Consider the following 70705-nt stretch of genomic DNA (forward strand, 5'->3'; position numbering starts at 1 on the left):
TTGGAGGACGTCAAGGTTGGATTCAATAAATGAGTGGCCTTCTGTTGGGTTCCCCTTGTTTCCAATACTTTCTAAAGCAATTAGTTCCAATTTGAATCCATGGTTCTGGTGGCTTAATACTGTCATTCTATATTCCTGTGACACATTGGTTCATGGTAACATGGATTTCTGGCTGCTTTTCACCCCTGTTTTCCTTGTGCTGTCTTGTGTCTTTTTTGTTTAATTCATTGTAAGTGAACTGTGACTTTCACCTTCAGAAACCAGAGCAGGATGAGTGGAGCAATGGTCTGGAGGTGATGCAGAGAGCTCTGCAGATGGAGAAGAATGTCAACCAGAGTCTGCTGGATCTGCACAAACTCTCCACTGGGAGCACTGACCCTCATGTAAGTTCTTGGTGGGTTTTTGGGTATGTTGGAGGTGGTGGAACCTTGCTGTCCTTGAGCCGATTCAAGAATCTAAATGCCCAATCGCTTTGTGTTGAGGTGTCTCCTGGGTTCTTAAGGGGGTTGGGGTGAGGATGGGACAGTTGGCCTTATGTGGACATTGAGAATAAGTGTGTCGCAGTGGTTCCAGGATCTAAGCATCTATTGTACAGGAATTACTAGATCATTTGAGCAAATTTACATCATCTCAATTACACCACTTGACTATCCTCCAGTCCAAGAGGATTAAAATCCCAACTCTAGAGGAAGTGGGAGGAGCTTGGATGTTCCTTGATATCTGCTACTGGCCATAACTAGTTTCACTTTGTTTCTTTTCAGTTGTGTGACTTCCTGGAGACCCACTACTTGGATGAGCAAGTTAAGATAATCAAGAAGCTTGGAGATCACATCACCAACTTGAAGAGACTGGGAGCCCCTGAGAATGGCATGGGAGAGTACTTGTTTGACAAGCACACCCTGGGGGAGAGTGACTGAAGCTTATTGTGTTCAGTACTCGTGTTTATATAATTGTGTGGGAGACCCTGTCCTTCAGGGAATGATGGGTTGTGTGACTTTGTACAAAGAGCTGTGAGACCTGGGCTCTGTAATATCAACTGTCACTAACTGTAAATAAACTGTCCAACATTGGACTGGATTTTGTCTCCTTGTAAATTTGAGTGGTTGCTTATTTTCTGATAACATTTGGTTGTCTTCAGACAAGAGCTACGCTGGGCTGTGTCCTCTGAGATGGTGTGCGTTGGCGACGTATTTCTTCCACCAGCTGCACGGCCTCAATTACGCCACGCAGCTCCTGTTTGTGAAAGTGGGCGGCATGCGTGCCAGCCTGCGGGAGCTGCCTGTCTTCTACCAGGAACTGCTATGGGTTTGGAACTACGTCGCTTCCAGGCGGAGCTCTTTTCTTCCCCCCCCCCCCCCCCCTCCCCCTCGGGAGCAGCGGCTCTCCTTCGGGAGCCGTTGCTCAGGAATCCGCACCTCCACGACCGTGGGTTCGGGTGGCTGGCGGAGCGCAGGGCTGTGCCTGGCAAGGTGACCAGAGTCAGGGATCTGCTCGATGGCGGAGGAGCGGGCTGGATGGCGCCGGAGGAGCTGGCGCGGCGCCGGTCCTGGGCCAACGTCCGGCTCGTGGTCCAAGCCATTGAGTCGGTGAAAGTGGCACTGGGCCCCGGCTTCACTAGGTGTATCGAGGCGGCTTGAGCACGTGGGGCGATCCCGTCCGAGCTTGCCCCCGTTCAGACGGAGTTCCTAATCGGCGCCCGGCCCCGAAACTCCCCTCGGAAACCGGCTCCTCACAACTTGCGCCGTCTCGAGGAAAGATCCTCCGTGCCTTTTCATTCCGTGCGGAGGAGTTTTCTGTACGGGCTGCTCCTGCGCAGACACCACTTTGCCGTCTGCGTCTGCCGTCCGGACACGCCTTGGCGTGGCGTCTTGCTGACCGGCGGTGGCGGAGGTCCCCAATGGAGGGCTCTCTACGCGGGAGTCCTCCCTTGTTCCATCGGGGACTTGGCCTGGAGGGTGTTGCACGGAGCGGTCCCGTGCAATATGGTTTTAAATAGGTTCACGGACTCCCAGGCCGCCTGCATTTTTTGCGGCCTGGAGGAGTCCGTGTTTCACGTTTACATAGAATGTGAGAGGTTGCAGCCCCTCTTTTCATTACCTGAAGAGGCTGCTCCTTGATTTTTGGTTGCACTTCAGTCCCACGCTCCTGATCTACGGTCACCCTTGTGGGCCTGGCTAAAAAAAGCAATCAATTGGTCCGGGGGGTCGTTCAGCCGGATTGCCTGCCTCTCTTCCGCGGCCATGTTCGCGCCCGGGTGGCCCTGGAGATGGAGCACGCGGTGTCCGCCGGCACGCTTGAGTATTTCCGCGACCGGTGGGCGCCGCGGGGACTGGAGTGCCTCGTCAACCCGGAAAACCAAATTTTAATTTGATTTATGTTTCAGTTGAACTTTTGTTAATTTACAGTCAAATTTGTTGTTGGTCCAAACTAAAAGAGTACACTGGGCTGTGTTTACACAGAATGTGAGGTGGCAGTCCTCCTTTCATTCATTATGTGAAAGGAGCTGCTCAATTTTGGGTTGCACTTCAGTCCCACGCTCCTGATCTTCGGTCACCCAGTGTGGAGGGAGCAGGCAGATGAGAGGACCTTCTCGGAGGACTGCTCCTGGGCCTTCCCAAAAAGGCCATTAACTGGTCCAAGCAGCGGGCGGTTGAGTGTCGTTCGGCCCGATTGCCTGTCTGTCTTCCGTGGCCATGTTTGCGCCTGGTTCTCCCTGGAGATGGTGCACGCGGTGTCGGCCAGCATGCTCGAGCCCTTCTGTGACGGGTAGGCACCGCAGCGACTGGAATGCATCATCGACCCCAGCAACCAAATTTTAAGTTTCATTTGATGTTTTAAGTTGCAGACAATTTGGTTAAACACCCAATCTAGTCTAGTAGAATTATCCTAATTCAAATCTGGGAGTTCCAACTGGCCTTTATGGGATTCTTTTCTTGGTGAAGATCATTTCTGTTGGTGGGGAGGGGGTGAAGAACAATACTCTCTTCATGGAGTCCCATTGGCTTAGAACCACACTGCACTAGGTTCCTATGGCTAAAGCTGCCACTTCTAAGCCTAATGGAGAGTTGGAGAATAGAGCAAGGTAACTATAGGATAAACAATTAGAGACGTGGTCACAGTGTTAGAGCTTTATCTGAGTTTTGACCTTGGGTGAAAATCTGAGGTTATTCTCAACATACCTGTATCACATGAACACGTGTGTCAGTCCACTAGTCCCACTTTTCCTTACTTCATCTTTCATTCAATAGTGTTAGACCTTTGATGTGCTTTCTTAGCCTGTTCCTTCCTGTTGATCCCACAGTGTTGTGGTCCAAACAGGAACACAAGGTATCCATGGAACCCCAGCACCGTCCTTCCCTGACCAGATTGAGGGAAACCTCAGTAACTCTCATCTCAGAATGATTTACTGGACTTCCTGTTCCACCAGAGAAGATTCACCAGTCTCCTCGCCTCTTTCCATTTGTACTTTCCTTCTCGACAGTCAAACATCAAGAGAGATTAATCACTAAAACAAGTCTATAACAGATAGTCTCTTCACATCAGTGGGACAAAGTCTACACAACCAACACTACACACAGTGATTGCCAGCAACTGGGTCCAGGCAGCAGAGGGTCGTTCGGCCGACTGACTGCCGCTCTTCCGTGGCCACGTTCGTGCCCGGGTGTCCTTGGAGATGGAGCACGCGGTGAACCCGGCACGCTCGAGGCCTCCTGCGACCGGTGGGCCCCGTGGGGACTGGAGTGATTCATCACCCAGCAACCAAATTTCAACTTAATTTGTTAAGTTTCACTTAATGTTTTGAGTTTAGTTAGTCTCTTTGTTTATGGGTTGCTCAAAAAGAGTACACACAGTGATTGCCTCTCTCTTCCTGCAATCCCCCCAATCCCGTCAGCTTAACTCAAACATCCTTTCCCCGGCGGATAGACCAGACTTACCCCAGTACATGTCAAATACATGGAATGTACTCGTGCAAAAGGTCATATTTAAAACATTACAAAAAACACACATACACAGTTAACCATCATTTAAAGCTGGCATGAATCTAATAATGGGGGTGAGGCGGACCTACAAATACAAAGGGATCGGGATAGGTGGGTGGAAAATGGCATTTAATGTGGGAAAATACAAAAGAATGAGACTAGGGAAAAGAAAGACTTGCATTTCTATAGCGCCTTTTACGACCACCGGACGTCTCAAAGCACTTTACAGCCAATGAAGTACTTTTTGAAGTGTAGTCACTGTTGTAATGTAGGAAATATAGCAGCCAATTTGCACACAGCAAGCTCCCACAAACAACAATGTGATAATGACTGGATCATCTGTTTTTGTTATGTTGGTTGAGGGATTAATATTTAAAAAAAAGCACAATTTACACTTCATCTAGAGCCATCCTTTGTTTCTTAACCTGTCCCATTACCATCTCCCTTTGCCTTGAATATCTCTCAATGGCCCAGTAATTCGGGTCCAAATGCGTGAGTACGGTCTGGGTACTCACGCATCTGGCCGGTGGAAATGCCGGCGTTCAGGAAGCACCGCGCATGCGGGGAACGCCGGCATTTCCAGTCCTCTGAACGAAGGGGTTCAGAGGCACAGCGCGCGCAGCTGCACAGGCAGCGCGTGCGCAGTGAAATTCCCTTTTTTTTCCCCAGAGTTGCGCGTGTGTAAAGGCCTCCGATATTTACACACGGAAAAACCACACGTAAGTACTTAGTTTTTCAGGTAAGCGGTCTATTAATACAATTTAGATTTTTTTTTTCCACAGGTTTGTAATTTTTAAGAATTTACAGTAAGGTAAGTTTAGTTTTAGCCCCGATTTTTTATAAAAATTTTTTTTTCAAATTTTAAAATTATTGTTTAAAATAGTTTTTCATAGTTATTTATGGTTCATTTAAGTATTGCAATGTTTTTTTTAAATTTTCTTTCAGGTTTAAGTCGTGTTTTGGGGCCAGCAGTTTTCATGAGTTTGACAGCTCTCACTGTCAAACTTATGAATGAACTTTTGCAACCTCCCATTGGTTGCCCAGTGCCCACGTGATCCCAGCCGGCTCATCGCACTAAGTACGCCGCTGGGTCACGCACGCACAGCGCGGCAGGACCTCAAGCTGGCCAGTCACAGGAATGTCATTGCGGGCCAGATTTCAGATGTCGGCGCGCCGGGTGAGTCCACCTTGGGGCCTTGCACGCGCGGCAATCACCCGAGCCGAATTACTGGGCCAATGTCTCTTAATCTCTCCTGCCTTCCATCCTATCACAGACCTTCCCTTTTGTTCTTTCCTCCCCTCCCCCCTTTCCCAGCCTCTTCACTTGCTTAAGAATCTGTTCCATTTCCGGCTTTTTTCCAGTTCTGACGAAAGGTCATCGACCTGAAACGTTGACTCTGTTTCTCTCTTCACAGACGCTGCCTGACCTGCCGAGTGTCTTGGTAAGTCTGTGTGTTCTAGTTATTGTTAATAAGAATCACTGCACACAGACCACAAGAGTAAATTCAACAGGTCTTTACTAGTCGGAGGTCAGGCTGAACTGCCCAATAAATCATTACACAGCACTTATATACCGGTGTGGTCACCACCGGTATTACAGTATACAGCAGCCAAGATAAAGTAGTGCATCTCTTAAAATAGTTCTCTTAAAGGTGGAACGGTTACATACACCACAATCCTCCCTTTTTAGCTTAACAGTATATATTCCCCATTAAACATAACATAATAACATATATACACAACTTCATGTAAAAACAGTTCACAGATTCAGTCTCTGAGGAGGCCTCCTGATCCGAGACGGATAACGCCTTTCAGGGGTCTCTGGTTCTCGTTGCTGGGGTGACTCATCTAGTTGATCCCCTATGGATAGGACATCATCATCAGGTATATTCACTTCTGAGGTAGATGCTTCAGGTTCACTAACTTTCTCCACGGTTGTCTCTGTCGTAACCATGGGCTCGACCCTTGTTCTCGATCCCACCAGTTGGTCAGCATGACGTCGCATTACATTTTCACCAACATCTACCGTGTACATCAGGGGTCCTTGTCTGGCCCGAATTGTTCCAGATTGCCATTTCTCGTTTTTATAGTCCCTGGCTAACACCGGTTGTCCTATTTCAAAACTCCGAGTGGGCTTGTTATTGATATGCTGGAACTGTTTGTTTTCGACTTCCCTCCGCACATTTGGTTTTAACAAGTCCAACCTGGACCGCAACCTCCTGTTATAGAACATCATGGCAGGACTTTGGTTTGTTGTTGCATGGGTGGCGTTTCGATATGCCAGTAGGAAATTGTCCACCTTGTGTTGCAGTGGAATCTGATCTTCGCTCATGGCCTTTATTGCCTTTTTGAACGTCTGCACAAACCTCTCGGCCAGCCCATTCGTAGCTGGATGATATGGGGCAGAGGTATAATGTTTCACCCCATTCTTCTTCAGGAATTTCTGGAATTCCTCTGACACGAACTGTGGTCTGTTGTCCGAACATATTTGCTCTGGCAATCCATTTCTTGCAAATATCGTTCTTAGCACCGCGATCGTCTTCTCCGAGGTAGTGGTCGTCATTTTAATCACTTCTGGCCATTTAGAATGTGCGTCCACCGCAATTAAAAACATGGAATCCATGAATGGACCAGCAAAGTCAATATGTACACATTGCCATGGGGTTGAAGGCCATTCCCATGGATGCAGCGGTGCAATTGGAGGTGCATTTTGGACTTTTTGGCACCCTGAGCAGCTTTTCGTCAGATCCTCTATCTGTTGGTCGATACCCGGCCACCACACATAAGCCCAGCAAGGCTTTTCATCTCGACTCCCCCCAGATGACCTTCATGTAGTTCTTTTAGAACTCTCTCTCTTAACTTAGGAGGGATAATCACCCTTGTTCCATACATCAATGTTCCCTGACAGATGGACAGCTGTTCTCGTCTTGCTGAGAATGCTGGTAACAGTGGATCACCATGGGCTGGCCATCCCTTTACTGTCAATTCGTAGACCCGGGCCAGTGTCGGGTCATTCCTAGTCTCCCTTTCAATATTTGCATTGGTGACAGGTAAACATTCGATGATGGTCGAGTGAAAGAACTCCACCGGGTCAACCATCGGTGCCTCCTCCTCAGTAGGTAGTGGCAGGCGCGACAGCCCATCAGCATTACCATGCTGCTTTGTACCTTTGAATTCTATCTGATATTGATGTGCCCCTAGGAAAAGGGACCATCTCTGGAGCCTCTGTGCTGTCATCACCGAAACACCCTTCTTAGGGTTAAAAATGGATACCAACGGCTGGTGGTCTGTCAGCAGTGTAAACTTCTGGCCCTGCAGGTAATGATTAAACTTCTTTACTCCCCACACAAGGCTGAGAGCCTCCCTATCTATCTGAGCATAGTTGCGCTCAGCGGAGGTCAATGATCTGGATGCAAATGCGACTGGCCTTTCCAAGCCATTTGGCAACTTGTGTGAGAGTACTGCTCCAATACCATAAGGAGAAGCATCACAAGCTAAACGAATAGGTAGCGTTGGGTTGAAGTGAGCCAACACTTCCTCTGAGGTGATCAATGCCTTGCTTTTGCGAAAGGCCTTCTTACAGTCCTCGCTCCACTTCCACGGTACTTCTTTCTGCAAAAGAGCGTTCAGCGGGTGCAGCACCGTGGATAGATTTGGCAGAAACTTATGGTAATAGTTAATCAACCCTAGGAACGACCTCAACTGGGATAAATTTTCCGGAGCGGGAGCCTTCACAACAGCTTCGATCTTGTCAGGTGACTTGTGCAGCCCCTCCTGGTCAATGACATGACCACAGTACGAGATCCATTTCTGAAAGAACTCACATTTCTGGCGATTAACTCGAAGTCCATATTCCTTCAATCTGGTGAGCACCAGTTTCAAATTTGCAAGGTGTTCCTCATCGTCATCTCCTGTAATCAGGATATCGTCCAAGTAACATTGAGTGCTTGGAATTCCCTGTAATACCTGCTCCATGGCCCTCTGCCAAATTGCTGGAGCCGAAGCCACTCCAAAAACCAGTCTATTATACCGATACAAGCCTCTGTGCGTGTTGATTGAGAGATACTGGCGCGACTCTTCCTCAACTTCCATCTGTAAGTACGCTTGCGCCAGGTCTATCTTGGTGAAGTGTTTCCCGCCAGACAATGAAGCAAAGATATCCTCAATCCGCGGAAGCGGATATTGCACCGTGTGAAGCACCGGATTAACCGTGATCTTGAAGTCTCCACAGATGCGGACCTTCCCCGGTTCCCCTGGCTTGTTACTCGATGAACGCTTCATGACGGGAACAATGGGCGTGGCCCACTCACTCCAGTCCACCTTAGACAGTACTCCTGAACGTTCTAGCCCTTCCAGCTCAGCTTCCACAGCAGGTCGTATCGCATAAGGTACCGGTCTGGCTTTGAAAAATTTTGGGTTTGCATGTTCTGCAATCATGATTTTTGCCGTAATTCCTCTCAGTGTTCCCAGTCCCTGTTGGAACACCTCTTTAACCTCATCCAATATTCTGGACAATCGTTCAGGTTTGACATCTTTTTTTCCGGAATCTACCGTTATTGCTTTTAGGGAGTGCCAGTCCATATTTATTTTCCTGATCCACTCCCGTCCCAGAAGTGGTGGACCTCCCTCAGGTAGTACATTCCTTGGTGTTCTTTGCCCTTGTGTACCACCTTGACTTTTATCTTTCCGATGGGGTATACTCTTTGCCCCGTGTATGTCTGCAATGCTATCTCCGTATCCCGTAGGGGAATATGTGTGAATAACCTTTTGTAATCTTGCTTATTCATGACCGTCAACGCCGATCCGGTGTCCAATTCCATCTTCACTTGGACTCCTGCTATCTGAAGTGTGACCCAGATGGTTTGTAGGTCAGCTTCCTTACTCACATTGTGAATTCTCAGACTACCCAGTTCCTTGCTGTTGGAGTCTGAATCCGAATTCTGTTCATCCGAACTCTTCTCAGCCACCTTATGTACCTTTCTGCACTTTTCCTGCGGTGACTTTTTGTTGCTGGTCTTCTTTCCTGACCGGCATACTTTAGCTATGTGACCAAGCTTGCCACATTTTCGACATTCCTGATTTTTAAACCAGCATTGGTTCTGATCGTGTGTTGTCTTTCCACAACGATAACATTTCGCTGTACCCAAAGCCATTTGATCTACGCTGAGTACCGCTGCCTTCAGCTGCATTTCCGCAGTGCCTCTCGCTGCGGCTTCGTGCGATGCTGCAATAGTGACAGCCTTATCAAGTGTAAGATCATTCTCTTCAAGCAGCCGCTTTTGTGTTCCTTCTTTCGACAATCCACACACGAATTTGTCTCTCAGTGCCTCTGTCAGTCTTTCCCCAAACTGACAGTATTTCGCTAACTTACGCAGTTCAATTAAATACTCCGCGTTGCTTTCCTCTTTCAGTTGCGTTCTCGCATAAAATTTAAATCGTTCCGCTAACATCAGCGGTGTGGGGTTCAAATGATTTCTCAGGACAGCAACAATATTAGCGAAAGCCTGATCCGCCGGTTTAGCTGGTGATAGAAGGTGCTTCAATAGCCCGTATGTCTTCGCACCCATTGAGTTTAGTAAGGTTAGTGCTTTATCTTCATCTGATATTTTATTTGCCTTACAATAAATCTCTATGCGTTCTACATACGTGGCCCAATCTTCAACATCGGGATCGAAATCGTTGATGATACCACGCTTAGGCATCCTCGCAATCTTCTTGAGAAACAAAAAGATTTTTTTTTTTTTTTTTTCAAAATGGCGGTTTCCCGCGCTTGTCTTCTTCCCCCGCCTACGAAAATGGCGGCATCCCGCATTTGGCTTTCTCCCCCGCTGGCTGTAATGGCGATTGCCGTATTGCTGCGTTCGCCCTCCCCAGCGGTTCTCAAATCGTGCCTCCCAGCCCCTCTTGCAGTCCGGTCCTTTCCCCCGGCTGCGGCTGAGTTCTCCGCGTTTTTTTTTTTTTTTTTTTATCCCACGCCTCGCGGCCTCGGTAGCTGCCCGGCCTTTTTCCCCGGTCGCGGTCGAGCTCTCTCTCGACGCTGTTGCATCTCCCAGCCCGCTTGCAGCCCAGTCTTTTACTCCGGTTGCGTTTGCATTCACCGCGGCTCCCGTGCCTTACGCTGCCCCAGTCTCAGCGCCTCTGGCCCCGACTTCTGACCGGCTCTTTTCCCCGGCCGTGGTCGAGTTCGCCGCCCTTATATCCTCCGTTTTTCCCTCCCCTACTTCACAGCCAACGTGGCCGACTTGCTGCTCGTCGCTGATCGGCTTACCCACCACCGTGATAGAAGGGATGATCACTGCCTGTTGCTGATGGAAGGCTTCGTGTCAGGATTCTTCCTTGCTCTTCAGACCCGAGTCTTTTCTCAGCAGGATGACGAGGGCGGATGCCTCTTCTCGACGCCCGTTAAACTGCCTTGGATATATCTCTGCCGCAGGGTAAGATCGTCATCGTCGCCACTGTTAAGTCTGTGTGTTCTAGTTATTGTTAATAAGAATCGCTGCACACAGACCACAAGAGTAAATTCAACAGGTCTTTACTAGTCGGAGGTCAGGCTGAACTGCCCAATAAATCATTACACAGCACTTATATACCGGTGTGGTCACCACCGGTATTACAGTATACAGCAGCCAAGATAAAGTAGTGCATCTCTTAAAATAGTTCTCTTAAAGGTGGAACGGTTACATACACCACATGTCTCCGGCATTTTCTGTTTTTATTTGAGGGATAAATAGGACAACCCAGCCTATCCAATCTTTCCTCATAGCTAAAATTCTTCAGCCCAGGCAACATCCTCGTAAATCTCCTCTGTACCCTCTCTAGTGCAATCACATCCTTCCTGTAATGTGGTGACCAGAACTGCACGCAGTACTCTAGCTGCGGCCTAACTAGTGTTTTATACATTTCAAGCATAACCTCCCTGCTCTTATATTCTATGCCTCGGCTAATAAAGGCAAGTATCCCGTATGCCTTCTTAACCAACTTATCTACCTGTCCAGCTACCTTCAGAGATCTGTGGACATGCACTCCAAGGCCCCTCTGATCTTCTGCACTTCTCAGTGTCCTACCCTTGTGTATTCCCTTGCCTTGTTAGCCCTCCACAAATGCATGACCTCACACTTCTCCAGATTGAATTCCTTTTGCCACTGTTCTGCCCACCTGACCAGTCCATTGATATCTTCCTGCAGTCTTCAGCTTCCTTCATTATCAACCACACAGCCAATTTTTGTATCATCTGCAACCTTCTTAATCATACTTCCTACATTCAAGTCTAAATCTACGCTAGTGTCCCCTTCCTTTGGGATCCTTATTGCCTTGTCAGCCAATGACACTCATTTTTCAAAGTCATGATTGGCTCTGGGTGTCATCTCCCCCTCCTCCCTTTACTTGATTGGTGCTCTGAGAGAGGCTGCCACTTCTGATTGGGTATTGAGGAATGTCACTCATCACCTAGGCGGCCACGCCCTGGATTATCCAGCAGTATAAATACTAGGAGTTTGGGGGGTTGGTTAAATCCCAGCTTCTTACTTCAACAAAGTTTAGATTTAGCAATAATTAGGATGGCTTCTCAAGTGCGTCAGAACTACCACAAGGACTGTGAGGATGCTGTCAACAAGCAGATCAACATGGAGCTCTATTCCTCCTATGTTTATCTCTCCATGGTGAGTCTTGTATTTCTGACCACTTCACAATGGAGACTATGTAATGTGACTTTACTAAATTCTGTGCTGTATCTAGCCCACCCCTCAATCTATGCACAGTAAATTCATTTTTTAAAGCTATAATAATGCAATTTATCAGCTTGTGTGTTCATCAACAAACTGCCTCTCCTGGTCCTTGCAATAGCTGAACCTTATTCTGAGTATCTTAATGACTCTCTCCTGGGCTCTTGTGAGGGTGTTGAAGTTTATATTTGGAATACACTCTGCATTCAATGTGTGGCATTCAGAATTCTTATCCTCACTTCTAAATCACCCCATGGCTTTTTCCCACCTTGCTTTTGCAATGAGGGGATGTAATCTTCAAATTAGAAGTAGCCCATTTAGGAGGGAAGTCAGGAAGCACTTTTTCACACAAGGGTGGTGGAAATCCGGAACGCTTTCTTTTCCTGCCCTCCCATCCCGCAAGCTGCGGATGCTGGGACAATTGGAGCTTTCAAGACGGATGTTTTGTTGGGCAAGGGTCTCCAGGGGGATGGAGTAAAGCTACAGGTCAGCCATGATCAAATTGAATGGTGGAGCAGGCTTGGGTGGCTGAATGGCCTACTCCTGTTCCTAATATTCTTAACCTCCTAGTTTTAAGTACTAGTTTGTGCCCTTCTGTCTTTTTCTCTAGCTCCCTTTTGCTTTAATGGTGGTAAAGCCTTCAGCCACTTTGACCCTACTCAGTGGAACTCTCCCTTAACTCCTCTGCTTTCCTACTTCTTGACCTTGACCAAGCACTTCAAATTCTGAAGGTTTATGAACCTTTATTCCTTGGTATCTGGTTCTTCTGTGCAATGCCTTGATTAGTGTTGAAGGTGCCAAATTAATGCTGCTTGTGGTAATTTTAGTTCATGGGATGAATGTAGCCAGTAAGACTCAGACCAGTTTCTCTTTGATGTACTACATGAATTGTGCACTGTGACTAGACTCTACTTTAATGGGTTTGTTTAGTGCCCCTTGGCAATAGCTCTGGGCCAATATTTGCAAGTTACTATTTAATCTGCTCCCACCACCCTTTTTCAGGCAGTGCATGCACTTGAGTTTCCTCCTGTAGCCTCTGGTTCTTTTGCCATTTCCATTGGCCAGTTTCCCTATTGCTAGGGGTCAGATTGTCCACTCTCTACCAGGTTAGTGAAGTAAGTAGGCCTGTGCTAGTTTTCATGTACAATGAGTTCAGTGAGACGTTAAACCTTTGAAAGAAAGCAAAATCCAGGTTGGCTTTATGTACAATACCCATGATAGATCTGCCATTGGATACCCAACTACTTTTCTGATCTCTCCATAGTCCTTCTACTTTGACCGGGATGATGTTGCCCTGCGTCACTTTGCCGAGTTCTTCAAGGAGCAGTCGCACGAGGAACGGGAGCACGCGGAGAAACTGATGAAATTCCAGAATCGGCGTGGAGGCCGAATCATCTTGGAGGACATCAAGGTTTGGCTCAATGAACAAGTGACCTTCTGTCTGGGACCCGTAGACTGATTGTTTCAAAGACATTCTAAAGCCATTGGTTCCAATTTAGAACAAACAGGCCATTTGGCCAAGTGGGTCCATGACAGAGTTTATACTCCACGAGCCATGCTTCATCTAACCCTATCTGCATATCGTTCTATACACCTCTCCCTAGTACTTATCTAGCTTCCCCTTAACTACATCTGTTATTTGACTCCAGTAGTTGTGTTGGCTTAATGCTGTAGTTCTATTTTCTTCTAACACATTGGTTCATGGTAACATTAGATATTTGCACCCCTAATTTCCTTCAAGACTTTCTTGTTTGTTTATTCCATTGTACAGTGAACTGTCTGAATTTCCCTTTCCAGAAACCAGAGCGGGATGAGTGGAGCAATGGTCTGGAGGTGATGCAGAGAGCTCTGCAGCTGGAGAAGAATGTCAACCAGAGTCTGCTGGATCTGCACAAACTCGCCACTGTTAGGACTGACCCTCATGTAAGTTCTTGAAGCTGTAATGTGGGCATTTGTTAAGTTGGCGGTGGTGGTACCGTGAGCCTAATCAAAAGATCTTCATGCTCAATAGCTTTGTGTTGGTGCCTTTTAGGTTTTTGAGTGGTGGGAGGTTGGCCTACTGTGGACATTGACTAGTGAATGTGTCCCAGTGATTTTAGGATCTATGTCCCTACTCTGCAGGAAGTTTAATCTAATGATGCAGTAATTCCTTTAATCTCAATTGCACCACAACACTATCCTGCAGTCCAAGTGGATTGAACTCTTGCGGGGAAGCTAGGATGTTCCTTGAAATCTGCTGCTGGACATAACTAGTTTCCCTCTTTTTCCAGTTGTGTGACTTCCTGGAGACCCACTACTTGGATGAGCAAGTGAAGATGCTCAAGAAGCTTGGAGATCACATCACCAACTTGAAGAGACTGGGAGCCCCTGAGAATGGCATGGGGGAGTACCTGTTTGACAAGCACACCCTGGGGGAAGAGTGACTAAACTGACTGCAGGGGTGAAGCCTATTGTGTTTAGTACTTGTATTTGTAATTGTGTGCGAGACGCCTGTCCTGTAGGGAATGATGGTTTGTGACTTTGTGCAAGAGCTGAGAGACCTGGGCTCTTAATGTGAAATGTCACTAACTGTAAATAAACTGTTCTATATTTGACTGGATTTTGTCTCCTTCTAAATTTTAGTGGTTTTTGTTCCAGTTAGCATAACTTGGTTACATTTCCAGTATTACACTGGGCTGTGCAGCAGTGTTGTCATGGGATTTGGTCATAGAATGGTTACAGCACAAGAGGCCTGTCGAGCCCATGCTGGCTCTCTGCAGGAGCACTTCGGCTAGTACTACACCCTGCCCTTTCTCTGGAGCCCTGCCATTTTATCCTTCAGGTACTTGTCTAGTTCCCTTTTTGGAAACAGAGATTGAGTCTGCCACCATCACCCTCTCAGGCAGTGCATTCCAGGTCCTAACCACTCGCTGCGTTCAGTTTTTCCTCAGTCGTCTTTGGGCCCCCTTCCAATCATCTTAAATCTGTGTCCTCTGGTTCTCGACCCTTCCACCAAGGGGAACAGTTATATTTTTTGCCGGGGTAATTTTAATCTATTTAACTTTGATATTCTCTGTATTTCTTGGAAATTTGTCAATCTTGTGTTGCAAACAAACTGCAATGCTGTAATACAACAGCTTAATGTACAAAGGTGTGTTCAGCCAAATGAGCTAATGGGACCAGGGACCCCTGAAGCTTGGTAAGAAGTAGGTTTTAGAGTCTTAAAGGAGGCAGAGAGGTTTAGGGAGGGCATTCCAAAGCTTGGGCTCCAGGCAGTTAAATAGAAGTACTTGCTGCCATGGTGATGAATATTCCCCCTGCCCTTGAGAGCTTGGAGAGTTATAATTTAGCCACTACAATGAAATACAAGTTATAATAAACACAAGGATGATTTGCTGTGACTGTGTTCTGTCATTTCAGTCCAATGAAGAGAAAGCTCTGGTTTCGCATTCTCTAAGAATTATATTTTCCCTGGGGAAGAGCAGTTTGTATTCAGTAAACTGCTACAGATCCCCATCAGTCATTAGCGGGGGTAACTCCGTTAACAAACTCACCACTGCTGCTATAGCCTTTCTGGGCAGAGAAACAAATAACTGCTGCACAGACCAGCAATGTTGGAGCTCACTGAACTCGTGATAAGGGGATTACAATTGATGTGGTGGTGGAGTAGAATCAACAATTGCCATATCGGCTTGCTATCCACATAACATAATTAGAAGCAGGAGTAGGCCATGCGGCCCTTGAGCCTGCTCCACCATTCAATAAAATCATGGCTGATCTTCAATCTCACCTCTACTTTCCAGCCCGATCTCCATATCCCTTGATCCCACTACAATCTAAAAATCTATCTGAGCCTTGAATATAGTTAATGGTTCAGCATCCACAGCCCTTTGGGGTAGAGAATTTGAAAATATCTTACTGGGAAACTGTGAGCACCCTACTGGGCTTTGTTCTGGGACCACTCTCCTTCCCCCTCCCCCACCATGTTTGACTAACCTGCCAACACTCATGGTCTTGGGTAAGGTATTGAAGGACGAGGAATACGTGCGGAACTGTATTCCCACAAAATATAATCCTTCTGGAAGGAGTAAATGTATTTCATTAAATGCACAAAGTAAAACCCCCAAGTTAAATGGATACTTCTCCTGAAACTCTTTCCCCCTCCCTGCCTGTTCCATCAATGTATAAACCCAATACCGGCAGCTCCTCCATAAATGTATTGATTGGTATTCAGGCCCATTGTGCAGTTCATACCAAATAGCAATCATCCTTTCCAAATCCGACTGCATCTCCATTTGTGTCCTTCACCCCCAGGAATGGATTCATCCGTTGATGATGCTGCAGCTGCAACACGCCAGTGTTTACACGCTAATTTAGGAACTTAGCTGAGAACTGCAGCCGGTGCAATGAAATTGCCATCTTCAGCCATTCCACGTTGATGTCTTTGCATCTCTCAGAGGCATTTCTGGGGTATCTGAGTCCCCACATTTCACACGACGATGAGCCGCAATTCTACGAGTCGGGATGGGTTTGCGTGCTGACGGGTTTCATGGCTTCATGTTTCAGACAAAACAAAGTCTTCAGCTCACTCGATGTGAAAAACTTTACAGGCGCCCGTGTTTTAAGAATTACATCGAATTTACAGCACAGAAACTGGCCATTCGGCCCGACTGCTCCGTGCCGGTGTTTATGCTCCACACGAGCCTCCTCCCGCCCTTCTTCATCTAATCCGATCAGCATATCCTTCTATTCCCTTCTTTCCAAACTTCCCCTTAAATGCATCTCTGCTCTTCGCCTCAACTACTCCTATGTGGTAGCGAGTTCCACATTCTCACCACTGAAGAAGTTGCTCCTGAATCCCCTGTTAGATTTATTAGTGACTATCTTATATTTATGGCCCTCAGTTCTGGACTCCCCCACAAGTGAAAGCATTTTCTTTCCATCTACCTTCATAATTTTAAAGACCTCTATTAGGTCACCCTTCAGCCTTCTTATTTCTAGAGAAAAGCGCCCCAGCTTGTTCAGTCATTCCTGATAGATATAACCTCTCAGTTCTGCTATCATCCTTGTAAATCAAATGTGCACCTTCTCCAGTGCCTCTATATCCTTTTTGTAATATTCTCCTTAGAGCAGAAAAGGCTAAGAGGAGATTTGATAGAGGCGTTTAAAATCATGAAGGGTTTCGATAGAGTAAATAAAGAGAAACTGTTTCCAATGGCTGAAGGGTCGATAACCAGAGGACACAGATTTAAGATGATTAGCAAAAGAACCAGAGGCGACAGGAGGAAAAACTTTGTTACACAAGGAGTGGTTAGGATTGGGAATGCGCTGCCTGATGGGGCGGTGGATACAGATTCAATAGTGGCCTTCAAAAGGGAATTGGATAAATACTTGAAGTAGAAAAAAGTTCCAGGTTCCTGGGGAAAGAGCGGGGGAGTGGGACTAACTGGATTGCTCTTTGAACGAGCCGGGACAGACTCGATGGGCCGAATGGCCTCCTTCTGTGCTGCACTATTCTATGATTCTATGGAGACCAGAACCGTGCACCGTACTCCAAGTGTAGTCTAACCGAGGTTCTATACCAATTTAACACGTTGAACTCGGGTGCGGTTCGGCTGCAAGCACTCCCCGCACTGAGGTCAGAACGGCACTAATGGTAACTGTTTGCATCTCACAAAATCTATGAGGTCGACGTTCACCCCGCTCCATGCCGATACATTTCCTACAGTCTGACTACAAAGAAGCACAGCCCTGGTAGCAGCTCCCCGAGTGACGGGCTAGAAAATACACAGAGAAACATAGAAGATTGGAGCATCAGTCGGCCATTCGGCAACTCGAGCCTGTTCAGCCATTTAATGAGATCGTGGCTGATCATCCAAATTCAGTACCCTGTCCCTGCTTTCTCCCCATATCCCTTGATCCCTTTAGCCTCAAGAAATATATTCAAATCCTTCTTGAATATATTTAATGAATTTTCCTCAACTGCCCTGTGTGGCAGAGAATGTCACAGGTTCACCACTCTCTGGGTGAAGAAATTCCTCCTCATCTCAGTCCTAAATGGCTTCCCACTTATCCTTAGACTGTGACCCCTGGTTCTGGACTCCCCGCCATCGGGAACTTGCCTGTTTTTTCTGGAAGAGAAATTTCTGTCTTTACATCCGAAGGGATTGTGTGATGGGGAGAAATATTTAATGGAAAGTCAAGCCTCATGGGTCCCGGTTCTACAGAATCTGAAAATGTGAAATGAATAATACTCTGGTGTATGTTCCATAACACACAAAGATGTTTCCAATCAATTTATTCCATTTTTAGAATATTAATTCACGGGATGTGGGCGTCGCTGTCAACGGCCAGAATGTATTGCTCGGCGCGAGTCGCACTGGAGAAGGTGGGGGTGAGCCGCCTTCTTGAACTCCGTGCGGTGAAGGTACTCCCACAATGCTGTTAGGCAGTGAGTTCCAGGATTTTGACCCAGCGACGATGAAGGAACAATTGTAGGAAAATTCATCGATAGCGAAGGATGATTCTCAGCACCTTGAGCTTTTGAAAAGCAGCAAATTGTCATTTAATTCAAATGAGAGCATCAAACAACGAGAGACTTTCCGATTTGAAGAAGGTCAAGGAACCCAAAAGCAGTGACATCACCGAGATGATCTCCCAAACCTGCCGGTTTTCCATAGCTCTGATTGGCTCTGGGTCTCCCCCCCCTCCTCCCCCACACACCCTCTCCTTTGTTAATTGGTGCCTGGATTCAGGAAAGATTCCTGATTGGCTCTCAGGGATTGTCAATCGTCATTGGTGATGTCATTCCTTGTTTGATTGCAGGCTGTCCCAGTAGTATAAATACAAGAGCTTGAGTTAGAAAGGGTTAGTTTTTGAACTTTCTAGGTGCTAGTGAGCAGTAATAGTATAACAGGAAATAGTGAAGATGGCCTCCCAAGTACGTCAGAACTACCACAAGGACTGTGAGGATGCTGTCAACAAGCAAATTAACATGGAGCTCTATTCCTCCTATGTTTATCTTTCCATGGTGAGTCTTGTATTCCTTGTTGCTGTATTCTTAAAAGCTGGACATTCTGTAGTTCCATGAACTGGCTTTCAACTATATTTCTCTTGACTTCCTTACCTGGGGAAGCAATGTTTGAGCAGTGAGTACTTCAGGGTGAGCTTGTTGTGTTGATGGCCTGCTCCTTGTAGCAGCTGCACTCTGTTGAGCAGGTTTAATATATGGAACGAGCTCAGCTGCTGCCTGAGTTTGTAACAGAAGAGCACAAACCTGGTCAAGTGACTGTTGGTGCTTGTTGATATGAAACAAAGTTCAGTTTCAGTGGGGTGACTAGTGAGTGACATGATGGCAGGTCCTCACTAGCTTTCTTTTTAACTGGAAGTGAAGTTCTGGGAATCCTGGTGTTGAAGCCTTGTTCACTGTGCCTAGATCTCTTTGGCTACAAGGCACTTTGGGAGGTAGTCAATGAAGCCACCTGTTATGTGGGAAATGCAGCAGCCAATTTATGCACAGTAAGCTTGCACAAACAATGAGACTCATCAGATCATCTGTTTTGGTTGAGGGATAAATATTGGCCTGGGAATCTGGAGAGAACTCCCCTGTTCTCTGAAGTAGTGCCTTGAGATCTTTCACATCCACCTGAGGACAGACAGGGCCTCTGTTTAACATCTCATCTGAATGACAGGAAATAGAGGAGGGACTACTTATCCAGCAGTAGAGTTTAGTTTGACTGGTCATGAAATATAATCCTGAACTGTAGTTTATAGTTTTTATTTGTTGGTTGACTGTTTCATCCTGGTTCTTGGGAGGAGAAGCTGGCCAACATGTTCAGATTAGTGAAGTGAATTGCATTTTGCTAGTTAACCAATGGTATCTTCAGGATCAAGGGAGAAGCCAGGGACAGGGTACTTGTTTGGATGATCAGCCATGATCTCACTAAACGTTGGAACAGGCTCAAGGGGCCGAATGGCCTACTACTGCTCCTATCTTCTATGGTTCTATCTATTTTTGCAAGATTAAGAACTCACTAGCTAACTAGGGGTAAATATAATCTTGCATTGTATATGAAGATCTAGGTCTGATGAAGCTGTTTAAAATTCTCTCCACAGTCCTATTACTTTGACCGGGATAATGTTGCCCTGCGTCACTTTGCCGAGTTCCTCAAGGAGCAGTCACATGAGAAACACGAGGATGCTGAGAAATTGATGAAATTCCAGAATCGGCGTGGAGGCCGAATCATCTTGGAGGACATCAAGGTTGGATTCAATAAATGAGTGGCCTTCTGTTGGGATCCCCTTGTTTCCAATACTTTCTAAAGCAATTGGTTCCAATTTGATTCCATGGTTCTGGTGGCTTAATGCAGTAATTCTATATTCCTGTGACACATTGGTTCATGGTAACATGGAATTCTGGCTGCATTTCACCCCCTGTTTTCCTTGTGCTGTCTTGTGTATTTTTGTTTAATTCATTGTAAGTGAACTGTGACTTTCCCCTTCAGAAACCAGAGCAGGATGAGTGGAGCAATGGTCTGGAGGCGATGCAGAGAGCTCTACAGATGGAGAAGAATGTCAACCAGAGTCTGCTGGATCTGCACAAACTCTCCACTGGGCACACCGACCCTCATGTAAGTTCTTAATGTGGGTTTTTGGGTGTGTTGGAGGTGGTGGAACCTTGCTGTCCTTGAGCCTATTCAATATTCCCCATGCCCAATTGCTTTGTGTTGGTGTCTCTCCTGGGTCCTTAAGTGGGTTGGGGAGAGGACTGGACAGTTGGCCTAATGTGGACATTGAGAATAAAGCTGTTGGTGTTCTTAGCATCTATTGTACAGGAATTACTGGTTCATTGGAGCAAATTTACATCATCTCAATTACACCACTTGACTATCCTCCAGTCCAAGAGGATTAAAATCCCAACTCTAGGGTGGGGGGAGTGGTTGGGGGGGAGATCATGTTCCTTGATATCTGCTACTGGCCATAACTAGTTTCACCTTTTTGTTTCTTTCTTTCAGTTGTGTGACTTCCTGGAGACCCACTACTTGGATGAGCAAGTGAAGATGATCAAGAAGCTTGGAGATCACATCACCAACTTGAAGAGACTGGGAGCCCCTGAGAATGGCATGGGAGAGTACCTGTTTGACAAGCACAGCCTGGGGGAGAGTGACTGAAGCTTATTGTGTTCAGTACTTGTGTTTATATAATTGTGGGGGAGACCCTGTCCTTCAGGGATGGGTTGTGTGACTTTGTACAAACAGCTGTGAGACTGTCACTAACTATAAATAAACTGTTCAACATTGGACTGGATTTTGTCTCCTTGTAAATTTGAGTGGTTGCTTATTTTCTGATTAACATTTGGTTGTCTTCAGACAAGAGCTACACTGGGCTGTGTTTACACAGAATGCGAGAGGTTGCAGCCCCTCTTTCATTATTTGAATTGACTGCTCAATTTTTGGCTGCACTTCAGTCCCACGCTCTTGATCTTCGGTCACCCGGTGCGGAGGGAGCAGGCAGATTGGAGCACCTCCTCGTAGGACTGTTCCTGGGCCTTCCCAAAAAGGCCATTAACTGGTCCAAGCAGCGGGCGGTCGAGGGAGTTCTTCGGCTCACCTGCCTTCCTCTCTTCTGTGGCCATGTTTGTGCCCGGTTCTCCCTGGAGATGGAGCACGCGGTGTCTGCCAGCGCGCTCGAGCCCTTCCATGACCGGTAGGGACTGGAGTGTATCATCACGCCCAACAACCAAATTTTAATTAAGTTTCATTTGATGTTTTAAGTTGCAGACAATTTGTTTAAACACCCAATCTAGTCTAGCGGCATTGTCCTAATTCAAATCGGAGTTCCAACTGGCCTTTATGCGATTCCTTTCTTGAAGAAAATTTGTGGGGGGGGGGGGAGATGAATACTCTCTTCATGGAGTCCCATTGGCCTAGAACCACACTGGACTAGGTTCCAACTGCCAAAGCTGCCACTTCTAAGCCTAATGGAGAGTTGGAGAATAGAGCAAGGTAACTGCAGGATAACCAATTAGAGACTTGGTCACAGTGTTAGAGCTTTGAGTTTTGACCTACCTTGGGTGAAAATCCAAGGTTATTCTCAACATGCCTGTATCATATGAACACGTGTCAGTCCACCAGTCCCACTTTTCCTTACTTCATCTTTAATTCAATAGTATTCCACCTTTGATGCACTTTCTTAGCCTGTTCTTTGCTGTTGATCCCACAGTGTTTTGATCCTAGCGGGAGCACGAGGTATCCACAGAATCCCAGCACTGTCCTTCCCTCGCCAGATTTAGGGAAACGCCAGTAACTCTCATCTCAATGATTTACTGGACTTCCTGTTCCACCAGAGAAGATTCAACAGTCTCCTCGCCTCTTTGCATTTGTACTTTCCTCCTGGACAGTCAAACATCGAGAGATTAATCACTGAAACAAGTCTATACCAGATAGTCTCTTCTCACAAGTGGGACAATATCTACACAACCAGCACTACACACAGTGATTGCCAGCAACTGGGTCCAGACAGCAGGGGGTCGTTCGGCCCGACTGCCTGTCTCTTGTTCGTGCCCGGGTGGCCCTGGAGATGGAGCACGTAGTGTCCCCGGCACGCTTGAGGCCTCCTGCGACCAGTGGGCGCCGCGGGGACTGGAGTGCATCGTCACCCCCCCCCCCCCCCCCCCGGCAACCAAATTTCAATTTAATTTGTTAAGTTTCACTTATTGTTTTGAGTTTAGTTACAGTCTGTTTGTTTATGGGTTGCTCAAAAAGAGTACACCCAGTGATTGCCTCTCTCTTCCTGCAATCCCCCCAATCCCGTCAGCTTAACTCAAACATCCTTTCCCCGGCGGATAGACCAGACTTACCCCAGTACATGTCAAATACATGGAATGTACTCGTGCAAAAGGTAATATTTAAAACATTACAAAAACACACATACGCAGTTAACCATCATTTAAAGCTGGCATGAATCTAATAATGGGGGTGAGGCGGACCTACAAATACAAAGGGATCGGGATAGGTGGGTGGAAAATGGCATATAATGTGGGAAAATACAAAAGAATGAGACTAGGGAAAAGAAAGACTTGAATTTCTAAAGCGCCTTTCACGACCACCGGATGTTTCAAAGCACTTGACAGCCCATGAAGTACTTTTTGAAGTGTAGTCACTGTTGTAATGTAGGAAGCATAGCAGCCAATTTGCACACAGCAAGCTCCCACAAACAACAATGTGATAATGACTGGATCATCTGTTTTTGTTATGTTGGTTGAGGGACTAATATTAAAAGAAAGCACAATTTACACTTCATCTAGAGCCATCCTTTGTTTCTTAACCTGTCCCATTACCATCTCCCTTTGCCTTGAATATCTCTCAATGTCTCTTAATCTCTCCTGCCTTCCATCCTATCACAGACCGTCCCTTTTTTTCTTTCCTCCCTCCCCCCATTCCCAGCCTCTTCACTTGCTTAAGAATCTGTTCCATTTCCGGCTTTTTTCCAGTTCTGACGAAAGGTCATCGACCTGAAACGCTGACTCTGTTTCTCTCTTCACAGACGCTGCCTGACCTGCCGAGTGTCTCCGGCATTTTCTGTTTTTATTTGAGAGATAAATAGGACAACCCAGCCTATCCAATCTTTCCTCATAGCTAAAATTCTTCAGCCCAGGCAACATCCTCGTAAATCTCCTCTGTACCCTCTCTAGTGCAATCACATCCTTCCTGTAATGTGGTGACCAGGACTGCACGCAGTACTCTAGCTGCGGCCTAACCAGTGTTTTATACATTTCAAGCATAACCTCCCTGCTCTTATATTCTATGCCTCAGCTAATAAAGCAAGTATCCCGTATGCCTTCTTAACCACCTTATCTACCTGTCCAGCTAACTTCAGAGATCTGTGGACATGCACTCCAAGGTCCCTCTGATCTTCTGCACTTCTCAGTGTCCTACCATTTAACCCTTGCCTTGTTAGCCCTCCACAAATGCATGACCTCACACTTCTCCAGATTGAATTCCATTTGCCACTGTTCTGCCCACCTGACCAGTCCATTGATATCTTCCTGCAGTCTTCGGTTTTTTCATTATCAACCACACAGCCAATTTTTGTATCATCTGCAAACTTCTTAATCATACTTCCTACATTCAAGTCTAAATCATTGATATATACCACAAAAAGCAAAGGACCCATTACTGAGCCCTGCGGAACCCCACTGGAAACAGCCTTCCAGTCACGAAAACACCCTTCGACCATTACCCTTTGTTTCCTGCCTCTGAGCCAATTTTGGATCCAACTTGCCCCTTTGCCTTGGATCTCATGGGCTTTTACTTTTGTGACCAGTCTGCCTTGCAGGACCTTATCAAAAGCCTTGCTAAAATCCATATAGACTACAACAAACGCACTACTCTCATCGACCCTCCTTGTTACCTCCTCAAACAATTCAATGAAGTTAGTCAGACATGACCTTCCCTTAACATATCCATGCTGACTGTCCCTGATTAATCTGTGTCTTTCTAAATGAAGATTTATCCTGTCGCTCAGAAATGTTTCTGTAAAGTCTGTGGGTTGTATAGCGAAGTAATACACAGACTACAAGAGTAACTTAAACAGGACTTTACTATTCGAAGGTCAGGGCGAATCTGCCCAATAAATTCTGCCACAGCACTTATATACCGGTGTGGTCACCGTCGGTATTACAGTATACAGCAGCCAGGATAAAGTAGTGCCACACCTAAAACAGTTCTCTTAAAGGTGGACGGTTACATACAATAGTTCTCTTAAAGGTAGAACAGTTACATACACTACAATCCTCCCTTTTTAGCTTACAACATACTTATTCCCCATTAACATAACATCATAACATATCCAACTTCATGTTACAACAGTTCACAGAGGTAGTCTCTGCGGAAACAGTTCGCAGATTCAGTCTCTGCGGGAAACAGTTCACAGATTCAGTCTCTGATCTTCTTGACTCGGTCCGGACCACGCCTCCGTGGTGTAGTCGGGTCACCTTGCTAGAGGGACTCATCCCATAGTCCTTCCCTAGACTTAACAGCTTTACTTCCATCACTTCTGAACCAGCATTGCTGACTTTTTAAAACAAACAAAAAACAGTTGGATTGCCTTGGGAAATTTTCCTACTTTCCAACTGATTTGGCTCCGTTCGGGGGACCACGTGTGTGATCGGGTAGAGGTAATAATGGTTCAGATGGTTATCATCTTCTGCTTCGTCTTTTCCTTTTTTTGCTTCTTGGAGACTCTCGGGGCTCCATTGTCAGCTGCCAGCTGTAACGCCACCATCTCCCTATGTTCCTTAGACTTTAAGTGATTCATCCTGATTTCGGCACTTTGGGAGTTCTCGGCACAAGCTGGGCAGACCAGGTCCTCGTAATATTCAGTGTCACTCAACAGATCATGGTAATATTCGGTGTCGTCCTGAGCTAGGCCCGCGAGAGGGTCTTCTATTTCCTCCTTACCCAGCTGGACGTTAGCCGACTTTTGTTCCAAATCCCGACATCTGTCCTGAAGAGACTTCATCATGCGTTCAGATTCATCCCGCTTTTTCTGGGCTTCCTGCAAGTCTTTTACTAATGACCTCATTTGTGATTTCAATACTTCAACTTCATTCGGAGATTGATTGATCGGACTATTCAATCCCTCTACTGAAGTAGCTGTTTCAGTATTCTGTTGTTCTACATTGCCGTGCGTCAGCGTACTTTTGGCATCCAAGGGCTGTTCTGCTGCAGACTTCTCAGTCTGGGTTGCCACCTCAGCTCTTCCAATGACTTTTGAGAGCTCCCTTCCCTTTGAAGATTGAGGCTCGTATTTAAGTTTTTCCCATTTTAGAGTTTTATCCCTCAGCATATGAATGAGTTGGCTGACTGTTAACTCTTCTGCCATCATCCCTTTTCCATTAACTACAGGGCTGTTTATAACCTTGCCCTGGACGAGTTGGCTGACTGTTAACTCTTCTGTCCTCATCCCTTTTCCATTAGCTGCAGGGCTGTTTAGAACCTTGTCCTGGGGCTCCTTTGCTGCTTCTACTTCGCCATCATCCGCAGCCCCCATCATTCGAATTTCCACAACTGAATCGTCCGGTGATGCTGCACCCAACTTCAGTACGAGCTCGGAAGTCATGTCGACCAACTCAGCTTTTTCTGCCTGCAACCTGCTAACCAGCGCCTTCAGTTGCGGCCCATCTTGTTCCACTGGATTGGAGCACGCCCCTTCAGAAGCCGAATCAGCTTTGATTCGTTTGGCCTCCTCGTGCAGACGGTTTGTGTGCTCCTGCTCCCTTTTCTTCCCCAGCTGCTTCTGTTGTCTTTCCAGATTCTCCCATTCGGTATCATAGAACTTTTTCATTGCTTTCATCTCTTGCTCGAGACGGCAATTCAATTGTTCTAATTGCTGTCGTAATCTGAAATAAGTTTGCGTTCGAGCTCGATGTTCCTCAGTAATATATATGTCTGTAACTTGAACAGACTCAGAATTCTCTGTCAAGCTATGTTGTTGTTGTTCAGAGGAATTCTGTTCTGAAACTTTGTTCTCCTCTGGAGCATAAGCCTTTATGCCCACATTCGTTCTACCAACCTTCGTCAGCAAGTTCATTTTAGACTTGTCTTTCATGCTTGGGCTGGTCTTATCGTCATCCGTTTCAGAGTCTGAGCTGATTGTCTGCCCCGAGTCCTCACTCATTATTGCTTTGAGGTAGTGCCATTCCATGTCTATTTTCTTGATCCACTCCCGTCCTAGAAGTGGTGGTCCTCCCTCAGGTAGTACGTATAAGTCCATTCCGGGGTGTTCTTTGCCCCTGTCTCTCACCTTGACTCTTATCTTTCCCATGGGGTATACTTTATGCCCCGTGTATGTCTGCAATACGAACTTGGTATCTCTCAAGGGTATATGTGAGAATAGCCGGTTGTAATCCCTTCGATTTATGACTGATAGGGCTGATCCAGTGTCCAATTCCATTCTCACTTGGACTCCGGCTATTTTTAGCATGACCCAGATAGTTTGTAGGTCAGCTTCCTTACTCACATTATGAATTCTCAGACTACCCAGTTCCTGGCCGTTTGGGTCTGAATCCGAATTCTGTTCATCTGAACTCTTCTCAACCACCTTGTGTACTTTGTTGTACTTTTCCTGTGATGGCTTTTTTTTTGGTTGTTGGTCTTCTTCCCTGACCGGCATACTTTGTCTATGTGACCCAATTTGCCACATTTCCTACAGTCCTGGTTTTTAAACCAGCATTGGTTCTGGTCATGTGTTGTCTTCCCACAACGATAACATTTCGTTGCACCCGAAGTAATTTGATCCACACTGAGGACCGCTGCCTTCAGCTGCATTTCTGCAGTTCCTTTCGCTGCGGCTTCGCGTGATGCTGCAATAAGGACAGCCCTATCCAGTGTAAGGTCGTTCTCTTCGAGCAGTCGCTTTTGCGTTCCTTCCTTCGACAACCCGCACACGAACTTGTCTCGCAATGCCTCTGTCAGATTTCCTCCAAACTGGCAGTATTTCGCTAGCCTACGCAGTTCGACCAAGTATTCCGCGTTGCTTTCCTCTTTCCGTTGCGTTCTCGCATAAAATTTGAATCGTTCCACCAACATCAGCGGTGTGGGGTTCAAGTGATCCTTCAGAACAGCAACAATGTTATCGAAGGTTTGATCCGCCGGTTTAACTGGTGCAAGAAGATGTTTCAATAGCCCGTATGTCTTCGCCCCCATCGAGTTTAGCAAGGTTATAGCTTTATCATCATCCTCTATTTTATTGGCCTCACAATATATCTCAATGCGTTCTACATACGTGGCCCAATCTTCTACCTCAGAATCGTTGATGTTACCACGCTTAGGCATCTTCACCTCCCTGATAAACAACAACGAAATATTTCTTTAACTCTTTTTTTTTCCAAGATGGCGGTTTCCCCACGCTTATCTTCTTTCCCCGCCCCTTTCAAAATGGCGGTTCCCGCTTCTGTCTTTTTCTCCGCCTACTGGCGGCTTCCCGCGGTTTTCCACGCTTATCTTCTTTCCCCGCCCACTTTCAAGATGGCGGTTCCCGCTTTTCTTCCCCTGGCAGGAGGGGTAAGCTTTTCCCTCGGGCAACGGCCGCTGGCTTTCGGGGTTCGCAGCCTGCGCTTCGGCTTCAGCGCATTCCCTTCTCTCGGCCGGGCAACCGGCTCTGGGTACAACCCGTTGACGGCGAACGGTCTCAGCCGCTGGCTGGATCTCGCTCAGTCTCCCTCGCTCGGGCTCTGTCTCTCCGGTGCTGGGTACAACCCGTTGACGGCGAACAGTTTCAGCCGCTGGGCTGGATCTCGCTCAGTCTTCCTCGGGCTCTGTCTCTCCCGCTCGCGCGGCTCTCGCTCGCTCTCTCTCGGGCTCTGTCTCTCCCGTTCGCGCGGCTCTCGCTCGGGCTCTGTCTCTCCCGCTCGCGCGGCTCTCAATCGCACCTCCCAGCCCTCTCGCAGTCCGGTGCTTCCCTCCCCGGCTGCGGCTGAGTTCTCCGCGATTTATTTATTTTATATCTTCCCGCGCCTTACGATCCCGGTCGCAGCGCTTCGTGGCCTCGGTCACTGTCCGACCTTTTTCACCCAATCACTCCTCCCAGCCTCTCGCAGTCCGGTGCTTCCTCCCCGGCTGCGGCTGCATTCTCCGCGGTTTATTTATTTTTATCTCTTCCCGCGCCTTACGATCCGGTCGCAGCGCTTCGTGGCCTCAGTCACTGTCTGGCCTTTTTCACCCCAATCGTGCCTCCCAGCTTCTCGCAGTCCGGTGCTTTCCTCCCCGGCTGTGGCTGAGTTCTCCGTGGCTTATATTTGTTTATATCTTCCCGCGCCTTACGATCCCGGTCGCTGCGCCTCGTGGTCGCGGTATTTGTCCGGCCTTTTTCGCCATCGCGGTCTAGTCGTCTCATGACGCTCCCCGGCCCGCTTGTACCGCGGCTTCTGCTCCATGCTGCCCCAGTCTCAGCGCCTCTGGGCCTGACTTCTGTCCGGCTCCTTTCCCCCTCGACCGTGGTCGAGTGCACCGCCCTTATCCTCCGTTTATTTGTTTCTATTTTCCCTTTACTCACAGTCACCATGGCCGACTTGCTTCTCGTGTTGATCGGCTCACTCACCACCGTGGCAGAAGGGACAATCCGTGCCTGTTGCTGATGGAAGACTTCGTGTTTGAAATCTTCCTCCTTTCTTGGTCTGCAGACTCGAGTTTTCTCTCAGCAAAACGACGAGGGCGGGTGCCTCTTCTCGATGCTCGTTTACTTCTTCAGAAGTATTGTTGCCGCAGGGTAAGATCGAACTCGTCGCCACTGTAAAGTCTGTGGGTTGTATAGCGAAGTAATACACAGACTACAAGAGTAACTTAAACAGGACTTTACTATTCGAAGGTCAGGGCGAATCTTCCCAATAAGTTCTGCCACAGCACTTATATACCGGTGTGGTCACCGTCGGTATTGCAGTATACAGCAGCCAAGATAAAGTCGTGCCACACCTAAAATAGTTCTCTTAAAGGTAAACGGTTACATACAATAGTTCTCTTAAATGTAGAACAGTTACATACACTACAATCCTCCCTTTTTAGCTTACAACATACTTATTTCCCATTAACCATATCATTAGAACATATATACAAATTATGTAAAACAGTTCACAGATTCAGTCTCTCTGGAGGTCTCCTGACTCTGTCCGGATAACGCCTCAGTGGCGTAGTAGTTTTCGGTGGGGTAGTAGGTTCTTCCGGCAAGGCCGATTCAGCTTGAAGGACAGTGTCCGGATCATCTGATTCCAGTATTACCAGATCGGAGGTAGGGGCTCTGGGTATCTCTGTTTCGACATTAGCCGTGTAAGGTTGTGGAGTAGGTTGGCTCTTTGTGGATGACCCTATGATCTGGTCAACATGACGCCTTATGATGCTGTCACCAATGTCCACTGTATACAGCAGCGGCCCTAGCCTTTTTACAATAGTTCCAGGCTGCCATTTCTCGGTACGGTAGTCCCGGGCCAAAACTTGTTGACCTGTCTGAAAAGATCTAGTTGGCCTTTCATTCAGGCCCTGGAATTGCCGGTTCTCTACGTCCCTTCTGACGTTTGGCTTAATCAAATCCAGCCGGCGTCTTAGCCTTCTATTGAAAAACATCATGGCGGGAGTTTGATTTGTGACCGCATGTGTTGCATTCCTGTACGCCAACAAGAAGTTATCTACCTTATGTTGTAAGTTGATGTTCTCATTACCCATGGCCTTTATGGCCTTCTTGACGGTCTGGACAAACCTTTCAGCTAAGCCATTGGTGGCGGGATGGTATAGGGCTGACGTGTAGTGCTTGACCCCATTGCTTTTTAAGAATTTCCTGAATTCTTCGGACACAAATTGTGGTCCATTATCAGAACAGACCTGTTCCGGCAGCCCATTCCTGGCAAACATGGTCCTTAATACTGTGATGGTTTTTTCCGTGGTGGTGGAGGACATCTTTATTACCTCCGGCCACTTGGAGTGTGCATCCACCGCTATTAGAAACATTGAGTCCATAAATGGACCAGCAAAGTCGATGTGTACCCTTTGCCAAGGAGATGAGGGCCACTCCCATGGATGCAGAGGAGCTTGTGGTGGCGCGTTTTGGACCTTCTGGCATCCTAGACAACTCTTGGTTATTTCCTCGATGTCTCCATCAATACCTGGCCACCACACAAACGCTCTTGCTAGGTTCTTCATTTTCACTCCACCCAGATGCCCCTCGTGAAGTTCCTTTAGCACCTTATGCTGAAGTTTGGGTGGAATCACCACTCTCGATCCACACATCAAGGTTCCTCGGCACACTGACAGCTGTTCTTTCCGTTGCGAAAATGCTGGCAGTGTTGGTTCGCCATGTGCTGGCCATCCCTCCACTGTTAGATCGTAGACCCGTGAGAGAGTCGGGTCATTTCTTGTTTCATTCTCGATCATCGAATTGGTTACTGGTAGACATTCTACTATGGATGAGTGGAACATCTCTACCGGGTCCATTGTAGCCGCCTCTTCTACTACCGGCAACGGTAGGCGCGATAACCCATCAGCATTTCCATGCTGTTTGGAGCTTTTGTATTCAATGTCATATTGGTGTGCCCCAAGTAACACGGACCACCTCTGTAACCTTTGCGCTGTCATAGTGGAAACGGCCTTGTTAGGGTTGAATATGGACACCAACGGCTGGTGGTCTGTCAGTAATGTGAACTTCTTGCCCTGCAGGTAATGATTGAATTTCTTTACTCCCCACACAAGGCTGAGGGCCTCCCTGTCTATCTGAGCGTAATTTCGCTCCGCGGAGGTCAACGATCGGGACGCAAATGCGACTGGCCTTTCCGAGCCATTTGGTAACTTGTGTGAAAGTACTGCTCCAATTCCATAAGGAGAAGCATCACAAGCTAGACGAAGAGGTAACGTTGGGTTGAAATGAGCCAACACTTCCTCAGAGGTAATCAACGCCTTTCTTCTGCGAAAGGCCTTTTTACAGTCCTCGCTCCACTTCCATGGCACTTCTTTCCGTAACAGAGCATTCAGCGGATGTAGCACAGTGGATAAATTTGGCAGAAACTTGTGATAATAATTAATCAACCCCAGAAACGATCTCAAATGTGAAACGTTTTCCGGAGCGGGGGCCTTCACGACAGCTTCTATCTTGTCAGGCGACTTGTGCAGCCCCTCTTGGTCAATGACATGACCGCAGTACGAGATCCGTTTCTGGAAGAACTCACATTTCTGGCGATTAACTCGAAGGCCATATTCCTTCAACCTGGTGAGCACCAGTTTCAAATTTGTGAGGTGTTCCTCCTCGTCTTCTCCCGTAATCAGGATATCGTCCAAGTAACACTGTGTGCTTGGAACACCTTGTAAGACCTGCTCCATTGCCCTCTGCCAAATTGCTGGAGCCGAAGCTACTCCAAAAACCAGTCTATTATAACGATACAAGCCTCTGTGCGTGTTGATTGTGAGATACTGGCGCGACTCTTCCTCGACTTCCATTTGTAAGTATGCCTGTGCCAGGTCTATCTTGGTGAAGTGTTGCCCGCCAGACAATGAAGCAAAGATATCCTCAATCCGCGGAAGCGGGTATTGTACCGTGTGAAGCACCGGATTAACTGTGATCTTGAAATCTCCGCAGATGCGGACCTTCCCCAGTCCCCCTGGCTTGTTACTTGATGAAGACTTCATGACGGGAACAATGGGCGTGGCCCACTCACTCCAGTCCACCTTAGACAGTACCCCTGAATGTTCAAGCTCTTCCAGTTCTGCCTCCACAGCAGGTCGTATCGCGTAAGGTACTGATCTGGCTTTGAAAAATTTTGGGCTTGCATGTTCTGCAATCTTGATTTTTGCTTTAATTCCTCTCAGTGTTCCCAGTCCTTGCTGGAATACCTCTTTAGCTTCGTCCAATATTCTGGACAACCGTTCAGGTTTGACCTCTTCCTTCCCAGAATCTACCGTCATTGTGTTTAGTGAATGCCAGTCTATCTTTATTTTCCTGATCCACTCCCGTCCCAGAAGTGGTGGACCTCCCTCGGGCAGCACATACAAGTCCATCCTTCGGTGATCTTTGTCTTTGTATCTCACCTTGACTTCTATCTTCCCGATGGGGTATACTTTGTGCCCCGTGCATGTCTGCAATACTATCTCCGTATCCCGTAGGGGAATATGTTTGAATAACTTTTTGTAATCATGCTTATTCATGACCGTCAACGCCGATCCGGTGTCCACTTCCATCTTCACTTGGACTTTTGCAATCTGTAGTGTGATCCAGATAGTTTGTCGGTCAGTTTCTTTACTCACATTATGAATCCTCAGACTACCCAGTGCCTTGCTGTTGGAGTCTGAGTCCGAATTCTGTTCCTCTGGACTCTTCCCAGTCACCTCATGTACCTTTCTGTACTTCTTGTGCGGTGACTTATTATTGTTGTTCTTCTTTCCTGACCGGCATACCTTAGCTATGTGGCCAAGCTTGCCACATTTCCTACAGTCCTGGTTTTTAACCCAGCATTGGTTCTGGTCGTGTGTTGTCTTCCCACAAAGAGAACATTTCGTTGTACCCGAAGTCATTTGATCCACACTGAGTACCGCTGTCTTCTGCTGCATTTCCGCCGTGCCTCTCGCTGCGGCTTCGTGCGATGCTGCAATACGGACAGCCTTATCAAGTGTAAGATCGTTCTCTTTGAGTAGTCGTTTTTGCGTTCCTTCCTTCGACAATCCACACACGAACTTGTCTCGCAATGCCTCTGTCAGATTTCCTCTAAACTGGCAGTATTTCGCTAGTCTACGCAGCTTGACCAAGTACTCCGCGTTGCTTTCCTCTTTTCGTTGTGTTCTCCCGTAAAATTTAGGTCGTTCCGCTAACATCAGCGGTGCGGGGTTAAAATGATCCTTCAGGACAGCAACAATATTCTCGAAAGACTGATGCGCCGGTTTAGCTGGTGATAGAAGATGCTTCAATAACCCGTATGTCCTCGCACCCATTGAATTTAATAAGGTTAGAGCTTTTTCATAATTTGCTATCTTATTAGCCGTACAATATATCTCGATGCGTTCTACATACGTGGGCTAGTCTTCCACCTCGGCATTGAAACCGTTGCTGTTACTATGCTTAGGCATCTTCACACTCTTCCTGAGAAACAACAACAATATTCTTTAACTTTTTTTTTTCAGATGGCGGTTTCCCGCGCTTATCTTCTTTCCCCGCCCACTTTAAAATGGCGGTTCCCACTTCTGTCTTCTTCCCCGCCTACTGGCGGCTTCCCGCGTTTCTTCCCCTGGCCGGAGGGGTAAGCTTCCCTCGGGCGACGGCCGCTGGCTTTCGGGTTTGCAGCCTGCACGTCGGCTTCAGCGCGTTCCCTTCTCTTGGCAGGGCAGCCGGTGCTGGGTACAACCCGTTGGCGGCGAACAGTTTCAGCCGCTGGGCTGGCTCTCGCTCAGCCTTCCTCGCTCGGGCTCTGTCTCTCCCGCTCGCTCGGCTCCCAGTCGCGCCTCCAGCCCTCTCGCAGTCCGGTGCTTCCCTCCCCGGCTGCGGCTATGTTCTCCGCAGGTTATTTATTTTATATCATCCCGCGCCTTACGATCCGGTCGCAGCGCTTCATGGCCTCAATCACTATCTGGCCTTTTTCACCCCAATCGCGCCTCCCAGCTTCTCGCAGTCCGGTGCTTTCCTCCCCGGCTGCGGCTGAGTTCTCCGTGGCTTATTTATTTTTATATCTTCCCACGCCTTACGACCCCGGTCGCAGCGCCTCGTGGTCGCGGTAGTTGTCCGGCCTTTTTCGCCATCGCGGTCTAGCCGTCTCACGATGCGCCCTCGCCCGCTTGTACCGCGGCTTCTGCTCCACGCTGCCCCAGTGTCAGCGCCTCTGGGCCCGACTTCTGTCCGGCTCCTTTCCCCCTCGATCGTGGTCGAGTGCACCGCCCTTATCCTCCGTTTATTTGTTTCTATTTTCCCTTTACTCACAGTCACTGTGGCCAACTTGCTTCTCGTGTCAGGGCGAATCTGCCCAATAAGTTCTGCCACAGCACTTATATACCGGTGTGGTCACTGTCGGTATTACAGTATACAGCAGCCAAGATAAAGTAGTGCCACACCTAAAATAGTTCACTTAAAGGTAAACGGTTACATACAATAGTTCTCTTAAAGGTAGAACAGTTACATAAACTACAACAGACATGTAATTTCTCTGAGCTGAAAGCATCCATGATTCGTGACCAGATTGTGTTTGGTATTCATGATAAAAAAAAGTCAGGGAACGTCTGTTGAGAGAAACCGAACTGACATTGGAAATTGCTGTGAAAATATGCCAAGCTAGCGAGCTAGCTCAAAAGCATGCCAAGACTTTCAGTGAAATCAATGATGATGCGATTGCAGTAAGTGCTGCTGTCGGTGCTGTGTCCTACAAGGGGAAGAAACATGGGCAGAACAGAAGTGAAAAGCAATCGGAGGAAGGAATTTTTAATTGTAAACGCTGTGGTTACAAACACCAGTTAAAACAATGTGCAGCGTTTGGGAAAATGTGCACAAAATGTCATGGAAAGAATCACTTTGCCAAACAATGCTTTTCAGAAGGACAAACAAAGAAAGGGCAACAAGTCCGAGTTAATGTGATTGAGGACACTGATTTAAGTGAGACATTTTTTGTAGGAATGGTGTCATGTGACAATATAGAAAAGGATACAGAAAATGTGCAGCCCTCAGGAATAAACAATGCTGAACATAACGTCAATGCAGTAAAAGAGGACAAATGGATGATCCCACTGCAGGTAAATGGAGCATTAGTTACATTGAAACTAGACACTGGGGCAAAAGCAAACTTAATCAGTATGAGTGACATTAACAATATGAAAGAAAAGCCCAAAATACAGAAAAAGTCAGTACTACTGAAGGACTATAATGGACAGAAAATAGATAGCTTAGGTGTATGCAGACTTAAAGTGACAGTCAAAGACAAAGTGCATCATCTCATGTTTTCTGTTGTGGCTGAAGGACTTGATTCACTACTGGGTGACAAAGCTTGTGAGGACTTAGAACTGGTCAAGAGAGTCTACCGTATAAACTGTGCCATAAGCAGACCAGATGACTCGGTGGATTCTGTAGTGAATAATTTCCAGGATGTGTTTAAAGGATTTGGAGTTCTACCATTCACTTACAAGATCCAGCTAAAGGAGGATGCTCAGCCAGTGGTACATGCTCCACGAAGAGTTCCAGCACCCCTGCATGACCGGCTCAAGAATGAACTGGACAGAATGACCACACTAGGAGTCATCAGGAAAGTTGAAGAGCCAACAGGCTGGGTTAACTCCATGGTATGTGTCAAGAAAAAGAACAATGATCTAAGAATATGCATGGATCCAAAGGACTTAAATGCAAACATAAAACGTGAACACTACCAGATTCCCAAGCGAGAAGAAATCACCAGTGAAATGTCAGGTGCCAGATACTTTACAAAGCTCGATGCCTCACAAGGATTTTGGCAACTAAAACTGGATGAAGAGAGCACCAAATACTGTACCTTCAACGCACCATTTGGCAGGTATTGTTTCCTCAGAATGCCTTTCGGGATAATATCTGCATCTGAAATCTTTCATAGAGCGATGGAACACATAATTGAAGGTCTGGAAGGAGTTCGGGTCTATGTTGATGACATCATCATCTGGGGCTCCACACTGAAAGAACACAATGAGAGACTGACTAAAGTGCTACAGAGCATATGCCGGAATGGACTGAAGCTCAACAAAGCCAAGTGTCAGTTTGGCGTCCAGGAAGTCACTTTCCTAGGAGTTAATCTATCTGGTAAAGGAATAGAGCCAGATATGGAAAAAGTAAACGCCGTACTCAAAATGCACTGACCCACTGACAAAAAAGGAGTTCTACGCATCATGGGGATGATAAACTTCATTGGAAAGTTCATTCCTAACTTGTCAGCCAAGACAGCCTGTCTGCGAGACCTGCTACGTAAAACAAATGAGTTTGCATGGACAAAAAGACATGAACAAGAGTGGATCAATCTCAGAACAGTGCTGACAACCACACCTGTACTCACCTTCTTTGACCCAACAAAAAGAATCAAAGTGTCAACAGATGCATCAAAAGATGGCCTAGGTGCGGTCCTGCTACAATCAGAGGGTGAGGATTGGAAGCCTGTTGCCTATGCCTCCAGGTCTATGACTGATACTGAGTGTCGATACGCCCAGATTGAAAAGGAATGTCTAGGCTTGGTAGTTGGACTAGAAAAGTTTCATGGCTACATATATGGACTTCCCCCCTTCACAGTTGAGACAGACCACAGCCCACTGGTTGCCGTCATGAAAAAGAACCTGAATGAGATGTCTCCAAGGATTCAACGACTCATGATGAAGCTGCAAAGATATGACTTTGAACTGATCTGCACACCAGGCAAATACATAGTGTTAGCAGATGCACTATCCCGAGCACCCACAATGAGTCATGTGAGCTCTACTGAAGAAGACGTGGATGTTCATGTGAGTATGGTCACTGCTGCGCTGCCCGTGTCAGACACAAAATCAAAGCAAATAGCAGAAGAAACAGTAAAAGATACAGTATTACAAACAGTAATAGAGAACATTCATCATGGTTGGCCAAAAGGTTCCTGTCCAAAATATTTTCACATAAGGTCAGAATTGAGTGTCGCAAGTGGACTATTACTAAAACAGAACAGAATAGTCATTCCACAGGCTCTACGTCAAGACGTGCTCAAAAGGATTCATGAGGGACACCTCGGAATTGAAAAATGCAAAAGGAGAGCAAGAGACACTGTTTATTGGCCTGGTATAAATAAGGACATTGAGAACATGATAGGCAAATGTGAGACATGTCAGAAACACCAAAACAAACAAGCAAAGGAACCAATGATAGTAGCTGACATACCAACAGCACCATGGCAAAAGGTTGGTATGGACTGATGTAAGAAAAAGGAGGCTTACCATCAAGTAACTTTAAAGTAAGCTTTAAGTAACTTATAAACACACTATATGCAAGAGAGGTCTTTACCATGCCTCTGGTAGAAGCCTCTTACAATACTGAACAGACCAGTATTTATACCAGTCCAACAGGAAGTGACATGACAGGAAGTGAGGTATGTACACAGTTCATAGTTCATAGTTCATAGTTCACAGTTCACAGTAAGTGATGACATAACTTCCCGGAAGTTATTATTTTTATCACATTCTTCCCTCCTGCAGGTTTAGGAGGCTGTGGTCTACCTTTTGGTCCGCAGCCGCCGAACAAGGAAGAGTCGCACCCGTTTGGATTCCCGTCGTAGAGGGTCGCTGGTCCGCTTACATGCGGTTGGCCATTGGCCAGAGTCCGTGTGGCCTGGATTGCCCTGTGAAGGGTCGGGGAGATCATGGCTTCGAGTACGAGCCCCAATAGGTTCAAAGTCAGACTGCCTCTGTTCAGAGGGAGGTGCAGAGCTGGTCTGTGGCAGACCAGTACTTTCATGTGTGGTACTGGGAGGGTCGCAACCTTGAGCACGGGGTTCTACCGGCACCAAGCTAGTTGGTGTCCGATCAGGATCCTGGAGAGGGGTACCCGATAGGTCCCAAGAGTTTCCTGGTGAAATGCCATCACCCGATGTCCCACTAGGTCCTGGTGGGCAGGGAGCCAGATCCCGTAATGATACGGTAGATTCTCGGCCGTCGGAATATCGTATGTTTGCATAGGTGGGGTTGGCATCGGTTAGTTCGACCTCGTCTACAAGAGGGTCATTTTTAGACGTCCGAACGTATCTTCGGAGTAATACAGGTCCAGGAGTAGTTAGCCATGACGGGAGTGATGTCCCATGAGATGAGCGACGCTGGAATCCAAAGAACCGCTCATGAGGTGTAGTATTTGTGGCTGTAGAAAGCAGGGACCGTATAGAGTGCAATGCATCCGGAAGCACTGTTTCCCATTGCTGGTCTGGTAGGCCCCGAGATCTTAAAGCGAGACGTACGGAATTCCAGATGATACCGTTATACCTCTCTACCTGCCCATTTCCGATGGGATGGTATGGTGTTGTTTTGCTTGTAGCAATTCCCCGTTCTGAGAGGTAGTCCTTGAGTTCCCTCGACATAAAGGATGGACCCCGATCTGAGTGAATATAAGCCGGCATGCCACAGAGAGAAAATACCTGCTCAAGGCAGCAGATTACTGTGGACGCCAGCATATTGGAGCAGGGGAAGGCAAATGGAAAACGTGAATATTCGTCGATCATGGCGAGCAAATATGTGTTCCGAGTTGAAGAGGGCACTGGGCCCTTAAAATCGATGCTAAGTCGTTGCATCGGTTGGGTTGCATGTATGAGTATACCATCTGAGGGGCGGAAGAACTGAGGTTTTAATTCCGCACAAAGCCGGCATTCTGAGCATATTTTCTTTACATCTCCAGTGGAAAAAGGGAGATTCCGTGATCGTACGAAATGTAGCATGCGCGTAACGCCAGGATGGCACAAACCATTGTGGACATCCATGAGGGTGGAGGATGACATAGTGGAGCAGAATGCCCGTGTGAGGGTGTCCGGGGCCACATTCTCCTTGCCAGGCCGATAGAAAATGGTATAACCAAAAGAGGCCAGTTCCATCCTCCAAAGTTGTATTTTATTATTCTTAATTTTGGTTCGTTTTCGATTATCGAGCATGAAGGCGACTGATCGTTGGTCCGTGATCAATGTAAAGTGCTGGCGAGCTAGAAAATGGTTCCACTTCCGTACTGCCTCTATGATGGCTGTGGCTTCTTTCTCAACCGGAGGATAATGTAGCTCGGCACCTTGTAAGGTCCTGGACATAAATGCTACAGGACGACCTTCCTGATTCAGAGTAGCCGAGATCGCCACCTCCGAGGCATCACATTCAACCACGAAAGGGAGATTCTCATCAATGGAGTGAAGAGCCGCTTTCTCCAACTGTTTTTTGAGAAGGTTAAAGGCTGCAACAGCCGCTGTTCCCAGTGGAAATGATCTAGCATGCAGCAAGGGTTGGATTTTGTCCGAAAAATGAGGAATCCATTTAGCGTAGTATGCAAACAGACCGAGAGCCCGACGTAAAGAAGCCGGATTCTTAGGTGACGGGAGCTCTTGGAGCGGGCGAAGTCTTTCTGGGTCTGGCTTAATGATACCATTGCCTACGCAGTAGCCAAGGATGTTGATGGTCGGTTGCGACTCAACAGATTTGGATTCATTCAGGGTCAAATTACGGCGATGGAGGGCATCCCGAAATTTTTGGAGGTTGGAGTCGTGTTCCTGTTGATCGTGACCTGCAATGGTAATGTTATCAAGATAGGGAAAAGTGTCCCTTAGGTTTTCCTGCTTAACCAGGCCATCCATTGCCCGTTGAAAGACAGCCACTCCATTAGTAACCCCGAATGGGAGGCGACGAAATTGGTACAGCCGTCCATTAGCCTCAAAGGCTGTGTACTGCTTATCTGAGACCTTCAAGGGTAACTGATGATAGGCACTTTTTAAATCGTAAGTTGAGAACACTTTGTATTCGGCCAGTTTATTAACCATATCATCAATGCGTGGCAATGGGTAGGCGTCCAAGTCGGTATATTGATTGATGGTTTGCGAATAATCGATGCATAGTCGCTGTTTGTGAGGTTTTAGAGGGTTCTTGACAATGACGACTTGAGCCCGCCAGGGCGACGAACATGGTTCAATGATATCCTCTGCTAGAAGTCGAGAGATTTCAGCCGCAATAAAAGATTGGTCTTCCTGATTAAAGCGCCGCAATTTCGTTATTATCGGTTGGCATTGAGGCGGAATACTGGCAAATAATGAGGGTTCATCAAGTGAAGCTGCTGATAATGCACAAAATGGTAATTTAGACAGTATATTAGAAATAGTAAGTCCGGGTTTGGATCCACCAAACTCAATGGTGAGTTTCTTATGCTGTTTTTGGAAGTCCAGTCCTAAGAGGAGATCACTACATAAGTCCTTGAGCACCGAAAGTCGGGTGGAGGGATACATACGACCATGAAGTGTCATATCAACAACACAAAAGCCGGAGATTCTGGTATTAAGTGATGACTGGGCCATCGCAATTGCCTGGTCCGATGGGAAGACATGTAGTTTCAATTTCGCAACAATCTGTTCCTTAATGAAACTATCAGTACTTCCTGAGTCAATTAAGGCATCTAAGGTATGCCCTTTAATTGAAATTTTTGTGGCAGCATGAGACAGGTTCTGTGGGCAAGCAGCTGTAATTGGTGTCGTTGCACAGAGAGTGGCTAAAACTCTTGGTGTGCTTCTTCGGGAGAGAGCTCGAGAGGAAGCTTGATAGGTCCTAGCTGGAGCATCTTGATAGGCCCTAATTGGGGCAGTTCGGTAGGCCTTAGCTGGATTGGCCCTCGTAGAGGCCCTTGATAGGCAAACTTTAGCAAAGTGTCCTTTTTTCCCGCAATAACTGCAGATTGCATTGCGAGCAGGGCAGGTTTTCCTAGGGTGAAAAGCATCTCCACAAAAGAAGCATTCCTTCCTAGATTGCCAAGAGGCTGCTAAAGTGGGGTCGTCCTCCTCTTCTTCATCAGAATTATCAGAATTAGATTCCCCCATGATAGGGTTCACCTGAGACCGCTTGAATTGTCTGGTTGCAGCTACAGCAGCAGATCGAGATCTGGGCAGCTGATAGAGGTCTGCATTTCTCTTTGCCAAATCCAGTGAACAAGCTAGGTCAAAAGCTTTTTGTAGCTCAAGTGTTTTACTTTCTAGTAGACGCTGGCGTATAAATGGAGAGGCAATCCCACAGATGAAAGCATCACGAATCATTTCTTGGCGGTACAGCTCAGCTGAGGCTGCCTGAAAGTTACAATCTACGCTGAGCCTGCGAAGTTCTTGCAGGAATTCGTCAATTGATTCCCCTGGCCCTTGTCGGGCTGTGGCCAGTAGATGTCTAGCATAGACCTCATTTGGGGTCTTGGCATACAGTTTCTTAAGTGCCCGAATCACCTCATCGTAATTATCCCATTCATCAACATATTCGAACACTTTTGGGGTCACATAATTGATAAGTATCTTCAATCTAGCAGGAGCATCCGCTTCACATTCATCCAGAAAATTCTCAAAAGTACGGTACCAATGCTTCCATACCCTGCCAGCTGCTGGTGCATTCGGGTCCAAGTCCAGACGAATAGGTCTAAGGATTTTCTCCATGATGGGTGGTTCCCTGGATCGTTAATTCCGAGTTTGTCCGAAGGTCTAGTATTCGTGAGTGTAAATACTAAGTTACTTAAATTGATGTAAGAAAAAGGAGGCTTACCATCAAGTAACTTTAAAGTAAGCTTTAAGTAACTTATAAACACACTATATACAAGAGAGGTCTTTACCATGCCTCTGGTAGAAGCCTCTTACAATACTGAACAGACCAGTATTTATACCAGTCCAACAGGAAGTGACATGACAGGAAGTGAGGTATGTACACAGTTCATAGTTCATAGTTCATAGTTCACAGTTCACAGGAAGTGATGACATAACTTCCCGGAAATTATTATTTTTATCACATGGACCTTTTTCATTTAAATGGTAAAGACTATCTAATAGTGATTGACTACTATTCTAACTATCCTGAGATGGCGCTGCTCTCAAGCACCACAGCAAGCAGTGTCATAATGCATGTGAAATCCATCTTCGCCAGACATGGAATTCCCAGGATTGCCGTTAGCGACAATGGTCCGTGCTTCAACTGTAAGGAGTGGCAACAGTTTGCAGCACATTATGACTTTCAACACATCACATCCAGTCCTTTGTACGCTCAGTCGAATGGTAAGGCAGAGAATGGTGTTCAAGTTCTCGAGCAGCTACTGAAGAAAGCGACAGAAAGCAAGTCTGATCCTTATCTCGCCCTGCTGAGCTACCGAGCCTCGCCTTTAGACTCTGGTTCTTCGCCTGCTGAACTCCTAATGGGTCACAAGTTGCGTACCACGCTACCCTGCTGTGCAAAAGAAAAGCAGAGTAAGGAACTGAGACAGAGACTTCAACTGTTAAAGCTGAAACAGAAATCATACTATGACAAGTCATCCAAAACTCTGAAACCATTGACAAGGGATGATGTTGTCAGGATTGAGGATCCAGATACATGGAACAGGAAAGCTACAGTTCTTGAGGAAGTAGGGCCAAGGTCATACACTGTTAGAACTGAGGAAGGACATATTCTCAGGAGGAACCGCCGTTCCCTCCTAAAAACACAAGAGACTATCGAAGAGCAAATTGATGACAATGCCGCAACTGAATCTTGTCACTCACCATCAGAACAATCTAACACAAATACACATACAGGCTCTCATGAAAAAACATCAGACTTACCTGTGCTGAGAAGATCCACACGTGAAGTGAAAAAGCCTGATAGACTTAATCTTTGAGTACAAAGAAAACTACATTGAAAATGTATTGACTGTTGAAGATGTTTATGTTGTTATTGATTGATATTGATTGATACTGATTTTGTTTAACCTCAAAGAAAGGGGAACGTAATGATCAGTAACCTGTCATTCTGGAATGATACACTAGGTGGTGCTGTATGTATATACGAGTGGGCTACCCACAATGCACTAGGCCACCCACAAGGCAGCAGTCAAGATGGAGGCCTCTACAGATACTGTACCTAGTCCACATCTGCTCAATAAAGCATCTAGCAAAAGCTAGCTGTTCTTAATACAAACGACTAGTTATTAATGAACATAACAGTTTTGTGGTCCTTTTAAATGCCTGGTAGTTGGACCAGAGTTACAACAGGATAGGAACACAAACCGAAATACTGCAGATACTGAGGCATACCAAAGCAACAGCAGAGGAGAGAGGTAAAAAGTAATCAGAGTGGGACGTCACCAGGGAGCAGGTAAGTGATTGGTTGGTGAGTATTTCTTTTCAATACAAGCTTGACTTCTGTGGTGTTAAATTTCTAGGGTCTCTGGCGTAGTGGGGACAGTTGGTAAATAAAGCGCCCTAGAGCATACCTGTAACTGGGGTATTGAATAATTTTTTAGATTAATTAAAGGAGTAATTCATGGCAGGAGAGTTCAGACCCGTGTTCTGCTCCTCTTGCTCCATGTGGGAAATCAGGGACGCTGCCAGTGTCCCTGACGACCATGTGTGCGGGAAATGCATCCAGCTGCAGCTACTTGTAGACCGCATTGCGGCGCTCGAGCTGCGGGTGGATGAATTTTGGAGCATGCGCGATGCTGAGAGGGTCATGGATAGCACATTTAGCGAGTTGTTCATGCCTCAGGGTAGGGCTGCACAGCGGGTGACCATCAGACGGAGCAACAGAGGCAGGCAGGAAGTGCAGGGAACCCCTGCGGACATCCCCCTTTCAAACAAGTATACCAAGTTGGACACTGTTGAGGGGGATGACTTACCAGGGGAAGGCAGCAGCAGCCAGCTTCCTGGCACCAGGGACGCTTCTGCTGCTCAGAAAGGGAGGAAAAAGAGTGGGAGAGCAATAGTGGTAGGGGATTCTAACGTAAGGGGAACAGATAGGCATTTCTGTGGCCGCAAACGTGACTCCAGGATGGTTTGTTGCCTCCCTGGGGCCAGGGTCTGGGATGTCACTGAGCGGCTACAGGGCATTCTTAAGGGGGAGGGTGAGCAGGCAGAGGTCGTGGTCCACATTGGGACCAACGACATAGGAAGGAAGGGGGAGGAGGTCCTGCATCAAGAATTTAGGGAGCTAGGTAACAGATTAAAGAGCAGGACCTCGAAGGTTGTAATCTCTGGATTACTCCCAGTGCCACGTGCTAGTAAGTATAGGAATGGGAGGATAGAGCAGATGAATGCGTGGCTAAAGAGTTGGTGTAGGGGGGAGGGTTTTACTTTCCTGGATCACTGGGCCTGCTTCTGGGAAAGGTGGGACTTGTACAAGTCGGACGGGTTGCACCTGAACCAGAGCGGGACAAATATCCTTGCGGGGAGGTTTGCTAGCACTGTTGGGGGGGGTTTAAACTAACTTGGCAGGGGGATGGGATACAGAGGGGAGCTGAAATAGGGGGTGATGTGCTGCCAATTATAGAGAAAAAAACAAGTCAGCTTGGTAGACAGGGCAAATATATGAGGGCAAGGCTGGATGGCATCTATTTTAATGCATGGAGCCTTGCAGATAAGGTGGATGAACTGAAGGTGTTGATAAACACATGGGAGTATGATATTGTTGCTATCACGGAGACATGGTTGAGGGAGGAGCAAGACTGGCAGCTCAATATTCCGGGGTACAGAATCTTCAGGTGAGACAGAGGGGGAGGTATAAGAGGAGGGGGTGTCGCAATATTAATTAAGGAGTCAATTACTGCAGTAAGGAGGGATGATATATTAGCAGGTTCCTCTAATGAGGCCATATGGGTGGAGCTTAAAAACGAAAAGGGGGCAAGCACTTTGCTGGGAGTGTACTATAGGCCTCCAAACAGTCAGGGGGAGATAGAGGAACAGATATGTAGGCAAATCTCAGAGAAATGTGCAAATAATAGGGTAATAATAATGGGGGATTTCAACTTCCCCAATATTAACTGGGATAGTCAGAGTGTGAAAGGCTCAGAGGGTGTAGAATGCTTAAAGTGCATCCAGGAGAGCTTTTTGAGCCAGCATGTAGAAAGTCCTACAAGAGAGGGGGGCGGTGCTGGACCTAATTCTAGGGAATGTGGCCGGCCAAGTGGAAAAAGTGCTAGTAGGTGAGCACTTTGGTGATAGTGACCATAATATGGTAAGATTTAAGGTGGTCATGGAAAAGGACAGGGATGGGCCGGAAATAAAGGTTCTAAATTGGGGGAAGGCCGATTTTAATAGGATAAGGCAGGATCTGGCCAAAATGGACTGGGATCAGCTACTTGTAGGAAAATCCGCATCGGAGCAATGGGAGGCTTTCAGAAGGGAGATTGAGATCATACAATGGCAACATGTTCCCGTAAAGGTCAAGAGTGGTTCCAAAAACCACAGGGAACCTTGGATGTCAGGGGATATACGAGAATGGATTAGGAAAAAAAGGAGGGCTTTTGGTAGATACAAAAGGCTAAAGACGGAAGAAGCCCTAGAGGAGTGCAAAAGGTGCAGGGGGATACTTAAAAAAGAAATTAGGAGATCAAGGAGGGGCCATGAAATAACACTGGCGAGCAAAATAAAGGAAAATCCTAAAATGTTTTATAAGTATATTAAGGGTAAGAGGATAACTAGGGAAAAAATAGGGCCCATTAGGGACAAAAGTGGCAATCTGTGTGTGGAGCCGGAAGATGTAGGAGGGGTTCTAAATGAATTTTTTGCATCTGTTTTCACGATGGAGAAGGACGATGTAGACATAGAAATAGGGCGGGGGGACTGTGATATGCTCGAACATATTAACATCGAGAGGGAGGAGGTATTGGCGGTTTTAGCTGGCCTAAAAATGGATAAATCCCCAGGCCCGAATGAAATGTATCCCAGGCTGCTGGGTGAGGCAAAGGAAGAGATTGCGGGGGCTCTAACACATATATTCAGGACCTCTCTGGCCACAGGGGATGTGCCAGAGGACTGGAGAACCGCTAATGTAGTACCATTATTCAAGAAGGGTAGTAGGGAAAAACCGGGGAACTACAGGCCAGTGAGCCTAACATCAGTGGTAGGAAAATTATTGGAAAAAATTCTGAGGGACAAAATTTGTCTCCACTTGGAGAGGCAAGGATTAATCAGGAATAGTCAACATGGCTTTGTCAAGGGAAGATCATGTCTGACTAATTTGATTGAATTTTTTGAGGGGGTGACTAGGTGTGTGGATGAGGGTAACGCAGTGGATGTGGTATAGATGGATTTCAGTAAGGCCTTCGATAAAGTCCCGCACAGGAGACTGGTCAAGAAGGTAAGAGCCCATGGAATCCAGGGTGCCTTGGCACATTGGATACAAAACTGGCTTAGTGGCAGAAGGCAGAGGGTGATGGTCGAAGGTTGTTTTTGTGACTGGAAGCCTGTGGCCAGTGGGGTACCACAGGGATCGGTGCTGGGTCCCTTGCTGTTTGTGGTCTACATTAATGACTTGGATATGAATGTAAAGGGTATGATCAGTAAGTTCGCGGATGATACAAAAATTGGTAGGGTGGTAAATAGCGAGGAGGGTAGCCTCAGTCTGCAGGACGATATAGATGGGTTGGTCAGATGGGCGGAACAGTGGCAAATGGAATTTAACCCGGAAAAGTGCGAGGTGATGCACTTTGGGGGGACTAACAAGGCAAGGGAATACACAATGAATGGAAAGACCCTAGGCAAGATGGAGGGTCAGAGGGATCTGGGTGTGCGAGTACACAGATCCCTGAAGGCGGCGAAACAGGTGGATAAGGTGGTAAAAAAGGCATATGGGATACTTGCCTTCATTAGCCGAGGCATTGAATATAAGAGCAAGGAGGTTATGATGGAGCTGTATAAAACACTGGTTAGGCCACAGCTGGAATAGTGTGTGCAGTTCTGGTCGCCACACTACAGGAAGGATGTGATTGCGTTAGAGAGGGTGCAGAGGAGGTTCACCAGGATGTTACCAGGGCTGGAGCGCTTCAGCTATGAAGAGAGACTGGGCAGATTGGGTTTGTTTTCCTTGGAGCAGAGGGGGCTGAGGGGGGACATGATTGAGGTGTACAAAATGATGAGGGGCATAGATAGGATGGATGCTGAGGAGCTTTTTCCCTTAGTAGAGGGGTCAATAACTAGGGGGCATAGATTCAAGGTAAAGGGCGGGAGGTTTAGAGGGGATTTGAGAAAGAACTTTTTCACCCAGAGGGTGGTTGGAGTCTGGAACTCACTGCCTGAAAGGGTTGTGGAGGCAGAAACCCTCACAACATTTAAGAAGCATTTGGACGAGCACTTGAAATGCCATAGCATACAAGGCTACGGAACAAATGCTGGAATATGGGATTAGATTAGACAGGGCTTGATGGCCGGCGCGGACACGATGGGCCGAGGGCCTCTATCCGTGCTGTATTACTCTATGACTCTATGATACTGGAAATCTCAAAGAAAAACAGAAAACGCTGGAGACACTCAGCAGGTCAGGCAGCATCGGTCGAGAAAACACGAGACACTTGATCTTTCTGGTATAAAACCATTTCTCAAAACAGACCCGGGGTTTGCAGGAGATGAGGAAACAGTGCAAACTAACCACAGGACTTTACAGCTCTTAAATTTCATGGGGATAAAAGTCCACATCGCACTTTACAGTGACGGAGCAACAGATTCTGTCTGAAGCTCCCCACTGATCCACTTTCCATTTCCCCAACTCGTTGTGGGCTGCTTTGCAGATCCACTGCAGACTGACTGGTGTAGGTCAGTCTCTTTCAATCTATTGTGGTCAACATTGTGAACCTTGGTATCACGGACTCATTCTGGAGCCACCGAGATGCCCATCAATTCTCCGAGAGACGGGTTAACTTAGAGCCGGCTGTGCTCGACACCATCTGTAGGGTGGAATTTCATCGAGCTCTTTGAGATATGTTGTGAAACTCTGATTCTGAGAACAGAGACGCTTTCAAATTCAGTTTGAGGAAAGTCAAAGAAACCAACAGCAATGACATCACAGAATAATCATCCAAACCTCTGTATTCCAAAGCTCTGATTGGCTCTGGGTATCACACACCGCCCCCTCTCCTTTGTTAATTGGTGCCTGGATTGATGGAAGATCCTGACTGGCTCACAGGGATTGTCAATCATCATTGATCATGCCAGACCCTGTTGAAATGCAGGAGCTTGTGAGGGTAGAGGTTAGGTTGTTACTACAGTGGAGTTTGAGCTCAGTGCTTTGCAACAGGAAGAGTTAAGATGGCCTCCCAAGTGCGTCAGAACTATCACAAGGACTGTGAGGATGCTGTCAACAAGCAGATCAACATGGAGCTCTATTCCTCCTATGTTTATCTCTCCATGGTGAGTTTTGTATTTTTGGGGTCCTATTTCAAAATTAAGGCTGTTATTTTATTCTAAGCAGGTAGAATTTCTCTAGGTCAATGAATGGGCTTTCGAGGGTCTCTCTATAGCCCTCCCCAGTCTTAATCCAGTGAATGCTCTTAAGACAGTGATTTGCAGAAGGACTCTTTCCTGCTCTGTAATAGCTCTGTCCTATTCTGATGTGTTTATATTTGAAACTAACTCCAGGGTTTCATCAAGTTTGTAATGGAGGGTTCATCTTGAAGATTCACTAAAACTAGTCAACTTCCAACTTGGATGGCAACAATTAGATTGAATTGGGTGACTAGTTAGTGAAACATTGGCTGGTTCTGGCCAGTTTTTATCCCCCTCTAACTAATTGAGTGAATCCTGTTAGTCTTTCTCACCTGAGGATGGTGTTAAACTATTTAATTTTCAAGATTTGGCTCTTTTCCTTCTCTGCTTTTAGACTTTCATCTGGGAACAAAAGAAGATACCACAGATATTTTGACCAAGTGTAGTTGAGAGCTTTATTCCAAAAAGCATTAAAGCTCGCTAATATTTTCTAGTAACATAACCTCCTATTCTGTTGAGCTACTTCAATGAGGAGCTTCCAACATATTCAAAAAGGATTTGGAAAGTATTGGTGTTGCTACCATTTGAGTTGGCCATGGATCAGATCTAGATTTCAATTGTCTCTTTTCCATTTTTCTCTCTACCTGCAGTCGTATTACTTTGACCGGGATGATGTTGCCCTGCGTCACTTTGCCGAGTTCTTCAAGGAGCAGTCACATGAGGAACGTGAGCATGCTGAGAAACTGCTGAAATTCCAGAATATGCGTGGGGGTTGTGTTGTCCTGGAGGATGTCAAGGTTAGATTCAGCAAACTTTGAAGAATTGCCATGGTTTTGTGAAAAGTAGGCTAGTTACCTCATACTAGATTATCTGAGTCATGGAAGTTGTTCCAAGAGGAGGCTCAATGATTGTTGTATGCATGGATTTTCAGAAGGCAGGAGATTGCTGGCAGAAATTGGAAGTGCATTAGAAGCAACCTTGTGACCCCAATAAAACTGGGTGGAGTAGGAGGCAGTTGGTATAAAATAGACCACTGGATGGTGACTAGTGCATATGATCTAAATGTGCAAATAGTGATCTGCTGAGCTAGGGTCTATAGTGAGCTCCAGGGCAAAATTGGAGACTGGCTAGGGGGTTGACTGGAAGGAAGTGGTTGATGTTCACATCAGATGTAAGAGTGTAGGGATTTGGGGTGTGTCCCAGTACAGATGTCATTTAGAAGCTAGCTTGCAGAGACAAAAGGCTGATTGAAAGGTGGGCTTCATGTTCTGGCATAGAATAGAAAGCAAGGAAGTGTTACTGCAATTACTGCTAGATAGACCTCATTTGGAATATTGTGCTCCATTTTAGGTGATCTCACTTTAGAGCCTATAGTGCTGTGATTTCAAGTCCAATAACTCATTCCAAAGAGAATTCTTGATGAACTGTCTGGTTAAAATCCTGGCTTAGAATATCAAGAATGACATTGAGTTGTGATCTGACTAACTCCTGAAATGTTCAAGTCTGTTAACTAATTTCTTCCAATGTTACTCTATACCCCACCCCTACAAACTCTCAGAAACCAGAGCAGGATGAGTGGAGCAATGGCCTAGTGGTGATGCAGAGAGCTCTGCAGCTGGAGAAGGATGTCAACCAGAGTCTGTTGGATCTACACCAACTCTCCACTGGGAACACTGACCCTCATGTAAGTTCCTAATGTCTCATTTAAAGAAAGATTTGCATATCTACAGTGCCTTCCTTGTCGTCGGTGTCCAAAAACACTACAGCCAATTCAGTACTTCTTGAAGTGTCATTATTGTAATGTTTGCAACATGGCAGTCAATCTGCACACCAAGATCCTGCTGCAGAAATGAGAGAAATCACCAGATAGTCTGTTTTTTATTAAGTTGGTTAGTGATAAATATTGGCCAGGACACTGACATTCCAGTTTTTTTTCTTTGAAATAGTACCATGTGGGCAGACAAGACCTTGTGTACTGTTTTATCCAAAAGACAATACCTCTGACATTGCAGCTCTCCCTCAGTACTGCAGTGAAGTGTTGCTTTTCACTCAATTCTCTGAAATGCGACAACCCAGGGCCTTCTGACTGGCAGTGGTACCAGTAAGCCATGGCTGACACTTGCCATGTTTTGGGTGAGTTGAAGGCTATCTGGGGAGCTTAATCTGATCACTGATCTTTAGCAATATCTCCATGCCCAATAGGTTTCTGATGATCTTTCACAAAAGACTTCAACATCAGGATCTCACTGAGATGAGGCCAGTGCATAAAGCAGATTGAAATTGGGACACCAAAGGAGAAGTTGTAACTGAAGGGGGTTCTGCTTTCCAATTTTAAATTGGTAAATGCATTACTCCTGGAGTAAATCTAATCTGACGTCCAATCCACCTATTTCTCTGCAGCACTTGTACCAGTTACCCCATCCAGTAGAAGATAAAGGACCATCTCCATGGGCGGTGAAGCTCAGAAGGCCTTTGATGATGTCTCCTCTGAGCTAATTGTGCTTTGTTTTTCACTTTCAGTTGTGTGACTTCCTGGAGACCCACTACTTGGATGAGCAAGTGAAGATGATCAAGAAGCTTGGAGATCACATCACCAACTTGAAGAGACTGGGAGCCCCTGAGAATGGCATGGGAGAGTACCTGTTTGACAAGCACAGCCTGAGTTGAATGGGATTCTTGAACCATTAGTTCTATACAGGTTGGAAATGAAGTGTGACCAACTTCTGGTGGTGAATACTTTGGTTGTCATTATTTCCCAGTTTTCTCATCTAACTGTCACAGTACATGGAAATAAAGGTTATTCATCATTGAACTGGTTTGTCTTTGTTTAATTCAATAGCTGATCTGGTTAAGATCCCACTGCACAATACACAGCTGTGTAATATGATCCAAGTTAAAAATACAGAAGTCACTCCCAGGATGGCTGTGCCCACATCTTCAAATCATCACTGGAGAGGATTCTAATGGTTTTCTGAGCTCTCGGTAACAGTTCCTGCTGAAAAGGGTTTTTTATAACATCTGCCAGCAAACAGTCATTAAGCTGTGGTGGTTTAAAACAAAGAAATGGGCAAGGGTGAAGGGGGTTGAATTAGTGCTGACAGTAGTGACTCTTCAGTCAGGAGAAGGGAGAGTACATGCCTGGTGTCTTGCTTCAGACTTTTACCTGTAAAGGTGGGGGAATGATCTGCTATTGAGCTGTCTTTACATTTGACTGATGGCACAAGTCACGCACTAGATTGCCAAAGCTGTGTGACATGTGTACACAGTACAGCGTTGGCCATCTTAGAAACTTCCATTTGGGCAGGATCATTTCTGTTTATCATTCTCTTTCTTTCCCAGGTTACTTTCTTTTTCTAGCCCCACCCACGGCAATACTTGATGTCTGGGATTAAGTAAAGCACTAGTCTGAATCGAGCAGTAGTGTGTTCTATGGGGAGTTTGTTGGTGTTGGGTAAAGTGAAGCTAAATCAGTAATCATGTAGGAGTCACTGGAAATAGAGTGCGAGACTTTCATAGCAGCAAAGAAAAACACGTGTTAGCTTTATTAACTCTCCGCATGGACTGAGGGACTCGGCCGCGTCGCAGGGCTATGACATCGACACACAATCGACGACTCTTAAAGGGACCCTGCTCCGATAACCCAACCAAGTTCCGTACATAACGTGGAGCGATAACATTGCCTATACGTAGTGAATTGTGTTACTGTCCCTATGTGCTCTCTGCCACAATCATATCAATCCTATTCAAGCCAATGATTTTTCTACCAAAAACTAACTTACTTTCTATTGCAGCAGCATTGTTGTAGGTGTAACATTTGCATACTGAATTATCATTGGCCCGCAGGCACCGAAGCAATACCTATTGTATTCACGTGATCACATGTTGCATTGTCATTGGCCTGCCGGCATCTGTAAGGACTGCTATTGTTTAGAAGACCCAGGAGTTCGAACTCCATTTTGTCCACTCGGTGCTGTATTGATTGAGACAGCTTACAGACTTGATGCTTCATTAAAAGAGTTTAAATTGTAATAATCCGTTGTCCTGCAATTTATTATTTTTGTACAAAGTGTGCAAAGCAAGACAGTAGGGATCCACTAGCTAATTCTGATCAAATAGTAGCTAGATTATTTTCGATAATTCATTCGGTATATCGCTAATGGCCATAACTGTTTCAAAAGACTGCCCTTAACCCACAAAGTGTGCGGGAATTTCTGAGTGTTCCTGAAGAATCCACGGCCTAGAAAGTCAGTCGCGCCACTTCTGGGGCGGTAAAGTCGGGCGGGCACTAAAGTTAGCGCCCGCCGGAAAGTGTAGGCCACTTCGCCGAAATTCAGTAGATTTGGCCAAGGAGTTTGGGCGAGCGCTGAAACTGGCGTTGCACTCCTATCTTTAGGCGCTAAGCCGGCGGTGCGGACTGATAACGCCGAGGCCGGGAGCAGCGCAGGTGCGGTCATGTTTTGATTGACAGCAGACACCCTGACGCCGGCCAGCTCTTAAAGGGGGAAGGGTCGACTTTGTCTGCTGCCACGCCCTGGATAGTGGAGCCCTGCAGCTAGGCCTGAACACTGCTGGTGGACCCAAATAGCGCCTGAAGCCATGCAGAAGGCCCGTGAACGAGTGCAGCGCTTCTCAGAGCATGCTTTGAGGGTGCTGCTTAAGGCTTTTGAAAAGAGAAGAGAGATCTTGTGCCCGGACAGTGGCAAGAAGGCTCCCAGGAGGCAGTACAGGAGAGCCTGGAGGGAAATCGCCCACAGGGTGTCATCCACCAGCGATGTCCCCAGGAGTGCGGACCAATGTCGCAAGAAGTACAACGACCTCACTCGGATGGTCAGGGTGAGTACCCTTTCCAGTGTCCTCCTCATCCTTGCATGTGCACCTCACATTATGGGCAAAGGGACCTCAAAGGCCTAATGGCCATCCCTCCTCCCGCAGCTATGGCACTGGCATGATCATCAATAGCACTTTCTGCACTTTACACACTGGCCAAGCTATTCGACCATGGGAGGCAGTGCACACAACAACAGGGCACCACACTGGCCATGCTATTCGACCATGGGAGGCAGAGCACACAACAACAGGGCACCACACTGGCCATGTTATTCGACCATGGGAGGCAGTGCACACAACAACAGGGCAACACACTGTACTTAGAGGCCGTCCTTTCTCTTGCAGGCCAAGCTGGCCAAGAATATGAAGAGCCGGAATGTCACCGGGGGAGGCCGTGGCCAGTTCCAGGAGCTCAGTGACCTGGAGGAGCGCGTGGCTCGACTCATGCGTGGCCAGGTGGTTGGCCCCGTTGCTATTGGAGATGCCGACCCTGTGCTGGGCCCCAGTGGTAAGGACATGACCGTTTGGACCTCTCTTGTTCCCCTTGCGCTTCAGATCTACATCCTTTGCCACTGTCCGACCAATGCGCATAATGCCACCACTCATGCCTCCCTCGCTGACGCCCTGTCCTCACTCTAAAGCTACTCTTGTGCCTTCCTGCTTTCAGCTGGTGAGGAGGAGGTCCATGAAGCTGAGAGTGCCAGTCCCTCGGAAGAGGAGGACGACGAGGACAAAGAGGAAGGCGGCACATCGGGGGAACACTCATCCGCACCAGGGGATGGCAATGGAGGGGACACGTCTTGCCTGGAGGAGAGCCAGGGGGAAGTGTTGCAGGGGGGTGCAGCTCCTGGGCCCAGTGGCGTCCAGGCAGGCGGGAAGGGTCGGGCAGCACGGCTGCCTTCTCCCCAGAGGGGGGAAGTGTTGCAGGGGGGTGTAGCTCCTGGGCCCAGTGGCGTCCAGGCACGCGGGAAGGGTCGGGCAGCACGGCTGCCTTCTCCCCAGAGGGGGGAAGTGTTGCAGGGGGGTGTAGCTCCTGGGCCCAGTGGCGTCCAGGCACGCGGGAAGGGTCAGGCAGCTCGGCGGCCTTCTCCCCAGATGGAGAGTCCACCCTCCAGTCCGGAGACGGTCCTCGCCCAGGAGGTGCGCCTCCTTGATGAAATGTCCGCGGCCTCCGAGCGGTGCCACGAGTTCATGGGGGTTGTGGGACAGTTGCCTCAGGCCATTGAGTCCCTGGCTCATAGTGTGGCCGCTTTCGGGGACTCACAGGCCAGGGGTGTCGACCAACTCGCGGCAGCACAGGCCAGGGGTGTCGACCAACTCGCGGCAGCACAGGACGCGAGTCGCGAGTTCATGAGTGGTGCCGTGCAGACACTGGCTGATCTGATGCGGGCACAGAACAGGGCTGTTCGGGCACTCACTTCTGCCACACTCGCTGTGTCACGGAAGCATCGACAGGGCAGCCGCCACCCTGCTGCAGCACAGCGGTCTGGCCTCCACCAGATTGCTGCGCTTGCTGCAGTGCCAGCCTGGCCGAGTGCCAGTGTCTCTGGCGACCAGCGAGCGCCTGGCATCAGCCAGCTTGCCCCCATTGCTGCAGCCGCCACTGCCACTCCACCAGCCAAGGTGCGACGAGCTGCTGCAGAGACTGATGCTGCCCAGCCACAGCTACAGCAGTCAGCTCTCGGACCCTCCAGGGCCGGACCTCGTCTAGGCCGACCCCCAAGGGCATCTGCCGTTACGCATTGTGGCCCTCAGGAGCCTTCCCCCAGCCTTCCAACACCCACAGGGCCCAGGTTGAGGCGGAGCAACAGGTCGGGCAGGGGCCGGAGAAGCCTGCACAAGGACTCGCCCTCTCGGCACACCAAGTAGAGGGTGTCGGCAACTGTTTTTTTTATATGGGGGTGTTTGTGTTCTGGAGGGGGGGGGCTTATTTTGGAAAGGCCGAAGATGAAGGCCAATTGGATTGACAAGTTTTGTTATTCCTCCCCAGGTTGTGGGAGTGAGATATGTTTTTCACTGTTTTTTGGGGGTCTTGTCTGTTTTTCTGTTTCATGTGGGAAGGGCCCTGAGTTTGTTAAATAAAGCTTTTTATTTATTCAGCTTGTCCAGGTGTCATGTTTCAAGTGGTTGTTGCGTTAACCGGCTGAGGGCTTGCGGAGCGGCTGCATTCAGGTGCGTTCATTGCCACAAGCCATTCCCTGACAGGGGGCCTAGAAGTGTCATTCAATAAGCCGCCGGCAGACGGCCCTTGGACCTTGTGGCTCCCTTCTGGGCTGGTACTCCTCCTCCTCCTCCTCATGGTCCTCCTACTCGTCCTCCTGAGGTGGTGGCCCAACATGAGGTGGCAGTGCCTGAGTCCTGCGGTTAGCCAGGTTGTGCAGCATGCAGCAAACGACGACGAACTGGGAGACGCTATCTGGCGAATACTGTAGAGATCCGCCGGATCGATCCAGGCAGCGGAACCGTTGCTTCAGGACGCCAATCGTTTGCTCTATGATGTACCTTGTGGCTTGATGGCTTTCGTTGTATGCCTCCTCCGCAGGGGTCCTGGGCGCGCGGAGCGGGGTCATGAGCCATGTGCACAAAGGGTAGCCCTTGTCCCCAATAAGCCATCCCCTTGGTGGAGGCTGTGCCTCGAACATGTCAGCCACAGTAGTCTGGCGCAGGATAAATGCATCGTGGCTGCTTCCTGGAAAGCGGGCATTGACAGCTAGGATGCGCTGCCTGTGGTCACACACCAGCTGTACATTGAGGGAATGGTAGCCCTTCTGGTTGCGGTAATCCTCGGCATTGTCGATAGGTGCCCGCATAGCCACATGCGTGCAGTCAATGGCGCCCTGCACCATGGGGAAGTCGGCGATCCTGGCAAATCCGACTGCACGCTGCTCCTGCCTCTCTGGGGTCATGGGGAAGGAGATGAATTGGTGTCTCCTTGCGAAAAGGGCATCGGTGACCTGCCGGATGCAGCGATGCACGGCGAACTGGGAGATGTTCGCTATGTCCCAGCAGCGGCTTGGAAGGAGCCGCTTGCATAAAAGTTCAGAGCCACCGTGACCTTCACTTCCACCGACAGAGACGTCCTGCACATCAGCTGTGGACGCAGATCTCTGTGAAGCAGCTGGCAGATCTCTGCAACCACCAATCTTCTGAAGCGCAGCCTCTTAACACAATGCGCGGCAGTCATGGTGAGATAGGACACCTGCTGCCGGTATTCCCTGAGTGGGTAAGGCCTACGTTGCCGACACCTGATGGCCCCTCTGTGTCTAGGCATGGCTGGCCCTCTCACACAGCGTCTGCGAGCCCTTCGCACATAATGCTGGAACTGACGGTTGGAACCCCATGCAGCCCCCATAATAAACTTGCAAACAGTGAAATCACAAAGAGTCAAATTTCCAAGCTCTGGCCAGAAGCCAAAAATACCTCTCCTATGTTGTCCCAAATCAGTAAGGTCTGTTCCTTGGTCTCTGTCCAGAAATCCAAAGCACTAAAGTCATTGCAGCAAAATGGCTGGCCTTTATAGTTCAGTGTAAGTGCCCTTTAATTAGTGCTCCCCGAGGCCCGCAGGGCCTCTGCTACGTTCCACTTCACAGTTCTTAACAGTGCCACGCCCACATTGGGCGGGCGCCACTGAATTTCCAGTTTGGGGCGCACAAAGAGGGTTGCACGACGAAATGACGTCATAAGCTGCGCGCGCAGCTGAGCGGGCTCAAACACTTTGCGCCGGCGCTAAATGTCAACTGAAGTTGGGCTTTGGCGCAGACCGGCCTGCGCCCGGGCGCTAAGTGCCTAGCGCTGGAAATCTACCCCTCTTATGGCGTTAATGGCTGGTGAACGCAACTGAATTTCTAGGCCCACAAATTAAACATCAATTAAAGCTGTTCAAAAATAGTTCATGTAAAGGGAATGAACGAACTCCATTTGAAAATACCAAGCCACAAGGGCCCTTTAAATATTCTCTCCAGCACTGAGCGAGTATACATGGATAGACTGATTCATAATAAAATGTTGGCTGGACTGTTTCTAGGAGTTAAACTGGAAAATACATTGGTTTTCCACACCACAAGGGAAATGAAAGCTCTTTGGACATTTGTAATGGCTCAGCCGATTGATGCGTCACGTGTCTTGCACACCCATGATTGTTCTGACACTCTGGGGAGACCACCTTCACTTTTACTGCTGGTGGGAGCCAAGTTCAAACACCACTGTAGTTACAACTGAACCTCTCTCCAATGATGTACCTAAACGAGATTAGATGCCATGGTATAGGAACAGGGCAGCCACATGGGATTAGGACCACTGCTTGTGTAGAGAATAAACAACATGAGCTGGATAGGAACAGGAGGTGGCCATTGAGCCCCTCAAACATGTTCCTCCATTCATTGAGATCATGGCTGATCTGTGACCTCACTCCATATACCCGCCTTTGCCCCATATCCCTTAATACCTTTGGTTAACAAAAATCTATTAATCTCAGATTTAAAATTAACACTTGACCGAGCATCAACTGCTGTTTGCGGAAGAGAGTTGGGCCAAACGTCCTATTTCTGCGTTGAATGGTTTATGTAATTCACTCTTCTCTGTTCTGGAGGTTTTTGTAATGATCAGTAACCTGTCATTCTGGAATGGTACTCTAGGTGGTGCTGTCTGTATATAAGAGTGGGCAACCCATGATGCACTAGGCTACCCACAAGGCAGCAGTCAAGATGGAGGCCTGTACAGATACTGTACCTAGTCCACATTTGCTCAATAAAGTGTCTAGCAAAAGCTAGCTGTTCTTAATAAAAACGACTAGTTATTAATGAACATAACATGGTACCAGGATTGGTAAGATCTGCTGAATATTGTGCAACGCGACATGGAGAATTTGAAGCCACCAGAGCATTTGAAACTCACAGGAAATGTCGACTACAATTGGCAGACTTTTAAACAACAATTCGAACTCTACATTGCTGCCATCAGGTAAGGTACGAAGCCAGGCACAAGGAAAATAGCGTTGCTGCTCACGGTTGCAGGCCCACAGGCGATAGAGGTATTTAATACATTTGTATTTAATCCAGAGGAGAACAGAGAAAAATTAGACAATGCGCTAAAGAAGTTTAATACACATTGTTCTCCCAAAAAGAATGAAACCTACGAGAGGTACATCTTCCGTTCTCGGACACAGCAGCAAAATGAGACTTTTGATAGCTTTTTGACTGATCTGAAACTGAAAGCACAGACATGTAATTTCTCTGAGCTGAAAGCATCCATGATTCGTGACCAGATTGTGTTTGGTATTCATGATAAAAATAAGTCAGGGAACGTCTGTTGAGAGAAACCGAACTGACATTGGAAATTGCTGTGAAAATATGCCAAGCTAGCGAGCTAGCTCAAAAGCATGCCAAGACTTTCAGTGAAATCAATGATGATGCGATTGCAGTAAGTGCTGCTGTCGGTGCTGTGTCCTACAAGGGGAAGAAACATGGGCAGAACAGAAGTGAAAAGCAATCGGAGGAAGGAATTTTTAATTGTAAACGCTGTGGTTACAAACACCAGTTAAAACAATGTGCAGCGTTTGGGAAAATGTGCACAAAATGTCATGGAAAGAATCACTTTGCCAAACAATGCTTTTCAAAAGTAAAAACAAAGAAAGGGCAACAAGTCCGAGTTAATGTGATTGAGGACACTGATTTAAGTGAGACATTTTTTGTAGGAATGGTGTCATGTGACAATATAGAAAAGGATACAGAAAATGTGCAGCCCTCAGGAATAAACAATGCTGAACATAACGTCAATGCAGTAAAAGAGGACAAATGGATGCTCCCACTGCAGGTAAATGGAGCATTAGTTACATTGAAACTAAACACTGGGGAAAAGCAAACTTCATCAGTATGAGTGACATTAACAATATGAAAGAAAAGCCCAAAATACAGAAAAAGTCAGTACTACTGAAGGACTATAATGGACAGAAAATAGATAGCTTAGGTGTATGCAGACTTAAAGTGACAGTCAAAGACAAAGTGCATCATCTCATGTTTTCTGTTGTGGCTGAAGGACTTGATTCACTACTGGGTGACAAAGCTTGTGAGGACTTAGAACTGGTCAAGAGAATCTACCGTATAAACTGTGCCATAAGCAGACCAGATGACTCGGTGGATTCTGTAGTGAATAATTTCCAGGATGTGTTTAAAGGATTTGGAGTTCTACCATTCACTTACAAGATCCAGCTAAAGGAGGACGCTCAGCCAGTGGTACATGCTCCACGAAGAGTTCCAGCACCCCTGCATGACCGGCTCAAGAATGAACTGGACAGAATGACCACACTAGGAGTCATCAGGAAAGTCGAAGAGCCAACAGACTGGGTTAACTCCATGGTATGTGTCAAGAAAAAGAACAATGATCTAAGAATATGCATGGATCCAAAGGACTTAAATGCAAACATAAAACGTGAACACTACCAGATTCCCAAGCGAGAAGAAATCACCAGTGAAATGTCAGGTGCCAGATACTTTACAAAGCTCGATGCCTCACAAGGATTTTGGCAACTAAAACTGGATGAAGAGAGCACCAAATACTGTACCTTCAACGCACCATTTGGCAGGTATTGTTTCCTCAGAATGCCTTTCGGGATAATATCTGCATCTGAAATCTTTCATAGAGCGATGGAATACATAATTGAAGGTCTGGAAGGAGTTCGGGTCTATGTTGATGACATCATCATCTGGGGCTCCATACTGAAAGAACACAATGAGAGACTGACTAAAGTATGACAGAGCATATGCCGGAATGGACTGAAGCTCAACAAAGCCAAGTGTCAGTTTGGCGTCCAGGAAGTCACTTTCCTAGGAGATAATCTATCTGGTAAAGGAATAGAGCCAGATATGGAAAAAGTAAACGCCGTACTCAAAATGCACTGACCCACTGACAAAAAAAGGAGTGCTACGCATCATGGGGATGATAAACTTCATTGGAAAGTTCATTCCTAACTTGTCAGCCAAGACAGCCTGTCTGCGAGACCTGCTACGTAAAACAAATGAGTTCGCATGGACAGAAAGACATGAACAAGAGTGGATCAACCTCAGAACAGTGCTGACAACCACACCTGTACTCACCGTCTTTGACCCAACAAAAAGAATCAAAGTGTCAACAGATGCATCAAAAGATGGCCTAGGTGCGGTCTTGCTACAAGCAGAGGGTGAAGATTGGAAGCCTGTTGCCTATGCCTCCAGGCCTGTGACTGGTACTGAGTGTCGATACGCCCAGATTGAAAAGGAATGTCTAGGCTTGGTAGTTGGACTAGAAAAGTTTCATGGCTACATATATGGACTTCCCACCTTCACAGTTGAGACAGACCACAGCCCACTGGTTGCCGTCATGAAAAAGAACCTGAATGAGATGTCTCCAAGGATTCAACGACTCATGATGAAGCTGCAAAGATATGACTTTGAACTGATCTGCACACCAGGCAAATACATAGTGTTAGCAGATGCACTATCCCGAGCACCCACAATGAGTCATGTGAGCTCTACTGAAGAAGACGTGGATGTTCATGTGAGTATGGTCACTGCTGCGCTGCCCGTGTCAGACACAAAATCAAAGCAAATAGCAGAAGGAACAGTAAAAGATACAGTATTACAAACAGTAATAGAGAACATTCATCATGGTTGGCCAAAAGGTTCCTGTCCAAAATATTTTCACATAAGGTCAGAATTGAGTGTCGCAAGTGGACTATTACTAAAACAGAACAGAATAGTCATTCCACAGGCTCGATGGCAAGACGTGCTCAAAAGGATTCATGAGGGACACCTCGGAATTGAAAAATGCAAAAGGAGAGCAAGAGACACTGTTTATTGGCCTGGTATAAATAAGGACATTGAGAACATGATAGGCAAATGTGAGACATGTCAGAAACACCAAAACAAACAAGCAAAGGAACCAATGATAGTAGCTGACATACCAACAGCACCATGGCAAAAGGTTGGTATGGACCTTTTTCATTTAAATGGTAAAGACTATCTAATAGTGATTGACTACTATTCTAACTATCCTGAGATGGCGCTGCTCTCAAGCACCACAGCAAGCAGTGTCATAATGCATTTGAAACCCATCTTCGCCAGACATGGAATTCCCAGGATTGCCGTTAGCGACAATGGTCCGTGCTTCAACTGTAAGGAGTGGCAACAGTTTGCAGCACATTATGACTTTCAACACATCACATCCAGTCCTTTGTACGCTCAGTCGAATGGTAAGGCAGAGAAAGGTGTTCAAGTTCTCGAGCAGCTACTGAAGAAAGCGACAGAAAGCAAGTCTGATCCTTATCTCGCCCTGCTGAGCTACCGAGCCTTGCCTTTAGACTCTGGTTCTTCACCTGCTGAACTCCCAATGGGTCGCAAGTTGCGTACCACGCTACCCTGCTGTGCAAAAGAAAAGCAGAGTAAGGAACTGAGACAGAGACTTCAACTGTTAAAGCTGAAACAGAAATCATACTATGACAAGTCATCCAAAACTCTGAAACCATTGACAAGGGATGATGTTGTCAGGATTGAGGATCCAGATGCATGGAACAGGAAAGCTGCAGTTCTTGAGGAAGTAGGACCAAGGTCATACACTGTTCGAACTGAGGAAGGACATATTCTCAGGAGGAACCGCCGTTCCCTCCTAAAAACACAAGAGGCTATCGAAGAGCAAATCGATGACAATGCCGCAACTGAATCTTGTCACTCACCACCAGAACAATCTAACACAAATACACATACAGGCTCTCATGAAAAAACATCAGACTTACCTGTGCTGAGAAGATCCACACGTGAAGTGAAAAAGCCTGATAGACTTAATCTTTGAGTACAAAGAAAACGACATTGAAAATGTATTGACTGTTGAAGATGTTTATGTTGTTATTGATTGATATTGATTGATACTGATTTTGTTTAACCTCAAAGGGGGATGTAATGATCAGTAACCTGTCATTCTGGAATGATACACTAGGTGGTGCTGTATGTATATGAGTGGGCTACCCACAATGCACTAGGCCACCCACAAGGCAGCAGTCAAGATGGAGGCCTCTACAGATACTGTACCTAGTCCACATGTGCTCAATAAAGTGCCTAGCAAAAGCTAGCTGTTCTCAATACAAACGACTAGTTATTAATGAACATAACATTTTTGTGGTCCTATTAAATGCCTGGTAGTTGGACCAGAGTTACAACAGGATAGGAACACAAACCGAAATACTGCAGATACTGAGGCATACCAAAGCAACAGCAGAGGAGAGAGGTAAAAAGTAATCAGAGTGTGACGTCACCAGGGAGCAGGTAAGTGATTGGTTGGTGAGTATTTCTTTTCAATACAAGCTTGACTTCTGTGGTGTTAAATTTCTAGGGTCTCTGGTGTAGTGTGGACAGTTGGTAAATAAAGCGCCCTAGAGTATACCTGTAACTGGGGTATTGAATAATTTATTAGATTAATTAAAGGAATAAGTCATGGCAGGAGAGTTCAGACCCGTGTTCTGCTCCTCTTGCTCCATGTGGGAAATCAGGGACGCTGCCAGTGTCCCTGACGACCATGTGTGCGGGAAATGCATCCAGCTGCAGCTACTTGTAGACTGCATTGCGGCGCTCGAGCTGCGGGTGGATGAATTTTGGAGCATGCGCGATGCTGAGAGGGTCATGGATAGCACATTTAGCGAGTTGTTCACGCCTCAGGGTAGGGCTGCACAGCGGGTGACCATCAGGCGGAGCAACAGAGGCAGGCAGGAAGTGCAGGGAACCCCTGCGGACATCCCCCTTTCAAACAAGTATACCAAGTTGGACACTGTTGAGGGGGATCACTCACCAGGGGAAGGCAGCAGCAGCCAGCTTCCTGGCACCAGGGACGCTTCTGCTGTTCAGAAAGGGAGGAAAAAGAGTGGGAGAGCAATAGTGGTAGGGGATTCTATCGTAAGGGGAACAGATAGGCATTTCTGTGGCCGCAAACGTGACTCCAGGATGGTTTGTTGCCTCCCTGGGGCCAGGGTCTGGGATGTCACTGAGCGGCTACAGGGCATTCTTAAGGGGGAGGGTGAGCAGGCAGAGGTCGTGGTCCACATTGGGACCAACGACATAGGAAGGAAGGGGGAGGAGGTCCTGCATCAAGAATTTAGGGAGCTAGGTAAAGATTAAAGAGCAGGACCTCGAAGGTTGTAATCTCTGGATTACTCCCAGTGCCACGTGCTAGTAAGTATAGGAATGGAGGATAGAGCAGATGAATGCGTGGCTAAAGAGTTGGTGTAGGGGGGAGGGTTTTACTTTCCTGGATCACTGGGCCTGCTTCTGGAAAGGTGGGACTTGTACAAGTCGGACGGGTTGCACCTGAACCAGAGCGGGACAAATATCCTTGCGGGGAGGTTTGCTAGCACTGTTGGGGGGGGTTTAAACTAACTTTGCAGGGGGATGGGATACAGAGGGGAGCTGAAATAGGGGGTGATGTGCTGCCAATTATAGAGAAAAAAACAAGTCAGCTTGGTAGACAGGGCAAATATATGAGGGCAAGGCTGGATGGCATCTATTTTAATGCAAGGAGTCTTGCAAATAAGGTGGATGAACTGAAGGTGTTGATAAACACATGGGACTTTGATATCGTTGCCTATCACGGAGACATGGCTGAGGGAGGGGCAAGACTGGCAGCTCAATATTCCGGGGTACAGAATCTTCAGGCGAGACAGAGGGGGAGGTATAAGAGGAGGGGGTGTCGCAATATTAATTAAGAAGTCAATTACAGCAGTAAGGAGGGATGATATATTAGCAGGTTCCTCTAATGAGGCCATATGGGTGGAGCTTAAAAACAAAAAGGGGGCAAGCACTTTGCTGGGAGTGTACTATAGGCCTCCAAACAGTCAGGGGGAGATAGAGGAACAGATATGTAGGCAAATCTCAGAGAAATGTGCAAATAATAGGGTAATAATAATGGGGGATTTCAACTTCCCCAATATTAACTGGGATAGTCAGAGTGTGAAAGGCTCAGAGGGTGTAGAATTCTTAAAGTGCATCCAGGAGAGCTTTTTGAGCCAGCATGTAGAAAGTCCTACAAGAGATGGGGGCGGGTACTGGACCTAATTCTAGGGAATGTGCCGGCCAAGTGGAAAAAGTGCTAGTAGGTGAGCACTTTGGTGATAGTGACCATAATATGGTAAGATTTAAGGTGGTCATGGAAAAGGACAGGGATGGGCCGGAAATAAAGGTTCTAAATTGGGGGAAGGCCGATTTTAATAGGATAAGGCAGGATCTGGCCAAAATGGACTGGATTCAGCTACTTGTAGGAAAATCCGCATCGGAGCAATGGGAGGCTTTCAGAAGGGAGATTGAGATCATACAATGGCAACATGTTCCCGTAAAGGTCAAGAGTGGTTCCAAAAAACCACAGGGAACCTTGGATGTCAGGGGATATACGAGAATGGATTTGGAAAAAAAGGAGGGCTTTTGGTAGATACAAAAGGCTAAAGACGGAGGAAGCCCTAGAGGAGTGCAAAAAGTGCAGGGGGATACTTAAAAAAGAAATTAGGAGATCAAGGAGGGGCCATGAAATAACACTGGCGAGCAAAATAAAGGAAAATCCTAAGATGTTTTATAAGTATACTAGCTGGGGGAGCCCGGCTGGTGCCGAGGCTTTCTCGAGGGCATGATGTTGTTGGAAGAGAGAGAGGGAGCGACTGGGGGGAAGAGAGAGGGGGAAGGAGAGGAGAGAGAGAGGGAATGAGAGAGAGGGAAGGAGAGAGAGAGGGAAGGAGAGAGAGGGAAGGAGAGAGAGACGGAAGGAGAGAGAGGGAAGGAGAAAGAGAGGGAAGGAGAGAGAGAGACAGAGAGAGAGAGGGAAGGAGAGAGAGAGAGAGAGGGAAAGAGAGAGAGAGAGGGAAGGAGAGAGAGATTGGGAGTGTGAGAGAGAGATTGGGAGTGTGAGAGAGTTTGGGAGTGAGAGGAGAGAGAGATTGGGAGTGTGAGAGAGATTGGGAGTGAGAGAGAGAGAGATTGGGAGTGAGAGAGAGATTGGGAGCGTGAAACTAAGGCAGACACAAAGAGGACCAATGGACAGGAAGCAAAAGAGAGTCGAACAGAGGATGATGAGAGCCAAGTGGAGGAAGAAGAAGAGAGACCAGCAGAGGAAAACACCTCCCTGTCCATCTCCACCCCCCCCACACCTCTCAACAAAAACAAAATGTTGAAAGAGAATCTGGCCAAACTAGAACTTGATTTCAACGAATACAGAGAAACACTGGCCAAGAATTTGAAGGAGGAATTCAAACAGCTAAAAACGGAACACGAGTCCACCATCCACAAGCTGAGAAAGACCATAGAGGAGCAAAGAAATGAGATCAAAGAACTCCGTACTCACAAAACAAAACGAAGGAGACCGTAGAAATGCTCAGCAGGCAACACAAACCTCTTAAGGTCCAAAAACCTGAGGACACAAAACAACACACACAAGGACACAGAACCCGCCGGATGCCACCCCACACGAAGACACACCGAAAGCCACAACCCCGCTCCAACCAGCCCTCAGTCGAGTCATGCCCAGACTACTGCTACCCAGTCCTCACACACAGGAACACAAAAACCGGACAGATAACCCCCAAACGAAGACACACCGAAAGCCCCAAACCCCGCTCCTGCCACACAACATATCCCAGAAACCCAGCCAACAACCAGCCACCAGGCGAGTCTACCCAGACTACTGTTACCCAGTCTGAAAAACCAGCCCCTCAGGCGGTCCTGCTGACCGACTCCAACGGAAAGTTTCTGGACCCCCAGAGGCTGTTCCCAGACCATCAAGTCCTGAAAAAATGGTGCAGCAACACAGACCAAGCAATGAAGATCCTGAACAAAGAATCCCTTGGAAGCCCCAAATGGATTGTGATCCACACAGGCACGAACGACCTACGCACCCTACAGGAAGGCACGGCTAGGGCGGTGAGCAGGATGGCAGAAAAGGCCAGCAGGGAATTCCCCGAGGCGCGGATCGTGATCTCCACACTACTGCCCAGAAAGGACACCCCAGCCTATATAATCCACAACACCAACAGGGAGATCGACACGAGATGTTCTGTCCTCCCCAACGTCTCCCTGGCCCATCATCCAAAACATCACACAAGGGACCTCTATGACGAAATACATCTACTCAAACAGCGGATGTGGGTCTTCGCAAGAAACCTCATAAACACTGCCAAAAGACGCAGCCCTCCCACCCGCTCTACCATTGGGAGCCCAAACAGGACCACCATGTCCCCCACCCCCCTTTACAAAACCAACAACAGAACCGTGCTTTTATACCTGACCCAAGACCCCCCTCTAGACACAGACTGTAGACCAAGAACTGAGAAAGATCATGATGATGCTGAACAGCCTGATAGAAAGCCGGAGAAATTATTAATATTGTTATTTATCATTATCTTTATTGTTATCTTATCAGTATTATTACTATTATTAGATAGATATATGTGCATGCCTCATGAAATTTTATACTAAATCATCATTTAGCATTATAGAAAATAGTGTTCCCACACTCAATCCCACAAAATAGGTCCATTTTATTTCGTTTTATTGAACTATATAAATGCGTTCTTTCCACATAAGCTGCTGGAATATCCAGGGCCTCCGCTCCTCAACTTTTGGGATGAAGAGTACAGACCCTGAATTCCTAAAAGCTAATAAAAGACATTGATATAATTGTGTTAACAGAAACATGGTGCCAAAAGGACGTGCCGAACCCACTGTCCTCCAATGTACCATGAAATCATTGTGCCCTCAGTAAAGAACACTAAAACACGCAAGGGCAGAACCTCCGGGGGAATATTGGTGTGGTATAAGGGAGAACTGGACAAACACATCTCACCGGTAAAACAGGGGAAATCACACGTATGGCTAAAACTAGATAAAAATATAGGAATAGCAAAAAAAGATGTTTACTTATGTGCGATCTACATACCTCCAATAGAATCGCCATATTTCGAAGAGGAGTTATTTGATACTCTCCACATGGAAATCAGCCATTTCCAGGCCCAAGGAAAGGTGATAATATGTGGGGACCTAAATGCAAGGACCGGTTGTGAACCTGACTTCATAGACCCACAGGGAAACAACCATGTGTTTGGCCAGACCCCTTTAGATGTCACACCAGCCATCGCAAATCGGAACAACCTTGATCGTGAAATAAATAAAAGCGGTAGGGAGGTAGTGCAACTCTGCCGAGCCTTAGGCCTGTACATAGTTAACGGTAGGTTCAGAGGGGACTCCCTAGGGAGACTCACATACTCCTCAACTCTTGGGTCTAGTGTGGTGGACTATACAATCACTGACCTGGACCCCTGCGATATCAACTCATTCACTGTCAGGCAGCAATCCCCCCTCTCAGACCATAACCAAATAAATATGTACCTTAAACTTTCTGCCCAAACTACAGACACAAAAAAGGAACCCAGTAAGCTCCATAAAATAAAACAGACATACAGATGGGCCCCAGACAGTGGAGAAAAATTCATCACAGCACTAAAGTCACCTGATCTCACAAGTAAAATATCAAAATTTAAAGAAAACCCATACGAGATCACCAGAGATGGTGTAAACATGGCCATAGAGGATATAAATATGATCTTCCATGAGGCAGCTGTAAAAGCCGACCTTGTGAAACAGAAGAGGAAGCGTCACAAAAGACAAAATAAAAATAAGAAATGGTTTGACCACGAATGCAAAAATACCAGAAAAGACCTGAGAAAAATATCAAACCAAAAGCATCGCCAACCAAACAATCCGGACCTACGTACTAGATACAATGAAACCCTCAAAAGATATAAACACACCATTAGGAACAAAACACAAAACTATACCCACAAAATACTCGAAGAAATTGAAAACTCCACCAATCCAAAACAATTCTGGGAAATGTGGAATAACCTGAGTACAACACAATTGCAAGCATTACCAATCCAAGATGGCGACATCTGGAGAACACATTTTGAAAACCTCTACAAAGACATCCCAATAAACGAAACAAACCCAAGTCAACATCAGGTCACAGAAAAACTCCACACATTAGAAGCAACAATTAAAGACAACCAAAACCCTCTAGACTCCCCAATCACATGGAAAGAACTGGCCACAAAAACAAAATCTCTCCACCTAAAGAAAGCCTGTGGCCCAGACAACATCAAAAATGAAATGCTCAAGTTCAGCAATATGGAGATGCAGGGTGCGATACTCAAACTATTCAACATCATATTACGCTCAGGCTGTTTTCCCGATATCTGGTGCCAAGGACTAATCTCCCCCATATATAAAAGTGGAAACAAATCAGACCCAAATAACTACCGCGGCATCTGTGTCAACAGTTGTCTAGGGAAGTTATTCTGCAGTATTCTAAATAGTAGATTACTTGATTTTCTTAACAAACATAATATCCTCAGAAAAAACCAAATAGGCTTTCTTCCAAAACACCGCACCGCCGACCATATCTATACCCTTCACACCCTCATTGGAAAACATATACACCAAACAAAAAATGGGATCGCCTGTTTCATCGACTTCAAGAAAGCCTTTGACTCTATATGGCACGAAGGGCTCTATTATAAACTTCTTCAGTGTGGAATAGGGGGCAAAGTCTATGACCTTATTAAATCAATGTATCTGAAAAACAAATGCGGGGTCAAAATTGGAGACAAACGCACCGATTTCTTCACCCAGAGAAGAGGCGTCCGGCAGGGCTGCAATTTGAGCCCGACCCTGTTCAACATATACATAAATGAATTAGCAGACATGCTGGAGCAAAGCGAGTCACCAGGTCTCCGTCTCCTGGATGGAGAAGTGAAATCCCTGTTCTATGCGGACGACCTGGTCCTGCTGTCTCCCACAGAACAGGGATCCACAGAACAGGGATTACAGCAACAACTAGACCTACTCGACAAATACTGCCAAAATTGGGCTCTAACAGTAAATCTAAAAAAAAACAACATCATGATTTTTCAAAAAGGCCCAGATGTCAGGAAAACAAATACCAGTTTACCCTCAGTGATACCACTATAGGACACACTATGAGCTACACCTACCTTGGTTTAACTATTACAGCATCAGGGAGCTTCAACATCGCAGTGAATGCACTAAAAGAAAAAGCTCGAAGAGCCCTATATGCAATAAAAAGAAAATTCTACAACATCCAAATCCCAATCAAAATCTGGCTCAAATATTTGACAGCATAATCCTGCCCATTGCACTGTACGGTAGTGAAGTATGGGGCCCGCTAAATCACCAAAGCTACACTAAATGGGAAAAACACACAATAGAAGCCCTACATGCAGAATTCTGCCGAAGCATCCTTCGCACCAAAGAAAAACGCCAACAAATGCATGCAGAGCCGAACTAGGCAGATACCCACTGATAATAAACATCCAAAAACGAGCACTAAACTTCCTAAATCACCTCAAATCTAGCTCCCCAGACACCCTTCATTTCAAAGCCTTTCAGACCCAAGAGCTAAACCCAGAAAAGAGTCCCCTGAGTCAGCTGCTACTGAAACTAAGTACTCAGCCGGACCCTGATCAGCCCCAGACCAACACAGCCGTCCAAACACCAATCCGAGTGAACCAAATCATTAACAATGCAAAGAAACCTACCTGGAACATTGGAACAAAATAACCGAAAGCCAAAGCAGATTAGAATGTTACCGGGCCCTAAAAAGAGAATATAAACTGGCAGACTACCTCACGACCATCAGAGACACAAAACAGAGACAGACCCTCACCAGGTACAGACTAAGCGACCACCAACTGGAAATTGAAAAAGGCAGATACAAGAAATCCTGGCAGCCTAGAGAGAATAGAATATGCGATCAATGTCTGGCCGGCGAGGTTGAAACAGAGATGCATTTCCTCCTAAAATGCGAAAAATTCAACACATCAAGAAACATATTATTCAACAAGCTAAGCCAAACAACCCCAGATTTCAAGGAATTGGATGACCTGTCAAAATTGAGATTAGTCCTAGGAGAAGGAGACAGACCATACCTTGGGGCCAAATATGTAACAACATGTCACAACCTGAGGACTGTTTAAAATTAAGACTGTTTAAAATTAATATTGAACGTACCAAATGAAGTACAAAGACTGTTTAAAATTAATATTGTTTAAAAGTAATATTGTATGTACCCAACAAATGTCAAATCGATTGACACCTACAGAATGTTGGAAAACTGTACCTTTTTGCTATGTAAGCTTTGGCAATATGGTTCTCTGTAAACTTTCATGCCAATAAAGCATTTGAATTGGAATTGGAATTGGAATTGGATTGGGAGTGTGAGAGAGAGAGAGATTGGAAGGGTGAGGGAGAGAGCGATTGGGAGTGTGAGAGAGAGAGAGATTTGGAGTGTGAGAGAGAGAGATTGGGAGTGTGAGAGAGAGAGAGATTGGGAGTGTGAAAGAGAGAGAGATTGGTAGTGTGAGAGAGAGAGAGATTGGGAGTGTGAGAGACAGAGATTGGAGTGTGAGAGAGAGCGATTGGGAGTGTGAGAGACAGAGACTGGGAGTGTCTGAGAGAGAGAGACTGGGAGTGTGAGAGAGAGATTGGGAGTGTGAGAGAGAGAGAGAGATTGGGAGTGTGAGAGAGAGAGAGACTGGGAGTGAGAGAGAGAGAGATTGGGAGTGTGAGAGAGAGAGAGATTGGGAGCGTGAGAGAGAAAGACTGGGAGTTTGAGAGAGAGAGAGAGAGAGACTGGGAGTGAGAGAGAGAGAGAGATTGGAGTGTGAGAGAGAGAGATTGGGAGTGTGAGGGAGAGAGATTGGAGTGTGAGAGAGAGATTGG

General features: G+C 46.8%; 4 protein-coding genes across 4 annotated transcripts in view; all 4 read left to right on the top strand.

Annotated features, from left to right (window-relative positions):
* LOC147110236 (ferritin heavy chain B-like) overlaps nucleotides 1-1094 on the top strand; it is a 2431-nt gene extending 1337 nt beyond the window's left edge. The window contains exons 2-4 of the mRNA XM_086004135.1: nucleotides 1-15; nucleotides 258-383; nucleotides 762-1094. The exon at nucleotides 1-15 is cut by the window's left edge and continues 132 nt beyond it. Coding sequence (XP_085860261.1) covers nucleotides 1-15; nucleotides 258-383; nucleotides 762-917 — 297 coding nt within the window. The 3' untranslated portion in view covers nucleotides 918-1094. The remainder of the gene's footprint in view (nucleotides 16-257; nucleotides 384-761) is intronic.
* Nucleotides 1095-11507: 10413 nt separating this feature from the next.
* LOC147110237 (ferritin heavy chain, oocyte isoform-like) lies at nucleotides 11508-14300 on the top strand. The gene is made up of 4 exons (XM_086004136.1): nucleotides 11508-11638; nucleotides 12966-13112; nucleotides 13499-13624; nucleotides 13972-14300. Exons 1-4 carry the CDS (start codon nucleotides 11537-11539, stop codon nucleotides 14122-14124), a joined length of 528 nt encoding a protein of 175 aa, XP_085860262.1. The 5' UTR covers nucleotides 11508-11536; the 3' UTR covers nucleotides 14125-14300.
* Nucleotides 14301-18556: 4256 nt separating this feature from the next.
* Nucleotides 18557-20986, top strand: LOC147110238 (ferritin heavy chain, oocyte isoform-like). Its single transcript, XM_086004255.1, has 4 exons — nucleotides 18557-18710; nucleotides 19796-19942; nucleotides 20185-20310; nucleotides 20695-20986. The coding sequence occupies exons 1-4, from the start codon at nucleotides 18609-18611 to the stop codon at nucleotides 20848-20850; spliced, it is 531 nt and encodes a 176-aa protein (XP_085860381.1). The 5' UTR covers nucleotides 18557-18608; the 3' UTR covers nucleotides 20851-20986.
* A 26879-nt stretch (nucleotides 20987-47865) lies between these two features.
* LOC147110239 (ferritin heavy chain, oocyte isoform-like) lies at nucleotides 47866-50934 on the top strand. The gene is made up of 4 exons (XM_086004256.1): nucleotides 47866-48011; nucleotides 48737-48883; nucleotides 49645-49770; nucleotides 50607-50934. The coding sequence occupies exons 1-4, from the start codon at nucleotides 47910-47912 to the stop codon at nucleotides 50751-50753; spliced, it is 522 nt and encodes a 173-aa protein (XP_085860382.1). The 5' UTR covers nucleotides 47866-47909; the 3' UTR covers nucleotides 50754-50934.
* Nucleotides 50935-70705: the final 19771 nt, after the last annotated feature.

The sequence above is a fragment of the Somniosus microcephalus genome, chromosome 12 (genome assembly GCF_052327205.1).
Source record: "Somniosus microcephalus isolate GS21.2 chromosome 12, FLI_Smic_1.0, whole genome shotgun sequence".
Taxonomy (NCBI): domain Eukaryota; kingdom Metazoa; phylum Chordata; class Chondrichthyes; order Squaliformes; family Somniosidae; genus Somniosus; species Somniosus microcephalus.

Coding starts and splice junctions, on each gene's coding strand:
- LOC147110237 (XM_086004136.1), top strand. CDS start 11,537: ATGGCTTCTCAAGTGCGTCAGAACTACCACAAGGACTGTGAGGATGCT. Junction 11,639..12,965: donor CCTATGTTTATCTCTCCATG/GTGAGTCTTGTA, acceptor ATCTCTCCATAG/TCCTTCTACTTTGACCGGGA. Junction 13,625..13,971: donor CTGTTAGGACTGACCCTCAT/GTAAGTTCTTGA, acceptor CTCTTTTTCCAG/TTGTGTGACTTCCTGGAGAC.
- LOC147110238 (XM_086004255.1), top strand. CDS start 18,609: ATGGCCTCCCAAGTACGTCAGAACTACCACAAGGACTGTGAGGATGCT. Junction 19,943..20,184: donor TCATCTTGGAGGACATCAAG/GTTGGATTCAAT, acceptor TTTCCCCTTCAG/AAACCAGAGCAGGATGAGTG. Junction 20,311..20,694: donor CTGGGCACACCGACCCTCAT/GTAAGTTCTTAA, acceptor TCTTTCTTTCAG/TTGTGTGACTTCCTGGAGAC.
- LOC147110239 (XM_086004256.1), top strand. CDS start 47,910: ATGGCCTCCCAAGTGCGTCAGAACTATCACAAGGACTGTGAGGATGCT. Junction 48,012..48,736: donor CCTATGTTTATCTCTCCATG/GTGAGTTTTGTA, acceptor CTCTACCTGCAG/TCGTATTACTTTGACCGGGA. Junction 48,884..49,644: donor TTGTCCTGGAGGATGTCAAG/GTTAGATTCAGC, acceptor ACAAACTCTCAG/AAACCAGAGCAGGATGAGTG.